The following is a 55,934-nucleotide window of genomic DNA, read 5'->3' as shown; positions in this document are numbered from 1 at the left end:
AGTTCCCCGGCAACGGCGCCAAAATTTGATCACGCCCAACTATGCCTTATAAAAAGGACTAAGCGGTCGCTGCAAATATAATCCGGTTTACAAGTCCGGAGTCGAATCCCACAGAGAACTAAGGTTTAGCTACAGCTGTTCACTATCACCAAGAAGACAAGCTTGAACAATTCCTAACTTATAGATATTAAGATTCTTGTGTTTAACTAATTAACTAACAAATTAAAATAGTAAATTAACAACTAACGATACTGACGGTTAGAGAAAAGATTAAGGAGGTCTAGAGTTATGATTTCCCCTATTGTCGGAATCCTTCCCGCTATGTCTTCTATAATTTCGCCTAAGTATTCTCTACCGATCATGAGCACTCTTATTACCGTAAATCTCTCCCGAGTAATTACGATAATTTACTAGACGCACTCTCCCAAGCTACGCTAGCTGGCTTTTAATACAGCTCACTTCAGATCGCACCCAAGGCTTCGTTATCCCTAATCCTGCCTTTAAACCCTCGGTTATTGATCCCTCATATACTCTGGGAGTGGTGTTGTTCAACAATTACCTAAATATGCACTCTCTCCCGAGTTATGCATACTAAATAGGCACAGCTAATTGAGAGCTCTTCAATCAACCAGAATATAAACGTAGTTGAACAAACAGAGAAAAGCTATGGCTCAATTATATAAAAACATAACAAGAATTTATCCTACAAAAGGTTCTATCAAAACCCCAGATAACAAATTAGCTATTCATAATAGTATGTAAAACTACAATACTAAAAGTCATAACCAACAATGAAAAAAATAGGAAGAGGAAGGAAAAAACTCGTAGAAGAATTCTCCGCCTTGCTCCCAATGTGTTCTTGCCTCCAAGGGTGTTGTCTAACCCTAAAGTAGTGTCTCTCCGCCTCCTTAGGTCTAATTTGTGTCCAAAATATGTCCCCCTCCTGTTCTTGGCCGGCCTCCTTTGTTTAATATAGGGTTTAGGACTTAAAATTCCATATTTTGCACTTTAGTCCCTGAAATTTTCGCTTCCTGCCGCGGTTTTGCCGCGGTCGAACCGCGGCCAAACATGCCCTCTGATTCTTCAGTTGTCCGCGACCATCTTCTATCGCGGTTCTGCCGCGGTCGCGGAAAAATCGCGGTCTTTCACCCTGTTCCGTTTGGAATTTGGAAAAACGTAAAACATGAAAGTTGTAGCTCTTTGAGTTAGCTTTCCAACCATATATTGTGGAGCCCAAATGGAGTTCTGAGCAAAAAGTTATGTCTATTTTACTAGACAGTGCGCAATATGCCTCCTCAAGCCTTCGTTCGTACTTAATTATCAAATTTGACCCCCGAACACGATCCCGGCTTAATTCCTTGAGCTTTTACTCAGACTTCAAAGCTTCAAATCACTTAAATTCATTCCATAACATCTATATAGCTCGGAATCACACCTACAAGGCATAAAACACACAATTAGTGCAAAACACTAGCGATTAAAGCGCAAACTCAATTAAAGTGCAGTAAATTCGAGTGTAATAAGCGACTAAAATATGCAATTATAGCCTATCATCAGAACCCTTTATTTATAGGGAGATGGTGACTTAGCCATCAAGTAATAAACCCTAGAATCTCTCTAAATATAGACATTCACCATAAATAGAACTCTATTTATAACAAGGTAAAAAATTTACACGATTATTGGTGTATTTTAACCCCTACCCCTACCCCCAACTACCCTCCACCCACCCTAACCTTGCCCACCATCCACCCTAAATAGAACTATTATTAAGAGTATTTTATTTTTATGTCGTGAATAGAGTACATTTTGTCTTATTTCAATAAAATGAGTATATTCTTTTCATGATGCAGTAAAACTATTTTCTTTCATTTCAACAAAGCAAGTAGTACTATTTTCCATGATGTGGAAATAGTAGTTTCTTTTATTTCAACAAAACGAGTACTTTTTTTCATGATGTAGAAAAGGTAGCATATTAGTTCCTTTGAATTTGTGTGAATTTTAAAAAGAATAATTAAATTCTTGAAGAAAATAAAGTACGGGGGAGAGGGTGGAGGCGGGAGGGGGGAGGAGTACAGGAAACATATGGATTTTGGGGAAGGTGGATTGACGAGAGTAGCATAAAAAAATTATTTTCCTAAAGATATTTTATACTCTCTAATCAAACACTAGAAAATATTTTTAGGAAAAAATTTCCACTCACCAACCAAACAAGTTAAAATAAGTGATAAAACCACTTATTTTTCAGAGAAAAATTTTCTAGGAAAATATATGGAAAACATTTTACTTGGTACCAAACACACCCTAAGGGTACAGTTGTGTGAAATACTGTCGTTGTGTATATTACATGTACGTTTGACTAGCGCCTTCTCTCTAACAACTGCATCAATCAACAGTGAGTTTAAGAAATTAGAAAATGATATTGTATGGTCGCTTTTAATAAAATAGTCGAATATATATATTATATATATATATATATATATATATATATATATATATTTTTTGCAGCTACCAAATATAAATAATTTCTCGCACGGAGTAAAAGTAATATTGGCCCTCGAGGAATAAGCATATAAGTACGTGTTTCTTCAAGTTTTCTATATTAACAAAAAAAAAACTAAAGCATAAAGAAACACCATGTGAACATCAATAAAGTGATTGTACGATTACGAAACTCTTTAAGGAAAGATTTTGTAGTATAGAGACATTGGAGGAAGGGAGTACGAATTTGAGAGGAAGTTGCCACTGCTACACTAATTATTACTTTAGTATATTAACTAGTTAAATTTATCCGCGCTTCGCGCGGTTAAAATAAACAATAGTAGATGAAAGATATAATTTTTTTGTCTAAATTTAGTTGAGATAAAAGAGATACAAAATTTATTTATATGCATACATAATTTAATCCTATGAATTGATTATATTGTAAATATAAATTATTTTAATTACAATCCAAGCTCGCAATTTCCTTAATTCAAGCACTATACATGTTACAACTTACAAGAGAGGGGCATCCAATTTATTCTGTGATCAGTAGCATAAATAACATATATCCACTCCACCACGTCACTTCAACAAATGCTTTATAAATACTTTAAGAAAAAGGATAAAATATGAATGATGATTTAAAAAATTAAATGCTTAAAATAAAATTGAATATATAAGGAGAAAGTTTAATAGGCTCACAAGTATTATATTACATTGACAAAAGATGGCGGGAATTAAAACATTGTATAATCTCAAATATATTTAATTTTTTTTAATTTCTTTCAGGATCATTACTCAAAGAACACCCTTCCTCAAACTATATTCTTTTGAGCACTATACTCAAACATTAAAGTGTTTATTATCAATAAAATGATTATATACCATGAAGTCTATACCAATGCAGTAGCTTAGATCATTAGATATATTTAAACAATTTTTATGAAAAGTAATTTTTAATGTCTAGCCTAATTTCTCCCTAGGTAAACATAGGAGGGAACTTCAAGTATTAACGTATTCCCAAAAGACTGCTTTGCTGCTTCTTCAAACATGTCAAACTGACTATTATGTTACATTTTTGTTTCGTTTATTCTTTATTTCCTTTTACTTCTTTTTTTTTACACTTCTCTTATTCTTATTTCTCCTGGGCTTATAACTGCATATCCAATCAGTCTCAAGTCACATAACAAAATCCCTCTTTTTTCTTCCTAATTTGGTGAAATATATCTCTTTTCTCCAAATAAGTGAGAAGTGAGAAGTGAGACGGAAATTTATTGACCAAAATGATGATGTTTGATATTGCCCGTAAACATTAGAATATTGTACTCGAGACATATTCTAAACATCCAGAATATATCAAAGAGCTCATCAATGCATATGCTTGTGAACTTGTAAAATGAAAATTAAAATAAATAAATGATATACTTATAAAAAAAAAAGATAAACTGAAAAAGCTCAGACTAAAGTTTAAAATTATTCTTTTCACATAATTATTAGACATCTTTAAATATATTGAGTTTTAATAATAACTCCCATTTTTTTTTATAAATATTTACTTGACTTTTAATCATTCTTTCTTTATTTTGTATCACTACAAAAATTAAAGAAGAGGAAGAAAAAGCGATCATAAGTGATTCGCAATTCGGATCTTCTGCAATTGTTTTTTTCCATTTTCATTTCTGTCTTCCATTCCTTATTCTTTTCCTTTAACCTTTTACCTTTTTCTTTGTTTCCCTTTTAATTTCTCGCACCCCTTAAAATTTGCAGCCCTTTTCACGGGATATTGAATCCCACCGAATAACCAAGCAAAATCCTTTTTAACCCCAGATTTCTTTTTTCAAAATTTTCCTAGAGTGTTGATTCTTTCCCCAAATAAATTTTTCTATCAACATCTTATCACCCTCACCTATAAATTCAGCACATAGGGGATTTACAGAGGATACCATTGAAGCCGCTAAATCATAGAGAAAGGAGCAGTTTGTATCACAAAATTAGAACTATTCTCTGAGAATCTGAAATGAATATTGATCACTACATATCCACATCATTTTGCTTTGAGTAAACAGAAAGTGTAAAAATGAATTAAAAAATTAAGTAAAGCTTTATACATGAAAAAAAAAAAAAAGAGAAAGCCCCACAAGTTAAAATTACAGAGAGATTAGAAAGAGACTATCACAAACATACAAAATACCTTGGCGAAGAGTTTCGTAATTGGAAATTTCTCTATTCATCAATTTTTGCCGACATCTCATTTTTTCGAAGCTTCGTACAATACAAACAATTCATATGCCCTTATATGAGAACGCAACTAATTAGCAGATAAAGATGTAGTTTCTAATCTCGAAAGTTGGTTGATTGAAACGAATAACTCGAATAGAAAACTAAAGAGAAACCACATTGTAAAACCAATTTTATAGTCTCCAATTTATCAAATGGTGAGGCTTTTCAAATTCTGATATGTTTTAGTTTTGGTTAGTCATTATGGATCTTGATGATGAGTAACTGAAATGTTACCAATGTTTTAATTTGGCAGAGACGGTCCCACAGAGGCTATTCTAAGAGAAGTAAAGAAGTGACGTTTGGGTTTTTGCATTTAAAATAAAACAAATAAATGGAAAAAATTAGGGAGAAGAGCAAAAAACCAAGAAAAAAGATAAATACCAATGCTGGTATTTGGGATGTGCCACATCAGCTTTTTGATTCCCTCCTTTATATATATATATATATATATAGATTGTTACTGATTAAGGTTTAGATTGTGGCTAAGTTAAGTTGTTTACTTGTTTATAAATTACTTGAAATAAGATGTGACAAACCAAATATTAATCACTTGAAGATATAGAAGCTTCTTGTGAACCTTCCGGTATTATTTTATTCCAGATTTGTTGAATTATTCTTTTACTTGCAAATGTAATGTAAATATTATTTTGGCAATTGTGATATCTCTTGATATACCAAAACTAGTTGTCAGAATTGTTAAAATTGATACATAAAATAACTTTTATTTAACTAATCATCATATAAGATCTTCAATTATATGTTGCTCATTTACTACTTTCGAATTGAATTTATGCTTTATCAATGTATTTCATAGCGTGGCATTAAAAATCGATGAGGTTTATACTTCTTTTTGGTAAAAAAAAAAAAAACAAAAAACGTTAAAGGTAAAGGTTAACGAAAAAAAAAAAAAAAAAAAAAGGATTGGGAAGTTCTAAAAATAAAAATTAAGAGTAAGGACACGTTTCGATCGGATTTTAATCTAATATTTGGTTAGTTGTTTCAATAATTAAATGATTAACAAAGTAACCAAAATCTAACAAAGAAGGAAAATATAGCTTACATTAATTAGCTAAAGCAAGTTGAGGTGACATTGAGCTTGTCCATTACAATAGGTTATAAGTTTAAAGAATGTTTAATCGAAAGCTTCCATATTTTAATCTTACTTAGAAAGACCGGGAATCGAAAAGAAGTATAAACCTCATCGATTTTTAATGCTTCACGAAATAAATTGATAAAGCATAAATTCAATCCGAATCGTGGTGAAATGAATAATAGAGAACTTCATAGTTTTGTCAAACTGCTACTTACTTTTGGCAAAACTTGATTGACTTATTTCATCTCTTTCTTTTATTCTGAACGTAGCAGAATATATATCTAATCCCTTCGGGGTGCCTAGTTGGTTTGGAGAGTAGTCATTCATACGGATGATTTGGTCGATCCCCCTTCAATGCCTTCTGAGTTGAGCCTGTCACACAGGGCTTGCCTAGTGCGGTTTACATTCCCTATGTGGTTTGCAGGCAATTGCACATGGGATTTACCCAGTGCGCACAGAATGCTCACCCGAAGCGCAGAAGCTATGGCAGAGGATGTAACGGTTGCGGGTCCTCCTTACCAAAAAAAAAAAAAAAAAAGAGAGAATATATATCTAATTCATCATCAATAGAAGATTCACAAATTAAATTTGTGAATGGTTATTCAACTTTTAATTTACTTTATTAAAATTATAATATTAATTTTTGTAATAAAAAACTAATTGTATTATGCTTATATATCACAGACAATAAAAAAAAATATAAAATTTATGATTGTAAATTAGGATAAATATAGAAAACCATAGATACGACATGAAATTTTTTTAAAAAAAATTGAAACTTGTGGTTTAAATTAAACCAATTGTATGGTTGTAAATTAATTCAAATAGAAATTCTAAAGATAAATTGTTTCAAAATAGAAAAAGATGACTTTCTTTCTCGGATTGGCCAAAAAGAAAAGTGTGTCATATAAATTGAGATAGATAAAAAAATTAACTTTATATTTAAAAATTTAATGTTGATAAATGGGGAATCGTTAAAGCCAAGGAGATGGAAGTTTAAAAAGAAAAAAGAATAAATACTGGATGACGAGTGAAAAGGCTCGTGAGTTTCCAATTATTTATTTTTCCCTTTTCAATCCAGAAGAAGTGTGACCATTAAAATTAAATACCCTTATAATAATTTTATATTATATAGTACTACTACTATATTTATACGCGCTGAATTGGCTATACATACAGAAACCTGTAACTATAGGCGCGTCTTAAAAAAGCAGTATATATATATAGACCTCAACTCAAACATCTTCCTTCATCTCCTCTTCAACGCTACTTTATCTTTCCACCTTCTACTTTCACCTCTGTTTCCACAGAATATACATATTATTACTTGTTTTCTCGCTATAAAACTTCATCTTTCACTTTATTTAAGACCACATAACAAGACCAACTATTTGGATTGAACATTCTGATATTTGTATCCAGTTTCAGGAACAATCTTGATATTATTAACATATTTAGGTATGTCTCGAAATTTCCCTCTTTTTTTTCTTTAGTGGGGTTTTAATTTTTTCGTTTTTTAAGTGGGTTTTTTTTGGTATTTCTACCTTTCTTTTTGAGGGTGATCGGTTTGTCTATACGTGGAGTATTCCTATATGGATTTTATGGGCATTGAATGTGAATTTGGATGAAGGTGTCATCAATTTTCTGTGAAAAAATCAAACTTTATGAGTGTCTGTTTCTTATATTTCCTCTGGTGCCTGAAGGCATACGCTATTAGTTTCGACTAATATAGATTTATGAAATTAAATCCTCATCAAAGGAACCACACCTTGCCACGTAGATGTTTCTCAGCAACCTATATTTGGAGAGTTTGTGGACAACATAGTTTCTTTTGATGGATTAGAATTAATAAGATCCTCCTTATATTTGGCCTAACCCCCTTTAATAGTTTGGTTTGGCCAATCTTAGAATCATTTTCCAGTTTGGTCTGAGAAAAGAAATATTGCCTTATATAGTTCACAAGTTTCTTGTTTCTAGTTCTTGAAAATCTAACCTTGGCATATGTTTAACAGGCATATATTAACAAACAGAGAATTACATCAAGAAGCATACTATGGCCTTAGAGCAGCTTTTCCAGGAGCAAATAACAGACACCAACTTTGACGAACACGATATTTCGTTGGAGAAGTGTAAGAGAGTTGATGATAAGCTTGACGACAATGTCTCTGGAGGTTTTGAGTGTAATATATGCTTGGATCTTGTACATGATCCTGTTGTTACATTCTGCGGTCACTTATATTGTTGGCCTTGCATCTACAAATGGATTTATTTTCAGAGCAAACCGACCGAAAATACTGATCACCAACAGCCACAATGTCCTGTTTGCAAGGCTGAAGTCTCACAGAAAACGTTGATTCCACTCTATGGTCGCGGCCAAGCTACAAAACCATCTGATGTCAAGGCCCCCAATCTTGGCATAGTCATACCACAAAGGCCTCCTAGTCCGAGATGTGGGGGTCACACATTGATAGCACCTACTGATTCATATCGATCCCATCAACTTCAGCAGTCTCCAACACATCAACCTTATACTTCTAGCTACATGTCCGAACCTATGCTAAGTCCTGGTGGCACCACAACAGGGGAATTGGTTTATGCGCGGATGTTTGGAAACTCATCAACTACTTTATATACATATCCAACTTCATATAATTTAGCAGGCAGCAGTAGTCCAAGGTTAAGAAGGCAACTAGTACAGGCTGATAGATCACTTAGCAGAATCTGTTTTTTCCTATGTTGTTGTTTAGTGACATGTCTTCTCTTGTTCTGACCACCTTCTCCGCTTGCTAATACTTTGTAAAAATACTTAGTTTTTGTAATAGATGACAACTTCAAAGTGAAATTTGAAGTTTTCATAACCAAACACTAATTTCGAAAAGAAAAAAAACATTCGAAAAAAGGTGAAATTTTTTTTATGGCCACACCGGCTAATTTCTCAAAATTACTAACCAATTGTGGGTGGTGCAGAAAAACAAAAAAACAGAAATTTAAAAATAAAAAAAAGTAAAAAATAAATTTGAGGGAGTCTTTACGGGGGGGGGGGTGCAGAAAATAACAAAAAAAAGTTAAACTGGGGCAACTAAGTAAATTTCTAGATAAGTTGTGTTGAGATCCTTTTGTTATGGGTGAGTTTCATGGGATGTATTTGGGCTGCTTAATGGATCAGAATGGGCTTTAAAAAATAATGGGTTAACTTGGGCTCAGCCTAAATTAACATAAAAATAGCACGGTCTAACCAGTTTTCGGACTGGTCATTCAAAAATAGCAGCGTTTACCAAGTCAATATAAAATAGCCACTATTTTGCTGCAACAAAGACCGGTCCAGCATAGTATACTGGAGTTCGGTGCACCTGTGTATGAACTTCCAGCATATTATGCTGGAAATCCAACACACGGAAAGTTCCAGCATAATATACTGGAGATTCGAGCACTTGTGTATGAACTTCCAACATATTATACTGGACCGGTATACTTTGCTGGAACTCCAGTATATTATGCTGGAGTTCTAGTGTACTTATGCTGGAACTCCATCATATTATGCTGGAGTTCGAGCATACTTATCCTGGAACTCCAGTATAAATGTATAATATGCTGGAGTTCAAGTATACTTATGCTGGAACTCCAGCATAATATACTGGCGTATTTTCCGGGTTTTGAACAGTGTTTTTGCTCAGATTTATCTTTACATAAAAAGTAGTTAGATTTCGATTACTTTTGAAACTGGGTTATTTTTGAACGACCACTTGTAAATCTGGCTATTTTTGAATTTCTCCCTAAATTGATCCATGAGCTAAAATATTTGTAGCCTAACCCATTAATTTCTGGGCGAATTGAGTGGGTTGGATGGATTTGGATTCAAATGTCACCCCTACTTGTCTATAAAAATAAAAATAAAAAGAAGAAGAGCAGGGTAGGGTATTCAGTTGAACTCACAAAAACAAAAAAGTTAATAACTTTCACATGTATTGAATTTTCAAAGCACTAGGGGCATGTGGATTGGAAAAAATGGCATACATTACACCATGTCAAAATCAAGGCATCGACATCTCGAAGGGAAATTGGCCACCTCTATACGTTTGTCCTTATCTATGATTAGGTTAACACTTAACACCGACAAGTGCTGGTGGATGGCTTTTAAAAATAATGTGTTTGGTACGACAAAAAATATTATATATTTAACATTATTTTTCATTAGAAATATTATATTTTGGTAAATCAAATCGTTCTCTAATGTTGTCAGAAAAATTAAACGTATGATGATAATCTTACAAGATAGAGGATATGCTTAAGAATAGTATTTGTTATTCATACTTTTTAAGTACAATAGTCAACAACCACAAAATGGAAGTTGAAACAAGTGATATAGAATAAGATTTTGGGAAATTCGTAAAGAGAATTGACGTTCTACATAAGTGACCAAAATTATGTTTTTCATCCTTAAAAGAAATAATTTTCATTGGAAAAAGCTAATTAAACGGTGAAATGATTTTATCAGAGAGAAAAAAAATCATTTATGCAACTAAATGGTTTATTCAGATCATGACCGTTTGTTTTTTCTCTGTTTGCGCACAATCCTAGTCCTTGGAAAGATCGAAAGAAATGGATAAAACAAGCTGAGACTAGCTAGCTAATATACGTCTATTTTCAGTTTGTACATACCTCAATTATTTTATTGATATCTATTATTTTCCACTAGTACATATATTCAGTAACTCTGGCGCAATCGAAACTAGCTAACACTTGTATTTTACTTTTAATTTCTCCTCCTGATATTATCAATGGATATATATCCCATTAAAGCAATTTCTAGAGTGAAAAGCCTATGGTTTCTTCAAACTTATAATTATATATTTCCCTTAAAGAAATCTGAAGCAAACACTCTCTGTGTTTCTTTGTCAAATATGATAGACCTTCAACAATAATTACCTAAGGATTTCCACTTCTTTAAGTTAGTGTTTGATAAGTCGATGTCCACCTAATCCAGAATCACTTACACTAAAGAAAGGAATTGTTAGCACTTCAACATCCAATATAGGTTTAATCTAGCATTCTGCACTACTTACTTTTTTGCATGTCCAAATTAGTGTCAACTTGACACAAGCATCATGTATGGAAGTTATGTTATTTGAAAAGGAAACGAAGAAATTTACAGTTAATTAACTACCATAAAGAGTTTGATATAATCACAAGGAGTTTTGACATAACGGCAGAGTTACTGCCGTATGATCAGGAGATAATTAAGTTCAAGCTGTGAATGCAAAAATGTAAAGTAAGGATGCGTATGATAAACTCAATATAGTCCCGACCCTTTTTTGGGACTATGCACGTAGCTATATTGAGCTATCCTTTTATTGGAAAGAGAAGACATAACTTTGTTACAACACTTTTAGGAATTATGTTTGCATAATGGCCACCCCACATAAATTGGATAGGATAGGATTGTCTTGCTCCCAAATAAACAAAGAAACAAGTTGACAAATGGTGCTGAATCCAAGACAAATATAGTAGGTATAAACTATGTTAGGGCCACTCTGATTTCATGTAGAAAATGCGTAGTCGTATCTACTTTGCACAAGTTGTAGATCATATTATACTCCAATAAATTACAATGAACTTTATTTTATATGATTGTTTAATGCATCAACATGCCTTTGTCACATATCATTTGAACCAGACACATTATAGGCATCCCAATAATTATGCAACTTTCCTTTTTCAAATATTAAAATGACTTTTTGTTCCTTGATAATGTCATGCAGCATCATATTCTTCTTGATAAAATAATGTTTCACCATTCCCATGCAATTTACATTCTTTTTGCAATCACAAAATTATTGTCATGTTTCTCTATAATTGCATACTGGCCAGTGATGGCTTCTAAAATATATTTCTTTTATATTCTGTCCCCATTCCCTCCCCTCCAAAGAATCCTTCTCCTACATCATAATTCATAATTAAAGTTGGGCAGAAAGACAAGATAAGCCTATTATATTTCAAAGGGCAGACTTATTTGAACAAGACCAAGGTAATTTAACCTAGCTAGCCTACATCTTGTCTCTACAGTTATTTGTCCGAAGAAGAGAAAAACAATTGTAACTCATCAAATTCAATAAATTTAAAGTAGGGGAGTGCAAGGTTTAGAATAGTAAAAATGGTTTTAAGTGAAAGACTTTAGATCTGAAGTATCAACAAAGCATATCCAGCCTCTATTTCAACTGTAAAATAACTCTAGTTCAAAATTAAATGCAAAAGAAAAGAGAAACAATTTTACATTTCTTTTAAAGGAAACTACGCTTCCATGTTGCTAACTTGAAGTTTTGCCTGGGAAATTTTGGGCTATAATAGTTTGATTGGTAGCCCAAATCTAATGGAGCTGCTTCAGGTGTCCTTAATCAAAAACGGTGAAATAGCACGGGCTAGCCAGTTTTCGGACTGGTAATCGAAAAATAGCCAGTGTTAAATTATTGAAAAATAACCACTATTTTATTGAAGCACGGAAAGTTCCAGCATAATATGCGGGATTATGGAGCTCCTCCGTTTTAGCTTCCAGCATATTATGTTGGAACTCCAACACACGGAAAGTTCCAGCATAATATGCTGGATTATGGAGTTCCTGCATATAAACTTCCCACATATTATGTTGGAACTCCAGCACATTATGAAATTACAGCACATTATGCTGGAAGGTCATAATTAAAAATTAGAACTCTAGCATATTATGCTGGAATATTTCAGCAATTAAAGTGTTTTTGTTCAGATTTAATCTTTACACGAAAAAGTGGCTAAATTTCGATTATTTTCAATTATCAGTTGTAAATCTGGCTATTTTTTATTTTTTCCCTAAACGCCTACGCTGCAAAAATGAGGGCGGGCCAACAATTGAATTTATATACATTGAATCCCATTGTCTTGTTAGCAAAACGCAGTAGCTGCTATTGATTGAAGTGGGAAGAAGATAATATCGGAATGACCTTACTAGGCTGAAGAAAGAAAAACACAAACATAACATGGACTGCTACCAAAACCACCATCAGATTTGTATTTTTCCAGTTTTATATAATCAGTTAAACAAAACCATCTAAAAGCAAGCAGAGTTTCCCAGGGAAGGATATCTTAATTTAGAACAATCAGATAGTGAGGAAATAACGGAGAAGAATCATATTGATTCATCAATAATTTGATAAATACAAGACACGGCTATTTTTAGGTACCAACCAATATACATATGGTATTTGTCCAATGTGAACACTATCATATTAAGAATTTAGCACTTCTAACATTCTAACACCACCACTTAACCGTTCTAATAGTAAGATTTTAATCTAACCCTCTAACATCAATGTGTTATGTTCTAACACAAGTAATCTTTCCCAATTTTTCATACCCGGCTGAGAAGACGCCTCGCTCCTCAAGCAATCGTTTAATCTCTTCTGCTCTTTCAGAGTCTCCATTCAACTGCAGGTAATTAACACAGGAAGCCCAACCGCGAATGCATTGCTTCCATCGTGGCTCACTGTCACGACCCAAGTTCGCCCTCCGTGAACTGTCGTGACGGCACCTAGTCTCTACGACTAGGTAAGCCTAACAATTTGCGGGAAAAAAAAAAGAAATAACAGAAATAAACTATCCAAACTGCAAAAATAATACAAATCAAACTCTTATAATGAACTACATTTCCCAAAACCCGGAATCTCATGAAATCACAAGCTATGGAATAACTACAGTGTTCTAACTCCAGAGTGTCTAAACAAAAGTAAATACAGAAGGCCTAATACTATGAGCAAGAATGGAAAGGGACTCCTCGGTCTGCGGACGCGGCAGACATACCTCGAAGTCTCTGATGGATCACCCCGCCTCAAGGATGGTAGGGCTGAGTCGAAGAACCTAGATATGCACATGAAAAACATGTGCAGGAAGGGCATGAGTACACCACAGCGGTACTCAGTAAGTGCCAGGCCTAACCTCGGTCGGGTAGTGACGAGGAAGGTCAGGGCCCTACTGAGGTTAAAGGAAATACAAAATATAATAACAGTGTAGAATAAGACAGTATACTTAAGTGCAACAGTAAAAAAGTAACACAGGATAGAAGAACAACGGCAACTTTAACAGAAACAAAGTAATCACGGAAAAATAAATACAGCTCAACGCAGAGATAACAACCGAGGGATCTCCCAGGATACCGTCCTGTAGTCCCCAAATATAAATATCTAGTGGATCTCCCGGGTGCAGTCCCGTAGTCCAACTCATAAATGCGCGGGGATCTACCGGAATACTACATCCATAGTCCCAAATATAAATACTCAATACTGGGGAATCTACCGGGTGCAATCCCGTAGTTCCAATGTAAAAGTGCAGGGGGATCTTCCGGAATACAAATCTGTAGTCCCAAATGTAAACATACAAGGGATCTCCCGGGATACCGTCCCGTAGTCCCAAAGTAAATACACAGCAACAACAAGAAGAATACTCAATTCAATCAAATTTCACACCAAGGTAAAGCAGGTATTTCTAACCTAGCATGCTGCACATAATTCAAATAGGGCACTAGAACAAATAAGCAGTTAAATCAATTAGGCATGCTTCCCTAAGCTAACAACAGGCTTAACTTGCAAGTAGTATAAACAGGAAAGGAAAACACAATTCTAAATACTTAATGAAAACCGGATTTTTCAACAATTAGCACAAGTACGCACTCGTCACCTTACGTACAAGGCATTTCAAATATCAATAATACCAAATCCTAAGGGGAGTTTCCCCCACACAAGGTTAGACAAGCCACTTACCTCGAACCGGCTCAAAATCAACCTGAAACCACGTTCTTGCCACGAGTGCTCGACTCCAAATGGTCAAAATCTATTCAATTCAATTGCATAATGTAAATAACACTTCAAGTAACTGATTCTACAAATAAATTCTAAGCTAATATGTGAAATAAGGTAAAATGACCAAAACGCCCTTCGGGCCCACGTCTCGGAATCGGGTAAAATTTACATTTTCAGAATCCTCATACTCTCACGAGTCTATACATATCAAAAACACTGAAATCGGAGTTCAATTGACCCCTCAAATACCCATTTTTAAGGTCTCTTAAATCTCAAGCCCTAATTACCCATTTTGCACTGATTTTTCCCTAATTTTCACCACTAATTAGACCTTTAATCACATATAGACGAGTTATGAAGTCAAGAATATTACCTCCAAGTGATTCCCCTTTGGTTTCCTCAAATATCTCCCTCAAAAGCTTCAACCCCGTTCAAAAATGGTGGAAAAATGAAGAAGAGTCGCGGATTGGCTATTTAAATACTGCCCAGATAATTCCTTCTTCGCGAACGCGGAAGGACCCTCACGTTCGCGAAGCACAACTTCGCTTGGTCCAGCTTTCCTCTTTCGCGAACGCGATGCCCCAGACGCGAACGCGATGACCAATTTTCTCCTCCTACGCGAACGCGAAGCGTTAAACCTCCACCAGCCCCAGCTCCTCTTCGCGTACGCGATTGCCCACTCGCGAACGCGAAGAAGGAAACCAGAACTGACCTGCTGCAATTTTCTGCAATTTCCTAAGTCCAAAATATGACCCGTTGAGCATCCGAAACACACCCGAGGACCCCGGGACCTCAACCAAACATGCCAACCAATCCTAAAACATCATTCAAAGTTGTTCCGATCTTCGGAACACTCAAAACAACATCAAAACACCAATTTAACATCGGATTCAAGCCTAAGAACTTCAAAAACTCACAAATTACACTTTCGATCAAAAAGTCTTCAAACCTTGTCCGAATGACCTGAAATTTTGCACACACGTCACATTCAACCCTACGGAGCTACTCCAACTTCCGAAATTCCATTCCGACCCTCGGATCAAAATCTCACTATCGAACCGGAAACTTCAAAAATTCAACTTTCGGTATTTCAAGCCTAAATTAGCTACGGACCTCCAAAACACAATCCGAACACGCTCCTAAACCCGAAATCACCCAACGGAGCTAACGGGACCATCGGAATTCCATTCCGAGGCCGTCTTCACACTGGTCCGACTACGGCCAAATTTCTAACACTTAAGCTCTCATTTAGGGACTAAGTGTCCCAAAACACTCCGAAACTCAAAACCAAACATCCCGGCGAATCAAAATAGCAGAAACAAACACGGGGGAAGCAGTTAATAGGGGATCAGGGCGTAAATTCTAAAAACGACCGGCCAGGTCGTTACACTCACTAACCAAGATTGCTCTCTTCAATGTCTCAACTGCCTTCTCCATCTGATTTTGTGAACAATATCCCTGTGCCAGATCATCCCATGCCCTATAGTTTCTCCTCATCAGCCCACTCTCCAAGAGTCTTTCAATAACAGATTCAGCCTTTTCCAAATGACCCTTTTTGCAGTAAATGCATATGAGAAAATTTGGAATTCTAATGTCAAAATTTACTTTATCCGCTTCCCACTCAGCAAATATCTTCTCTGAGCCATCAATATCATCTAACTTTTGCAGTCCACGCATCATGCAAAGATAACTTAAACAGGAAACCCTTACCTTTATTCTTTAATTTTTTCCACATATGATAGACATCATTTTTCCCATACTAGCATAGAGGGTAAGCAGCGTCTCATTAGCAACTTTTTCCCCTAAGGCACTCACATTTTTTCAATACCTCTGAAGCCTTTTCTACATCACCAGCTTTCATGTAGCCCTTGGCAGCTACTGCATAAGCATCCCATTCAATCAGCGGAGGATCTTCTTCCATCTTCATCAAAAGCTTTTCCATCCCTATTACATCAGGAACAGATGCATATGCATTTAAGCGGATATTATAGGAGATACTATCACCTGCAATTCCTTTATATTCCATCTCTTGCACTAACAAGTGTAGTTTCTCAAGGTTTCCCATTTTAGCATAAAGGTTCATCATAATAGTATAAGTCACTAAAGTAGCATCCTGCAAATCCCTCATCTTTTGCATTGTTCCTTCCACTTTACTCCATGATTTTGCATCGGCATAGCAGTTTAAAAGAGCACCATACACACAAGAAGCTCTCAGAATATCTGGAGTGCTAGCGAAATACTTCTCTGCTGCTTTCAGACCGTTAGCTTTTGATATCAGATCCAGCCGAACTGCAACATCTCCAGGTGATAGATAAAGACGCTCAGAGTTGTTAATCCATTCATAAATCTGAAACAAACATAAGAAGCAAACTGAACCTGACACAGCACCAGAGGCGGCTCAATGGTATTGGGAGGCCTAAAGCCAAGACGTAATACGAGGCCTTAAACTTGTTTAATAATTTTAGATATTTTTGTTGAAGTTTATTCGTTTTACTTTTTGAGATGCAATTTCATCTATAACCAACCTTTAATCTTTGTTGAAACATTACTAACCTTTGATAAATTTTACTAAGTTTAATTTTTAATTTTTTCTTTTCACATGACCATCAACATAACTCACTATTTGCCTCCCAAAGTAACAATCATGTAGGAATTTGTATTTACAAAGATGATAAATATTTTACAATCTAATTAGCTTGAAGCGTGTGTACAAAGATCTTGAAAGAAAATATCTTACAAAGTTAGAGTTGTAAATAAAATTTATTCAAGTTGGAGTAAGAAGAACTAGGAAGTAATTACAAATTTAATTGTCTTTCACTTTCATTTGAATTTTCTCAACCAACTTCCCCCCCCCCCCCCCCCCCAAAAAAAAAAAAGAATAACAACAACCGAGTAAAATCCCACTCGTGGGGTCTGGGGAGGGCAGTGTGTACGCAGACCTTACCCCAACTCCAAAAAAAGATAACATAAAATATAAAACTATGTTATTAATGATTGGTGACAAGGTAGCAAAAGATGGTTGAAAAAATTTCTTATCACTATTTAATAATAAGTATAATAATATTTAAATTATATAAAAAGAGTAGTTTTTGGGGCCTTTAATTTTGTGAGGCCTAAAGCGGCCGCTTTAGCTGCCTGGGGGTTAAGCCGCCTCTGCACAGCACAGTAAAAAGGGGGGAAACGTGAAGAAAAAAATTGCTGGAACCTAGAGGCTAGACCAATTTGCACTTATTATTAAGTGAGTGCAGCATGGTTGAGTCAACTCTAATCGTTCACTCCTGAGTTGCAACTTGAATTTAGTTTTCCTTTTTAACATATTATTTTATGTTACTGATATCATTGCTTCAGATTATTAAGAATGTCTATGCAATAGTGTCATAGAACAAATTTCAAACCTTAAACCTTTTATTTCCAAGGCACCATTGCCATTACCATGTTATGTGACATGCAGTTTAATGTTTTTGTACACAGTTCTTTCTTTCATATATTCTTTCCAAAATAAGAAAAGAAAAGGAGAAGAAAAAACAAAAGATAACCTTGGGTTGCATTTGCTCCCAATTTAACTTTAAAATATATACATGTGTTAAACAAACATGTTAGTGTGCGAGGCAGCAGCAGAGCAAGTCGATGACAGGCAAAGTAACCCATTGTGATTATTGACCATGTATGGAATTTAGTGTACATATCTAGGTACTCAGTACTCTTGCGCTCTTCATGTTGTTTGTGTTTTGTTGAAGATTTAATATGCTCAGTCACATTTAAAGATGATATCTGTTGTAAGACTAGTTCCACTGTTGCTTCATCCCCAAGCAAAACAAGGGGTTTGGTTTCTGTCTATCAATTTCCTGAAGTTCAGTCCAAATTTCAGGAAGAATCCTAAAGTTTGAACTGTAAGTTCAGGATTTTTTCTTGAAGTTCCTACAGCAGTTCAAACTTCAGGGAAAAAACATCAGAAAGGAAAAAAACTGAAACAGTCCTAAAGTTCAAAAAAAGTGGCTTATCTTTCAAACTCGTTGGCATTTTAAAGTTGTGGCTATTATTCAAACACTTAATGGATAGCTATATCTCAACGTATGCCCTAAAAGTGGCTACCTGGTATCATTTTTACCATTGGCTTGGCCCAACCCGTTTAGCGAGGACCAGTCGTAGGATTTGCACCAGGTATCCGTTTGTACATGTGTTATTTAAAGCTTACCCAGTTTTTCCAAAGTATTTAAATTTTAGCCTGAAGAGGGCAACTTCAGACAATTTACTGCTTGTTCTTCTTCTTTGAATTTGCAGGTGATCTCTATTGTACAGCTTCCACCACTAGCACACGAGCTAAACGGCTGGTGGATGACGATGGAGCAAAGTAATTTAAGGGCTCGAAGAGGAAACCAAAGAAAAAGAGATTGGAAGTTCAGAGAAGTAAACGCCCACTGAGGATGTGAAAAGGCAGTTGTTCCAATGATTTTGGAGAAAAAATGACGAAATTACTGTGCTAAAGGGCATGATTGAATTACAGGTTGAAGAAACAATCTGACCCACATTTGGTTCTGAAGTTAGACTTGGTAGTCCCCCACTTCAGACCACAACTTTAGACCCATAGGTCTGAAGTTTGAATCTTAATACCTGGGAGTTTCCACTTCAGTCTCAGACCTGAAGTTGATCCTGAGACGGGTAAATATTAAATAGTTTGTAATTTAGGTTATTCTTTAAACCCACTAATGTCACTGTTGACCCGCTTCAACGTTAAACTAAATTAAAGAAACTATTTAGAGAGAGAGAAAGAACCTGGAGAGCATGCTTGAAGCGCCGTAATGCCTTGAGTTGTTTGATAGCTTTCTTGAGGTCCTCATACTTAACGGACTTTCCTTCACTAACCCACTGCTTAATTATTGGAAGAATGGAGACAGTAGAATGTGCATGCAATATCAGCCTTTGGTAGAGATTGTCTTCCTCCTTTGAAATTGGAGCTGCTGAGGAAGAGGCTAGGGTTTCAGAATTGGTATCATACGACGGAAATCGGAGAACCATAAGAGAAGTAGGGCCTGACCATAATAATTTCAGACCAGCAATACTCTGCTGGAGATTCTTCAAGAGTTGAGAAATTAGTGATTTCAGATGACTTAATGCCAATAAGTATTATTTTCAAAATTAATGTAAACTATTTCTATTATATATCAGAAAAACATTTGAACAAGTTAAGGTAATCACACAATATCAAATACTTCAATACAAGGAGAATATTTTTTGGAATTTATCATCTCTTGGCTTGCCGGCATAAAGTAGATGGACCGCATCCTGTGAACTTACGCGTCGTTGACAAAGCTACTTAAATTAACATCCACTATGTCCCAATTTATGTGATTTAGTACCACAAAGAATGATACCTTTCTATAGTAAAAGATAATATAACTTCTTTTTTTAAACTTTGTGTCCAGTCAAATTCCATCACATAAAATGAGACAGAGGGAGTAAATATATTATCTCATCAGTCTCTTACCCTCTCTTCCCAGTCGAAGAGTAACAAAAACAAAAAGAAAAAAAAAACTTTTACGAAAGCTTCCCGTTGAATGCTCTATTTAAGTCGACCCTATGTCAAAAATAAAAAGAACAAAAAAGCCATGTTGTATAAAAGAAAAGAGTGTTGGATAGTTGAATCTCTTTATTCCTAACAAAGATTTAAGTTCGAGGTCTAAAAATAGAAATCGTACAATAGAGAGTATTATCCCTCCTTAATGGATTTATCCGTCGCTAATCCAAATTATTGCCAGAAACAATTACTTTATTGGGTTTCAGATATCGAGTGCTTAAAGAAAAACAATTGCCTTGTGAATTTCAAAAATGGAGCTTTGCCTTGTGAATTTAAAAAATTGGAGCTTAAAGAAAAACAATTCTATCAGTTAGATAAGATTAGGAAAGTAATCAATTATCAGCAAAATCCCCAAAACTGTTAAACCTTAAACCTAATTTTACCTCCTCTTCCTCCTTTAAACCCCCCCCCCCCCCCCTCCTTCCCTCAACTGTCAAACAACTTTACTTCAAAATTAAATGCAAATGAAAAGAGAAACAATTCTACATATCTTTTAAAGAAACTGGTCTTCCTGTTGCAAACCTGAAGAATTTCCTGGGAGTTCAGGGTCATAATAGTTTGATTGGTAGCCCAAAGCTGATGGAGCTGCGACAAGTGTACTTATTTAAGACCACTTACATAAGTTTTAAGCTTATCAATATGTACTCCTATGCTGCAAAAGAAACGGCAGATGAAGAATTGGATCAGATATGTCCTGTTAGTAAAACAGAGGAACTGCTATTGATTGAAGTATGAAGTAAATACTCTCTTGAGGACCTTACTAGGCTGAAAATAGAGCAAACCAAACATAACATGCCCAAAATAAAAGGACCTTACTAGGCTGAAAAAAGAGCAAACCAAACATAACAATCTAAAAGTACACCAACTCATTGGCATGCTACCAATTACCAAAAACACCATCAGATTTGTGTTTTCCCAGTTTATATCATCCTCGTTCATCAATTTGTGTCAGAAAAGCTAATAGAAAAATGCAAGAACAGATAACAAAATAATTATATATCATATTTCTCAACTCTTAAACACTTCAATAGAATGATGTAGCTAAACAAAAAAAAGCGCACAGTGTTTCCCAGGGACTATCTTAATTTAGAGAAGACAGATTGTGAGAAAATCACAGAGAACATTTATAATATTGCTTACTTGATAATTTGATAAATACAAGACGCACCTGTGCGTAGATATTTACTAATGTACATATGGTAGTTGTCCAATGTGAACAAATATCATACTTAACTATTTAAGAACCTAACAGTTCTAATATTCTATTCTAACATCCTCAAACAAGTAATCCTCCATCAAGTACCCTAGAGAGTTCCTACAACAGTGGTCATCCAGTCTCCTCAAGTTCTTCTGTTACATCAAGTTCTTCGGAACCACAATTTCCATTTCTAATGCAGTTCTCAGACTTTTCATACTCTGCTGAGAAGAGGCCTCGCTCCTCCAGCAATTTTTTAATCTCATCTGCTCTTTCAGTATCTCCATTCGATTGCAAGTAATCAACACACGGAGCCCAACTGTGAATATTTGGCTTCCACAGTGGCTCACTAGCCAAGATTGCTTTCTTCAAAGTTTCAACTGCCTTCTCCATCTGATAGTGTGAACAATATCCGAGTGCTAAATGATCCCATGTTCTATAGTTTGGCCTCTTCCCACTCTCCAAGAGTCCTTCTATAATGGATTCAGCCTTCTCCAAATGACCCTTTCTGCCGTAAATGGCTATGAGCAGATTTGGAATTCTAATGTCAAAATATACCTCTTTTGCTTCGCACTCGGCAAATATCTTCTCTGCACCATCAATATCATTTAACTTTTCCAGTCCACTTATCATGGAAAGATAACTTGAACTGCAGACATTACATCTATTCTTTAATTTGTTCCATATACGATAGACATCATTTTTCTTTCCCATACTAGCATAGAGGGAAAGAATGACTTCATTAGCAAGCCTTGCATTTTTCCCCTTACTTAGGTGCTCGCATTTATTCAATACCTCTGAAGCCTTTTCTACATCACCAGCTTTCATGTAGCCTTTGGCAGCGACTGCATAACCATTCCATTCAATCAGCAGCAGTTCTTTTTCCATCTTCATCAAAAGCTTCTCCATCTCCTTAATATCGGGAACAGATGCATATGCATTTAAGTGGATAGTGTAGGAGAATGCATTACCAGCAATTCCCTTATCTTCCATCTCTTGCACTAACAAGTGTAGTTTCTCAAGATCTCCCATTTTAACATACAGTTTCATCATAATAGTGTAAGTCAGTACATCAGCAATTCCCAGATCCCTCATCTTTTGCATTGTACCTTCCGCTTTTATCAATGATTTTGCATCAGCATAGTAGTTCAAAAGAGCGACATATACACAAGGAGCTCTCAGATTATCTGGAATGCTAACGAAATACTCCTCTGCTGCTTCCAGACCGTGAGCTTTTGATATCAAATCCAGTCGGACTGCAACATCTCTAGACGATAAATGAGGACGCTCTGAGTTGTTAATCCATTCATAAATCTGAGACAAAAATTAAGAAGCAGAAAATTGAATCTGGACACAGCGCATAAACAAGGGGGAAAGGAATCAAAAAAAATAAAAGAAATTGAGTGCACCCAAGGCTGAATCAACTCTAGTTTTTATTGTTTTTTTGGATAAGTAGAGTTGAATGAATTCTAGTTTTTCAATCCTGAGTTGCATACTAGAATATAGTTTTCCTTCTTAAAGTATTATTTTAGGTTACATAGTTTGCTTCAGATTATTAATGACGTCTTTCAATGAACAAAAATCAAATCTAAACCTAACCTTTCATTGGCAAAGCATTATTGACTCAACGATCATGAACTACACACACTATGATATAGTGAAAGGAAAGCACTCAGTAGAAACAGCACCGAATAAAAACATAACCAGTTTTTAAAAGCTATTGAAAGTTTAGCAAGCTTCGGCAAACTTTCTTCAGACACTCCGGTCTAAAATTTTGAATGCCAGAGTCTAACTTCAGACTCGAAGGTATGAAATTTGAACTACCATAATCAAACTTTAGACCATTTTGAATTGCCAGATCCTAACTTGTGCCAGAAGGTGTCTGAACTTGGAGCTTGACTAAACTTTATCCAATTTGTAAATTCGGCTATGTAGCGGCTATTTGTGCACTTGACCCCCTTCTTAAAATTAGATGTGTAGGTTCCGGAAATGGCAGAATAGGACACCTGGTCTTTAATTATTGGCCTTTGGGCAGGTCACCTGATCAATGGCTCCAATGTCAAAAGTCAAAAGTTCTGCCAATTGGTCACATAACCTACCCAAAGTTCAAAAGTTCAAGACTAGCTCCTTTGACCGGGTTACCACGTTGCTGTCAACCCATTTCAAAAATTAAACAAAATAAACAAAGCAATTTAGAGAGTGAGAGAGAGAGAGGTACCTGAAGAGCATGGTTGAAGCGCCTGACTGCCCTGAGATACTTGATAGATTTCTTGAGGTCATCATACTCCGCGGTCTTCCCTTCATTAACCCATTGGTTAATTATTGGTATAACGGGCACAGTAGAGGGTGCATAACGTATCAGCTTTTTGAGATTGTCTTCCTCTGACGAAGATGCTAGGGTTTGAGAATTGGTAGAAAATCTGATAAGAGAAGTAGGATTACATTTAGACCATGATTTCAGACCAGCAACACCACTCTGCTGGAGAAGCTTCACCATATTTAGAGAGTGTAAATTTCTCAAAACTTTCCCGAGCGAGCAAAAGAAAGAAAATGGAATTTTGCAGATTGTACACAGTGTTATAAAAGGCCCAAAGCGTAAACGAAGGTTTTATAGTCAAAATAGCACGGTATAGCCAGTTTTCGGACCGGTCATTCAAAAATAGCCAGCGTTTACTATTTCAATGAAAAATAGCCACTATTTTGCTGTAACAAAGACCGGTCCAGCATAATATACTGGAGTTCGGTGCACCTGTGTATGAACTCCAACATATTATGCTGGACCGGTATACTTAGCTGGTATAATATATTGGAGACTGGAACACCGGTGCTCTAAAATCCAGTATATTATGCTGGACCGGTATACTTGCTGGAACTCCAGTATATTATGCTGGAGTTCTAGTGTACTTATGCTAGAACTCCATCATATTATACTGGAGTTCCAGCATACTTATCCTAGAACTCCAGTATAATATGATGGAGTTCAAGTATACTTATGCTGGAACTCCAGCATAATATACTGGCGTGTTTTTCGGGTTTTGAACAGTGTTTTCGCTCAGATTTATCTTTACATGAAAAGTAGCTAAATTTCGATTACTTTTGAAACTGGGCTATTTTTGAATGACCAGTTGTAAATCTGGCTATTTTTAAATTTCTCCCGGTTTTATATGCATCGCACGAGGCGCGGGCGTAAGCCCCATGATATTCAAATTTTAATATTATATAAATTAATAGTAGTACTTATATGGAGTAACTAACAGGAATATATTAAAACTTATTAAAAAAATTAAGAAAACTATAAAATTAACAGGAAAATGTATATATTTATATAAACATGCTAAAATGTGCGTGAACACCAATAACATGATAATGACGGTACATACTAAAGCTGGAAAAAATGATACTCTAATTCCTAATAATTTAAAAAATAAAACTGAAAATAATAAAAAGTTATTGTTTGAAAATCTAAAACTATAAAACAAATCACAGATACTCATGATAGCAATACAAGTAGAATATATTTTGGAATAAAGACTCCATAAAATATCTGAATTGGAATAACATAAGAAAATTTGCATAATAAAAAACTAAAATGAAAAGAATAAACAAAAAAGAGCAACAACAAAAAAATTAAAGAAACTAAAACGTAAAGAAGGAAGCTACAAGCGTGAAAGCATAGCAAGCATTGGAGGATAAAGATTATGTGTAGTTTGCACTTTGCAGAAAGGGATAAAAAGTACTCTTTTACAAAGAAAAAGAACTATAAAATGGGTAAACAATTAGAAAAGGCCTTTTGACTTCTGAGTTTTTTTTTTTTTTTTGAGTTTGAGAGTATCATTGAGTAAATTTGAGTATTTAAGTATTAAAAAAATTATTAAGCAATTTTGTGTGACGACCCAAAGGGTCATCACCTGTTTTCTCATTTATTCCGTGCTTCCGAGGCCTTGAAAACCTCATTTTTAGTCGCCTCGATTTGCGTGCGCAGTCCGGGCGCGTAGCGGGAAAGCTTAAATATGAATTCTGTGTGAAAAAAATGATGAATTTTGATATTAATATGATTAAAGTTGACTTTGGTCAACATTTTGGGTAAACGGACCCGGACCCGTGATTGGACGGTCTCGGAGGGTCCGCAGAGAAATATGGGACTCGGGCGTATGCCCGGAATCGAAATCCGAGGTTCCGAGCCCAAAAAATGAATTTTTAAAAGAAATTGTTTTTCTGAAATTTATCAAGGGAACTGGAAATGAAATTTGATTAAAAGACTGTGGTATCGGGCCCGTATTTTTGGTTCCGGCGCCCGATACAAGTCTTATATATGGTTTAAACGCTTTCTGTAAAGTTTGGTTGAAATCAGACGTCGTTTGACGTGTTTCGGACTTAAAATGGAAGAAAAATTGATGTTTTATGAAAATTGGGAAGAATTCATGAGTTTTGAGGCTTGATCCGTTGTTTTTGATGTATTTTGGCGATTTTATCGCACAGGTAAGTCCGTAGGGTGTTTTTGGAGTTATGTGTATGTTCGGTTTGGAGCCCTGAGGGCTCGGGTGAGTTTTGAGTAGGCCCCGGGAGGTCTTAGACTTAGAAATAGCAGATGTTGCAGGTTCAGGGAGTTGCAGGCTCCAGCGCGCCCGCGGTCGCCTTAGCGCGGTCCGCGGTGCGTGCTGCGCGGACGCGGTCGCCTTAGTGCGGTCCGCGGTGGAAGCTGCGCGGCCGCGGTCGTCCATGCGCGGTCCGCGTAGCTAACTTCAGAGAGCCAACATTTCCCAGGTCTACCAGCGCGGCCGCGTTCCCCTTTGTGCGGTCCGCGCTGGAGAGTTCAGAGAGTGGTGTGTGTACAGTTCTTCAGCGCAGCCGCGGTCCATTTTTGTGCGGTCCGCGCTGGGTCTTCAGAGGTTATATAAGGTCGGGAATTTCAGTCATTTTTCACTTTTTTCAAAACCCAAAACATAAGAGGCGATTTTCCAAACGATTCTTCTTCTCCAAAACGATTCGTAAGTGATTTCTAACTCATTTTCTTTACTCCTTAGCATCTTTAAACATAACTTCAACTTAAAAACAAAGATTTTAATGGGGAAATTTTGGTAGAACCTAGGTTTTCTAAAATTGGGGGTTTTGGACCTCAATTCGAGGTCCGATTCCAAAATAAATTATATATCTGAGTTCATGGGGGAATGGGTAATCGGGTTTCGGTTCGAACCTCGGGTTTTGACCATATGGGCCCGGGGGCATTTTTGACCTTTGGGGTAAATGGATGCAAAAGCTATAATTAGACATTGGGTTCGATTTGTTTAGCACATATTGATAATGTGAAGTCATTATTGCGTAGATTTGGTTGAGTTGGAGCCGAATTCGAGAGGCAAAGCGGTTGTTGAGGATTGAATTAGCCGTGAAGTTGAGGTAAGTGTTTGGTTTAACCCTAGATTGAGGGAATAGGAGTTGAGTCTTGTTTGCTATTTGCTAATTGATCGAGTACGATGTATAGGCATGGTGACGAGTATCTATACATTGGTGTCTAGCATGACCGTGAGTCCTTATAGGGTGATTATCATGATTTTGTTGTGGATTTCATGTTAATTGATGACTTCTATATATTGTAAAGAACATGTGAAAAACATTATGATCATTTGATTTTAGTGGTGTAGTGGCTTGGTTGTAATACGAATTAAAAAGGTATCTGAGATTATAAGATTCTTGGGAGCATTGGCCCAAGTGATATAGTGAGATGTGAAGTAAGAAATGAAAGAAAGCTAATGAGTTATTGGTTATTCCCTTGCCGGGATGTTTTGATGTTTGGTAGACTTTTTCTCCCTTGCCGGGATATTGAAATTGTTGTTATTGTTCCCTTGCCGGGATACCTATTTTGTTTGTTTATTCCCTCGCCCCATTGTTGGTGATTGTTGTTTGGGTGAGGACGAGTGATAAAGCACGAAGGGTGATGTCGTGCACGATTGTGATATGAATACTAATGCATGAAGGAACATTCCGTGCCATGATATGATTACTAATGCACGAAGGAACATTCCGTGCCATGATATGATTACTATTGCACGAAGGAACATTCCGTGCCATGATATGAGTGTTTATGCACGAAGGATCATTCCATGCCATCATTGTGAGGTAAAGCACGAAGGGTGATGTCGTGCACTTTATACGATTGTTTGGGTGAGAATGAGAGTAAAAGCACGAAGGATGGTGTCGTGCAACTGTTGATTTCCTACTTTCGTTGATATTGTAGTTGTACTGTTTCCTTCCTTAATTATTGATTTTTATACCTGAACAGTTACAGCCCCTACAACATGCTCCCCCTCCCCCTTGATTGGTTAATTTCTGTATACCTTTATATTGCATACATGTATATATATTGAACTGCACAGGTTTGTTTGGTAGTCTGGTCTAGCCTCGTCACTACTTCGCCGGGGTTAGGCCAGGCACTTACCAGCACATGGGGTCGGTTGTGTTGATGCTACACTCTGTGCATCTTTTTGCACAGATCACGGTGCCAGAGCAGCTTTTGGACAGCAATAGTAGATTTGGGAGCTGACTTCAGTCCAGAGACACCGAGGTAGCCTTGCTGACGTCCGCAGGCGCGGAGTTTCTTCTATCTTTACTTTAGTTGGTTATCCTTTGTACCGGAACAAACAAAACTATGTTTTTATTCAGACATTGTATTTAGCATTCTCTAGACGTTCGTGAGTTTGTGACTCCAGTCCTTGGGTAAAGTTGTATTGAACTTCCGCATTGCTTTCAGTTTATTTATATTTAAGACTTTCGCTTTTCTATTAAATGTTACGTTGTTTTTATTAATGTCGAGGTTTGCTAAAAGAGATAATAACTAATTGGCTTGCCTAGCTCCTAACAGTAGGCGCCATCACGACTCTCGAGGGTGGGAAATCCGGGTCGTGACAAGTTGGTATCAGAGCACTAGGTTACATAGGTCTCACAACTCACGGACAAACTCGGTAGAGTCTGAGGGATCGGTACGGAGACGTCTGTATTTATCCCCCAGAGGCTACAGAGTTAGGAAAATCTCACTTTGTTCTTTCTTGTCGTGCGATTCTGNCAGCCACACAGATTGAGACTCGATTCATTGATCTAGCTCGCCATCGCTATGTTATACTCCCCACCGAGAGAGAGGGTGCGGAGGTTTATTGAGGGATTAATTCAGCCGATCCGTCTCCATTATGGCTATGGGAGCCGGGTGAGATTTCTTTTCAGGAGGCGGCCAATGCGGCCCGTAGAGTTGAGATGGCTCATGCACGGGGAGGTGGTCATGGGTCAGATAAGAGGCCCCTTCATGCAGGTAGATTCAGTGGTACCTCGTCTGTAGGTAGAGATTCTTATGGTAGAGGTCATCCTCCGAGGCCCTTTCAGTCAGCTCTCCAGGTCTCTCATGGTACTTCAGGAGGTAGTGGTTCTCAGCCGCATTATTTTGATCGGCAGTCTTTCAGTGCACCACCAGCTCCTATCAGTGCACCGCCACTTCAGAGCTTCCGGGGAGGACATTCAGGTCGACAAGGTCAGCAGTCGAGGGCTTGTTACGGTTGTGGTGACCCGAGTCACATTGTCAGATTTTGCCCTCGAGCTTCAGGTAGTTCCCAGCAGCAGGGTCCTCGCCCCATGATTCAGGCATCAGGTGATCCACAGGCCGCCCAGCCAGCTAGAGGCGGGGGTAGAGGTCATAGAGGTGGAGGTAAGGATCAGTAGAGGTGGAGCTCGGACCACCAGAGTAGAGGCCAGCCAGCAGCCGACCGTTCCAGAGATGTGGGTTCAGGGAGGTGGGCCCCAGCCCCTAGTGTTATGCTCTTCCAGCTAGGCCAGAGGCTGAGTCTTCAGATGCAGTTATTACAGGTACTATTTTGGTCTGTGATAGGGATGTTTCAGTGCTATTTGACCCTGGGTCTACGTATTCGTATGTGTCATCCTATTTTGCACCGTACTTGGTTATGCCTAGTGATGCTTTGGGTGTTCCTGTATATGTATCTACACTTGTGGGTGATTCTATAGTGGTCGACCGAGTTCATCATTCCTGTGTGGTAGTGTTTGAGGGTCTTGAGACCCGTGTTGATTTATTGCTCTTAGACATGGTGGATTTCGACGTCATATTAGGGATGGATTGGTTGTCCCCGTATCATGCAATCTGGGATTGTCACGCCAAGACCGTGACCTTGGCTTTACCAGATTTGCCCTGTTTGGTGTGGAGAGGGACCCCAGGTCATGCCACTCGCAGTGTTATCTTATATGTGAAGGCTCGACGCATGGTCGAGAAGGGGTGTTTAGCTTATCTGGCGTATGTTAGCGATTCCAGTGCAGAGGTCCCTTCTATTGATTCTGTTCCTATTATTCGGGAGTTCCCCGAGGTTTTCCCTTCAGACCTACCGGGTATGCCGCCCGATAGGGATATCGATTTTTGTATTGATTTGGCTCCGGGCACCCAGCCCATTTCTATCCCGTCGTATCGCATGGCCCCGCCGGAGTTGAAAGAGTTAAAGGGTCAGTTGCAGGATTTGCTTGAGAAGGGTTTCATTAAACCCAGCATCTCGCCTTGGGGTGCGCCGGTGTTATTTGGGAAGAAAAAGGACGGTTCGATGAGGATGTACATTGATTACCGGCAGTTGAACAAAGTGACGATAAAGAACAAGTATCCACTACCGAGGATTGATGATTTGTTCGACCAGCTTCAGGGTGCAAAGGTGTTTTCAAAGATAGACTTGAGATCTGGCTACCATCAGTTGAGGATTAGGGCATCCGATGTCCCTAAGACAGCATTCCGCACTCGGTACTGGCACACGAGTTCCTGGTCATGTCATTTGGGTTGACCAATGCCCCAACAGCATTTATGGAGTTGATGAATCGAGTGTCCAGGCCTTATTTGGACTTGTTCGTGATAGTCTTTATTGATGATATTCTGGTGTACTCCCGCAGTCAGGGGGAGCACGAGCAGCACCTCAGAGTGGTTCTTCAGACTCTGAAGGATAGTCAGTTATATGCTAAGTTCTCGAAGTGTGAGTTCTGGTTCAGTTCGATTGTATTTCTGGGCATGTCGTATCAGTAGAGGGTATTCAGGTGGACCCGAAGAAGATTGAGGCAGTTAAGAACTGGCCTCGACCAACATCAGCTACGGAGATTCGGAGTTTCTTGGGGTTAGCAGGCTATTATCGTCAATTCGTGGAGGGGTTTTCATCTATCGCAGCCCCGATGACCAGGTTGAGCCAGAAGGGTGCCCAGTTCAGATGGTCGGATGAGTGTGAGGCGAGCTTTCAGAAGCTCAAGACAGCTCTGACTACGGCACTAGTATTGGTGTTGCCCACAGGTTCAGGGCCTTATACAGACTATTGTGATGCTTCCTGTATGGGGCTTGGTGCAGTATTGATGCAAGATGGCAGAGTCATAGCCTATGCTTCGAGGCAGTTGAAGATCCACGAGAAGAATTATCTGATTCATGATCTAGAGTTGGCAGCCATTGTATATGCTTTGAAGATTTGGAGGCATTATCTATATGGTGTGACGTGTGAGGTGTACACTGATCACAAGAGTCTTCAGTACTTGTTCAAGCAAAAGGAGTTGAATTTGAGGCAGAGGAGGTGGTTGGAGTTGCTGAAAGATTATGATGTTACTATCTTGTACCACCCGGGGAAGGCCAATGTGGTGGCCGATGCATTGAGTAGGAAGTCCGCTAGCATGGGTAGTCTTGCTTATATCCCGACCAGCCAGAGGCCGCTTGCTTTGGATGTTCAGGCTTTGGCCAATCGATTTGTGAGGTTGGATATCTCTGAGCCTAGCCGAGTGTTAGCTTGCACGGTTGCTCGTTCTTCATTATTGGAGCGTATCCGTGATCGGCAGTTTGATGATCCCCATTTGTGTGTCCTGAGAGACACGGTGCAGCATGGAGGTGACAAGAAGGTGACCTTAGATGATGATGGTGTCTTGAGACTGCAGGGGCGAGTTTGTGTGCCCAATGTTGATGGGATTAGAGAGTTGATCTTAGCGGAGGCCCATAGCTCCAGGTATTCTATTCACCAGGGCGACGCGAAGATGTATCAGGATCTGAGGCCGCACTATTGGTGGCGTAGAATGAAGAAAGATATTGTTGCATATGTGGCTCGATGTTTGAACTGTCAGCAGGTTAAGTATGAGCATCAGAGGCCTGGTGGTTTGTTTCAGAGGATTGAGCTTCCCGAGTGGAAGTGGGAGAGGATTACTATGGATTTTGTTACTGGACTCCCGTTGACCCGAAAGAAGTTTGATGCGATTTGGGTCATTGTTGATAGGCTGACCAAGTCAGCGCATTTTGTTCCTATTGCAACCACTTATTCATCCGAGAGGCTAGCTGAGATCTACATCAGAGAGATTGTTCGCTTTCATGGGGTGCCGGTATCTATCATTTCGGACCGGAGTACGTAGTTTACCTCGCGTTTCTGGAGAGCAGTTCAGTGAGAGTTGGGCACCCAGGTTGAGTTGAGCACAACATTCCATCCTCAGACGGACGGACAGTCTGAGCGGACTATTCAGATATTGGAGGATATGCTCCGAGCTTGTATTATAGACTTTGGAGGTTCGTGGGACCAGTTTTTGCCTTTAGCAGAGTTCTCCTACAACAAGAGCTACCAGTCCAGCATTTAGATGGCTCCATATGAGGCGTTGTATGGCAGGCGATGTCGGTCCCCAGTGGGATGGTTTGAGCCGGGAGAGGCTCGATTGTTGGGTACGGATCTAGTTCAGGAGGCCTTGGAAAAGGTCAAGATCATTCAGGATAGGCTTCGGACAGCTCAGTCCAGGCAGAAGAGCTATGCAGATCACAAGGTCCGAGATGTGGCTTTCATGGTTGGTGAGCGAGTATTGCTCCGAGTGTCGCCTATGAAGGGCGTGATGAGATTTGGAAAGAAGGGCAAGCTTAGCCCTAGGTTCATTGACCCATTTGAGATTCTCGATCGTGTAGGAGAGGTGGCTTATAGGCTTGCTTGCCGCCTAGCTTGTCAGCCGTGCATCCAGTTTTTCATGTGTCCATGCTTCGGAGGTATCACGGGGATCCAGCCCACGTGTTAGATTTCAACACTGTCCAGTTGGACAAGGATCTGTCTTATGAGGAGGAGTCGGTGGCTATTCTAGATCGGCAGGTTCGATAGTTGAGGTCGAAGAGTTTTCCTTCAGTGCGTGTTCAGTGGAGAGGTCAACCTCTTGAGGCATCGACCTGGGAGTCCGAGTATGATATGCGGAGCCGTTATCCTCATCCTTTTTTCGACTCAAGTACTTCTTTCTTTCGTCCGTTCGAGGACGAACGGTTGTTTTAGAGGTGGAGAATGTGACGACCCAAAGGGTCATCACCTGTTTTCTCATTCATTCCGTGCTTCCGAGGCCTTGAAAACCTCATTTTTAGTTGCCTCGATTTGCGTGCACAGTCCGGGCGCGTAGCCGGAAAGCTTAAATATGAATTCTGTGTGAAAAAAATGATGAATTTTGATATTAATATGATTAAAGTTGACTTTGGTCAACATTTTGGGTAAACGGACCCGGACCCGTAATTGGACGGTCCCGGAGGGTCCGTAGAAAAATATGGGACTCGGGCGTATGCCCGGAATCGAAATCCGAGGTTCCGAGCCCGAGAAATAAATTTTTAAAAGAAATTGTTTTTCTGAAATTTATCAAGGGAACTGGAAATGAAATTTGATTAAAAGACTGTGGTATCGGGCCCGCATTTTTGGTTCCGGTGCCCGGTACAAGTCTTATATATGGCTTAAACGCTTTCTGTAAAGTTTGGTTGAATTCGGACGTCGTTTGACGTGTTTCGGACTTAAAATGGAAGAAAAATTGATGTTTTATGAAAATTGGGAAGAATTCATGAGTTTTGAGGCTTGATCCGTTGTTTTTGATGTATTTTGGCAATTTCATCGCACGGGTAAGTCCGTAGGGTATTTTTGGAGTTATGTGTATGTTCGGTTTGGAGCCCCGAAGGCTCGGGTGAGTTTTGAGTAGGCCCCGGGAGGTCTTAGACTTAGAAATAGCATATGTTGCAGGTTCAGGGAGTTGCAGGCTCCAGCGCGCCCGCGGTCGCCTTAGCGCGGTCCGTGGTGCGTGCTGCACGGACGCGGTCGCCTTAGTGCGGTCCCCGGTGGAAGCTACGCGGCCGCGGTCGTCCATGCGCGGTCCGCGTAGCTAACTTCAGAGAGCCAACATTTCCCAGAACTACCAGCGCGGCCGCGTTCCCCTTTGTGCGGTCCGCGCTGGAGAGTTCAGAGAGTGGTGTGTGTACAGTTCTTCAGCGCGGCCGCGGTCCATTTTTGCGCGGTTCGCGCTGGGTCTTCAGAGGGTATATAAGGTCGGGAATTTCAGTCATTTTTCACTTTTTTCAAAACCCAAAACATAAGAGGCGATTTTCCAAACGATTCTTCTTCTCCTAAACGATTGGCAAGTGATTTCTAACTCATTTTCTTTACTCCTTAGCATCTTTAAACATAACTTCAACTTAAAAACAAAGATTTTAATGGGGAAATTTTGGTAGAACCTAGGTTTTCTAAAATTGGGGGTTTTGGACCTCAATTCGAGGTCCGATTCCAAAATAAATTATATATCTGAGTTCATGGAAGAATGGGTAATCGGATTTCGGTTCGAACCTCGGGTTTTGACCATATTGGCCCGGGGGCATTTTTGACCTTTGGGGTAAATGGATGCAAAAGCTATAATTAGACATTGGGTTCGATTTGTTTAGCACATATTGATAACGTGAAGTCATTATTGCGTAGATTTGATTGAGTTGGAGCCGAATTCGAGAGAGAAAGCGGTTGTTGAGGATTGAATTGGCCGTGGAGTTGAGGTAAGTATTTGGTTTAACCCTAGCTTGAGGGAATAGGAGTTGAGTCTTGTTTGCTATTTGCTAATTGATCGAGTACGATGTATAGGCATGGTGACGAGTATCTATACATTAGTGTCTAGCATGACCGTGAGTCCTTATAGGGTAATTATCATGATTTTGTTGTGGATTTCATGTTAATTGAGGACTTCTATATATTGTAAAGAACATGTGAAAAACATTATGATCATTTGATTTTCGTGGTGTAGTGGCTTGGTTGTAATACGAATTGAAAAGATATCTGAGATTATAAGATTCTTGGGAGCATTAAGTGATATAGTGAGATGTGAAGTAAGATATGAAGGAAAGCTAGTGAGTTATTGGTTATTCCCTTGCCGGGATGTTTTGCTGTTTGGTAGACTTTTTCTCCCTTGCCGGGATATTGAAATTATTGTTATTGTTCCCTTGCCGGGATTCCTATTTTGTTTGTTTATTCCCTCGCCCCATTGTTGGTGATTGTTGTTTGGGTGAGGACGAGTGATAAAGCACGAAGGGTAATGCCGTGCACGATTGTGATATGAATACTAATGCACGAAGGAACATTCTGTGCCATGATATGATTACTAATGCACGAAGGAACATTTCGTGCCATGATATGATTACTATTGGACGAAGGAACATTCCGCGCCATGATATGAGTGTTTATGCACGAAGGATCATTCCGTGCCATCATTGTGAAGTAAAGCACGAAAGGTGATGCCGTGCACTTTATACGATTGTTTGGGTGAGAATGAGAGTAAAAGCACGAAGGATGGTGTCGTGCAACTGTTGATTTCCTACTTTCGTTGATATTGTAGTTGTACTGTTTCCTTCCTTAATTATTGATTTTTATACCTGAATTGTTACAGCCCCTACAGCATGCTCCCCCTCCCCCTTGACTGGTTAATTTCTGTAAACCTTTATATTGCATACATATATATATTGAACTGCACAGGTTTGTTTGGTAGTCCGGTCTAGCCTCGTCACTACTTCGTCGGGGTTTGGCCAGGCACTTACCAGCACATGGGGTCGGTTGTGCTGATGCTACACTCTGTGCATCTTTTTGCACAGATCACGATGCCGGAGCAGCTTTTGGACAGCAATAGTAGATTTGGGAGCTGACTTCAGTCCAGAGACACCGAGGTAGCCTTGCTGACGTCCGCAGGCCCGGAGTTTCTTCTATCTTTACTTTAGTTGGTTATCCTTTGTACCGGAACAAACAAAACTATATTTTTATTCAAACATTGCATTTAGCATTCTCTAGACGTTCGTGAGTTTGTGACTCCAGTCCTTGGGTAGAGTTGTATTGAACTTCCGCATTGCTTTCAGTTTATTTATACTTAAGACTTTCGCTTTTCTATTAATTGTTTCGTTGTTTTTATTAATGTCGAGGTTTGCTAAAAGAGATAATAACAAATTGGCTTGCTTAGCTCCTAACAGTAGGCGCCATCACGACTCCCGAGGGTGAAAAATCCGGGTCGTGACATTTTGGCTACAAATTGGAAGAGTTCTGTGAATTGACGCCCTAAATAAACGCCCAGAAAATTAGGACTTACGCCTAAGTTAACATGCGAAAGGTTGAAATTTACATTCACAGACACTTGTGCCTCGTTAAGTGCACTTCGGTGTGTTTTTAGTATGCCTCACCCCAGAGCTTGCCCCGAAACTCGCCCCTAAAATGCCTTTTGATAAACTGGTTGTACTCTACTTGTTAAAATATTCAAAGTGCGCATAAACTAATCTAGACATATTTTTTGTTATGAAAACCCAAAAAAAGTAGATTACTTATTGGTAAAATGACTTAGAGGGTGTTTGGATTGACTTTTAAGCTGTACAAATCTGCTTTTAAGCTCTTTTTAGCTTTTTTCAGTGTTTGGGGAAGTCAGAAAAGTGCTTAAAATAAGTTAAAAACTGCTTAAAACAAGCCAAAAGCAATAAGCTGGACAACCCCAACTTATTGCTTTTTGGCTTAAAAGCTATTTCTGCTGAAAAGCCACTTTTTTTAAGCCAATCCAAACGGGCTCTTATACTAATAGTAGTAGAACGTTGAAAAATAAATACTAATACTAGTAGAATATTAGATGGTTGCATAGCGTGTTTTGTTACTAATTTTAAATATTAAACGTTGAGAATAACGTTGGAAAAAGATGTGAACAAGTTAAGGTAATCACACAACACAAAATATATTTCAATACAAGAACATCTGGACTGCATTTGGGTTTGGGTTAGTGAAAATAGAGTAGATTGGTAATCAAAAATAGCTAGCTACAAAGTAATTAAAATATAGCGAGCTACAAAGCAATTAAAAAATAATCATTAATGTAAAGATAAAATTTGAACAGAATACCATTAGCTGAAACACCGAAAAAAATTCAGCATAATATGCTGGATTATGAAACGAATGCGTATAAAACTCCCACATTAATTTCAGCATATTGTACTGGCATTCTAGGAAAAAATGCTAAAACTCAAACAAGATACGATCCTATAATTCTAATTTCAGCTTTCGCTGAAGTTCAAAGAAAGCGGAAAAGATAAAAGAGTGAGTCTTTGCACCCCTTTAAGTTGGCCATCCTTGTCCAAATACTACTCCCACATAAAAAATGGCTAAATCTTGGAGTAATTGATCTTGAAACTAATTTTTAATTAACAGTTATAAATCAAGCTAATCCTAATTTCTTCCTTAACTTACTTAGCGGGTTTTTGTCAAAATTAATAATTATATTATATCATCAGTCCCTTACCTTTTTTGGTACATTCATCAGTCTCTTATTACTTTACTGTTCAAAAATTATCTCTTCGTAGAATCTTATTCTAGAAAGAAGAGTAATGAAAACAAAAAAGGAAAAAATAAAACATTTATGAAACACCACGTTGAATGTTCTATTCCAGTTGACTTGACCCTGTGTATAAAAAGAAAAAGAAAAGAAAAAAAGATGGACGGTAAATCACTTTATCTTCCATAAAAAGTTCAATGGTCGAGCCCGAATGATGAAAGAGAAGTTTTGAGAGACAAAGACTAATAGTAGAGAAGAGTTTGACAATGCCAAAGCTGTGCGTTGGCTACTGCCCGGCTTTGTATTTATATTAGCAAGTTACAATAGAGATAACAACAAATATATACAAAACGTGTACAACTATACTAGGTTGTTATGCATATCTAGAGTCCTACAACTTTACAACATTATCACATCCTAACACCCTCCCTCAAGCTGAAGGGGAGGAACGAACACAAAGCTTGGTTAGGAGCTCGTGGAACCTAGCAGATGGCAGAACTTTGGTAAACAAGTCAGCAAGTTGATGAGAAGTGGAAACATGAGAAACAAGCAAGTCTCCTAGGTTGACCTTTTCACGAACAAAATGATAATCCAGTGCTACATGCTTAGATCGAGAGTGGAAAACCGGGTTGTGCGCAAGATGAATAGCTCCAACATTATCACATTTAGCCATTACTGGTGAGCAAAGAGGAACATGAAGATCACGTAAGAGATACTGAAGCCAAGTAACTTCAGCAACTGCAACGGCAAGAGCTCGATATTCTGCCTCGGTGCTAGAGCGAGCCACTGTAGGTTGCTTCTTAGCTGACCAAGAAATAAGATTATCGCCAAGAAAAATACAAAAACCAGTAGTTGATCTACGTGTCGCAAAGCAACCAGCCCAATCGGAATCGGAATACACTTTAAGAGAGAGAGAGAGAGGTATTTCTGGTAAGTTGCAACCCCCAATCAGCAGTACCTCCAATATACCGAAATATTCTTTTGACAGCTTGCATATGAACCTCCCTAGGATTATGAAGAAACTGAGAAGCAAGATTAACAGCAAATTGAATATCAGGCCGAGTAAATGATAAATACTGGAGAGATCCTACCATTTGACGATAAACTGATGGATCACTTAGGAGAGCCGAAGTAGAAGAGTGCCAATCAAGCTTGCTTTGCAGAGGAGTTAGAACTGGTTTGGATTTATCCAATCCAAATCGATGAAGAATATCATTGACATAGCGATGCTGGGATAAGAACAGACCAGAGGAATTTTTAACTAGCTTGACGCCGAGAAAATAACTTAAAGGACCAAGGTCTTTCATAGAAAATTCATGTTGCATGGCTGAGATGAAAGAATCAATTAACTGTTGAGAGGAACCAAAAATGGCTATGTCATCCACATATATAAGAAGAACAAGCGACTCGGACCCCAAATAGAGAACAAACATACTGTTATCTGACTGTGATTGCTTGAATCCAAGATCTGCCAAGAAAGAGGTAAGGCGATGAAACCAAGCTCTTGGTGACTGTTTAAGACCATATAAAGCGTGCCGAAGCTTACAAACATGATGTGGGTAATCGGTGTTCTCAAACCTTTTAGGCTGACGCATATATACAGTCTCTGTTAATTCTCCATGTAGAAAAGCGTTTGACACGTCCAGTTGGTGCATGATCCAATTACGTTGAAGAGCTAAAGCAAGAACTAATCGCACAGTACTTAACTTGACCACAGGAGCAAATGTTTCAGAAAAATCAACCCCCAGCTGTTGAGAATAGCCTTGAGCGACTAGGCGGGCTTTATAACGATCTACTGAGCCATCTGAACCATACTTTATACGGAAAACCCACTTGCTACTAGGGGTGTGCATTCGAATCGGTTTATCGATAAATCGAATCGATTATTTGTTATCGAAATCGAAATCGAAAAAATCGAAACCTTATTGAAACGATAACGATAAGCATATGTACAAATCGATAATCGATAAGTAATTATCGATAAGGGTCAAAATCGAATCGATAAATCGAATGCACACCCCTAGACTGTAGACACTTGTTAAATGAGTAATTACCTATTTGTGTAGATTAATATAACATACAGAATGTATATATATTCCGCTACTATTTTGAAAGCGGCTATACAATATTATTTTCCCTAATCTATACCCTTTCCTTTACCCTAAGTCCCTTACCCTATTATTTCCTCTACCACAATTAAGGAATGATCATATTTAAAGATCAAGGGAATGAAGTTCAAACTAATGGAAAACAGAATTAGCCGTGATGATGTGTTTTGTTTTGTTTTATTTTTTTTATACCGTTGGAGTGTTGGTGGCATACATTTGATCCCTTACTTTAGTTTTGTTGCATGTGCTTGTTGACACAATTTTTATATTATAAATGGTGTTCGTCTTATTTTAGCTTCTTTTTGTCCATATTAGTTAGGCGCGTTTATAGCGATATACTTTCCGTGGAATCCCGCAAATTTTCTTATTGGTGTAATCGATAACCGAATCGATAAGCCCCCAAAATCGATAAATCGAAATCGAAAAAATCGAAACCTTATTGAAACGATAACGATAAGCATATGTACAAATCGATAATCGATAAGTAATTATCTATAAGGGTCAAAATCGAATCGATAAATCGAATGCACACCCCTACTTGCTACCAATAATATTAGCATTAGAAGGAGGTGAAACTAAGGACCATGTGTTAGTCTGAATAAGTGCATCAAATTCTTCACTCATAGCCTTAAGCCACTGAGGATCCTTGGCAGCTTGATTGTATGAGGTGGGTTCAGATAAGAGGGAGGAAGAGGTAGAAGCAGATAAAGACGGAAGGATACGAGGTTTAAGTTTGCCCGTCATCGCGCGGGTGACCATTGGATGAACATGAGAATGCTTAGATGTATTGATTTGGGATGGTTGTGAGGGTGAAGAATGCGTTGAAATATTATCCGATAAATCAAGAGATTGAGAGGGAGAGGTGGGGTACCATGAGTTGTATTAGATTTTAATGACAAAATATGAGAATCTTGAGGAAGAGTACTTGGAGCTTCAGTAGCCTATGTGGGGGATAAATTTAAAGCATGTGGAGATAAGTTGGTTCGGATGAAATGAGTTGGAGCACCACCTGGAATATTGCTTGAAGATGAGGTTGGACTTTTATCAAACAAACGGCTTGAAGTTGGGGAAGATAATGCCGAGATACACGGCATTTGAGATGGTTTCGGACTCAAGGAGGCATGATTTTGTGGAGTGGAGAGAGTTTTAGTCAAGGAAGGAGGTAGAGATTCACTAGGAGACTCTTGAATTTTGGAAGGAGAATTCTTCGGTGAAGTAGGGAACATTGTAGGATAAGGAAAAACATCTTCAACAAAATGCACATGCCTAGAGATTAAAACTCTATTATCAACAGGAGCAAGACATTTAAATCCCTTATGCCTATCAGAAGTCCCTAGAAACAAACAAGGTGTGGATCTTGGATGAAATTTAGATTTATTGTGTGCAACATATGGATAACAAAGACTCCCAAAAGTTCGAACGGATGAATAGTTAGGAACCCGACCAAACAGTAATTCATAAGGAGAAAGAAAATGTAAAATTGGTAAAGGAGTAATGTTAATAAGAAAAGTGGCATATAAACATGCATCTGCCCAAAACTGAAAGGGCATGTTGGCTTGAAAAAGAAGGCAGCGTAGAACATTAGCAACGTGCCGATGTTTTCTTCCAGCTCTTCCATTTTGAGCAGAAGTGTAGGGACAAGAAATGCGATGAACAATTCCATGCTGCTTTAAAAAGAATCGAAAAGCAAGGTTGTCATATTCTTTGCCATCATCAGATTGAAAGAAAGAAACGGATGCACCAAAGATATTCTTAATCATGTTATAAAATTCCTTGAATTTGTCATAGACCTCGGATTTTTCACGCAATAAATAAATCCAAGAAAATCTTGTATAGTCGTCAAGGAATAAAACATAATATCGATACCCAGAATGTGAGGCCAGAGGTGCTTGCCATACATCAGAGTGTACTAAATAAAATGGAGCACTAGACTTATTATTAGACAACATGTTTGTTTGCCCAAATAGCAAAAATTACATTTATTGTTGCCAAAAGAAGAAGAACAACTAATTAATTTCCTATTAACTAAAGAAGCAAGAGATGGGCTGCCAGGATGTCCCAAGCGTTGGTGCCAAAGAGAAGCAGGTGAAACTGAAGCTGATAGGCCGACTTTCGAAATATTGGTTGAAGCAACAGAGAGTGGATAAAGAGCGCCAATATTGTCACAGTGGAGCAACGTCGTGTTGTTCTTCATGTCCTTTACAAAAAAACCAGAGTCCGTGAATTCGATGAGACAATCATTATCCCGACACAAACGTTGTATAGACAAAAGATTTTTGGCAAGTAATGGAACATATAAAATATTTTTTAAACGAAGAGGTTTGGAAATAGTAGGCAGAATAGAAGATCCAACAGAAGAGATAGGGAGAAGATGACCACTACCAACCATAACCTTAGAAGATCCAGTATATGGGGTAGACGAGGAGAGAACTGAAGGGTCATTCGTCATGTGCGCGGATGCACCAGAATCTGGGTACCAAATTGTAGGTTGCACCTCTTCCACATTCATTGCAGCAAAGGATTTGGGAATATTATTTGCAGCAAAAGAGTGGTTGAATCGATTTCTACACTCCAAGGCAGTATGGTTGAAGCGAAAACAAATTTGACATTGGCTTGTCGGAGTAAAAGGTGGTCGTCCCAAAATACCACCAGCAGAGGAAGGAGGTGGACGAGAATGAAGTTGATAGCCAGACCAATTTGGAGAAAATGATTGTTGGTTAGAGTGATTTGAGAATCCTCTGCCCTTGCTATGATTTCCTTTAAAGTTCTTTCCTCGACCTCGTCCAAAGGAGCCACCTTTTTCAGTAGAAGCGTGTGAAGTAAATTGATCTTTAGTAGATGCAAGTAAGGCAGTTTGTGCACTATGATCTTCAGTTGGATTTGCATTAATGTGAGCCTCTTCTGTGAGTAGGAGAGGACGCAAAGAGATAAAGGATGGAAGAGTTCCTGTGGCATTTAATCCGGAAACGAAAGTGCGATAAGAGGGAGGCAGCCCTTGTAGAGCTTGAGTGACTAGATCTCCGTCTGTGATAGGTTTTCCGATTGCACGCAAAGAGCAGGCAATTGAATGTAATTGTTGAAGATAATCTTCCATGGAAAGAGATCCTTTCCTGAAATTTTGGAATTTTGACTTAAGATGAATAGCAGAGGAAGATACTTGATCCAAGTACAATGAGGTTAAAGTATCCCACGCCTCTTTAGAAGTCTCACAGGCATAGTTTAATAAGGTATCAAGTACCGAGGGTGATAATGTTGCATTAATCCAGCTTAATGCAATTGTATCACATTGAACCCATAGTTGATATTCCTCATGAGTTGATTCAGGACATGGAATAGATCCATCAATAAGAGAAAGAAGATTGTGACTTTTGAATACAGTTGAAAGAACTTTCTTCCATGTGAGATAGTTAACATAAGTTAACTCTATTGGAACAAAACCTTTGATGTTTGAAATAGTTGGAGGTGGAACTGGTAGACCAAGAGAAGAAACAAAGGTCGTTTTCATGGAGGAGGAAGCCGTGGTGTCGCCTTGCTCTGATACCATGATGAAAGAGAAGTTTTGAGAGACAAAGACTAATAGTAGAGAAGAGTTTGACAATGCCAAAGCTGAGCGTTGGCTGCTGCCTGGCTTTGTATTTATATTAGCAAGTTACAATGGAGATAACAACAAATATATACAAAACGTGTACAACTATACTAGGTTGTTATGCATATCTAGAGTCCTACAACTTTACAACATTATCACATCCTAACACCGAAACAATGTTTTAAAAGGCGGGGCGGGAGGCGAGGCATTTTACCTCTGACGAGGCGAGGCGTAAGTCCTGAGATATGGGGTGTAAGTCCCACGGATCTTTAAATTTTACTAATTTCAAGAATTTTAAGATAGTAAAAAATAAAAAATAATTATAAAAATTACATCAAAATCACAAAATTATAACAAATAATCTATTTAAAATATTTATAAATTATAATTCGACTATGAATAATACGAAAAGTATGACATAATATCATAATATGCAAATTAGTTGCAACGTCGCTACAACTCAAACATCAAAAGTAATGTATTCGATATGAAATCTTATATGTATCTCTTAAGGAGTAATAAATCTTGAAAGAATTTTAATATTATAATTTGATATTTTACTTATAATACTCCTTTTATTTAATATGATTTCTATTTGAAAGAGAATTTATCTAAAAATATAATTCACAATTTGATTCTCTTTTTTTTTAAGTTTTAACAAGTTAATAAACTGACACATAATTCATCATACAATATCATGATAACTAATTATTTGTAAATAGTTACTAGCTAATATTGAGATATTAAATTAATAAGTACTGTATCTTGTAAACGTGAAAAAAAAATATTTAGAAAAATAATTATAAAAAAAATTATGGACTATTATATAGTAAAGACATAACAAAAGTTAATAAATAAATACTTTCGAAAAGAAAGATTTATTCAAAATTTACTATCATAGCAGTCTTAGTGGATAACATGCAATAACTTATTTTAATGATGACATAAAATACTATCAACTTAATGATTTATGATTAAGAAAAAAGTAATTTTGAATAGTCAACGATTTGGTAAGAAAATTTGAGGATTTACAAGTTTAGTTACATACAATTGCATAAGTTCTATCAGGCGAGCCCAGTACCCTGGACATTGGGTGTGTCCGGGGCGTAAGCCCCGGTGGCCGAGGCGTAAGTCTCACGGAACTAAGCCCCACACATAAGCCCAGGGGCGTTTTACGAGTGCACTGAATCCCAATTCTACCTTTTAAAACAGAGGCCCGAAAAATAAAAATCTTATAATAAGGAGTATTTTACCTCCTTAATGGATTTATCCGAATCTAATCAAAATTAATGCCAAAAAATAATTGCTTGGCAAGTTTCAAATATCGAGTGCTTAAAGAAAACAATTGCCTTGCGAGTTTCAAAAACTGGAAGCTTAAAGAAAAGCAGTTCTATCAGTTAAATTAGATTAGATAAGTCATCAATTATCACCAAAATCCCCAAAATTGTTTAACCCTAGACCTAATTTTACCTTTTCTTCCTCCTCAAACCCCCCTCTCCCAAAATCCCAAAAAAATAATCTACACATATGCAATTTAGAAAGAAATACTTAGCTTCTGAATTTGATGTTTCACAACAGCACAAGATAATTTGCTACACAAATCCTGTCAGGTCATGAAACCAGAAGTAATTACATATTCAAAATCAAGCACATATATAAGCCGCCTTGTAACTGATGAATTCAGACAAAAAAGGTCCTCTATATTGGCTGTCTCTCTTCTTTCACAAGTACTGAAAAAAATATCTTACACCTTTTTACTAATTAACTAACAAGTTTAAGAATAAAGTAAAAGCGACAAGCGTGCTTCATAATACTCTTAAATACTTGCTTTATAGCCTGAACAGATATGTGAACTTCAACTGTCAAAACAACTTCACTTCAAAATTAAATGCAAATGAAAAGAGAAACAATTTTACATATTTTTTAAGGAAACTAGGCTTCTGTTGCTAACCTGAAGTTTTGCCTGGAAATGTACTGGACCATAGTAGTTTGATTGGTAGACCAAAGCTAATAGGAGCTGCTTCAGGTGTGCTTAATAAAAAGCACTTACATAAGCCTTCAGTTTATCAATATGTATTCCTACTCTGCAAAAGAGAGGGCGGACGAAGAATTGAATCAGATATGTCCTGTTGGTAAAACACAGGAGCTGCTATTAATTGAAGCATGAAGAAAATAATCTTGAGAGGACCTTACTAGGCTGAAAATAGATCAAACCAAACATAAACCACCCCCTTGGATAGCTACTGAAAACAACATCAGAAATGTATTTTCCCAGTTTTATATAATCCTCTTTCCTCAACCTGTGTTGGAGAACACAAAAATTAAAAGCAAAATGCAAGAACAAATATTAAAACAATTAACTATCATATTATCCACCTCATAAACACTTCACCTAGTGTTTTCCAGGGAACAAAATCTTAATTTAGAACAATCAGATTGAGGGAAATAATTTGTAAGATTTATATTGATTAAAAGGTAATTTTGAATACAAGACGCACCTGTTTATATATATCCACCTATATACATATGGTATTTGTCAAATGTGAACAATCTGATATTACGAACTTAACAGTTCTAATATTCTGATCTAACATCCTAACACGATTAATCCTCCATCCAGTACCCTAGAGATATTCCTGCAACAGTCATAATCCCGTCTCCTCAAGTTTCTTCTTCCATTTCATCAAGTTCTTCAGACCCACATTTTCCATTTCTACTGTAGTTCTCCAACTTTTTCATACCCTGCTGAGAAGATGCCTCGCTCCTTGAGCAATCTTTTAATCTCTTCTGCTCTTTCAACATCTCCATTCGACTGCAAGTAATCAATGCACGGAGCCCAACTGTCAATATTTGGTTTCCGCAGTGGCATACTCGCCAAGATTGCTTTCTTCAATGTTTCAACTGCCTTCTCCATCTGATTGTGTGAATAATATCCGCCTGCCAGACGATCCCATGTCCTATAGTTTGGCCTCTTCCCATTCTCCAAGAGTCTTTCTATAATAGATTCAGCCTTTCCCAATTGACCCTTCCTACAGTAAAGGGCTATGAGCAAATTTGGAATTCTAGCGTCAAAATATACCTCTTTCGCTTCCCACTCGGCAAATATCTTCTCTGCACCATCAATATCATCTAACTTTTCCAGTCCACTTATCATGGAAACATAACTTGAACTGTAGACCTTACCTCTATTCTTTAATTTATTCCATATACGATAGACATCATTCTTCTTACCCATACTAGCATAGAGGGAAAGAATGCTTTCATTAGCAAGCCTTGCATTTTTCCCCTTACTTAGGTGCTCACATTTTTTCAATACCTCTGAAGCCTTTTCTACATCCCCAGCTTTAATGTAGCCATTGGCAACGACTGCATAAGCATTCCAATCAATCAGCAAAGAATTCTCTTCCATCTTAATCAAAAGTTTCTCCATCTCCTTTACATCAGGAACAGATGCATATGCATTTAGGCGGATAGTATAGGAGATTACATTACCAGCAATTCCCTTATCTTCCATCTCTTGCACTAACGAGTGTAGTTTCTCAAGGTCTCTCATTTTAGCATAGAGGTTCATCATAACATTGTAAGCCAGTAGATTAGCATCCCCCATATCCCTCATCTTTTGCATTGTACCTTCTGCTTTTATCGATGATTTTGCATCAGCATAGCAGTTCAAAAGAGCACCATATACATAAGAAGATCTCAGATTATCTGGAATGCTAGCGAAATACTCCTCTGCTGCTTCCAGACCATGAGCTTTTGATATCAAATCCACTCGGACTGCCACATCTCCAGGTGTTATATGAAGATGCTTCGAGTTGTCCATCCATTCATAAATCTGACACAGAAATAAGAAGCAGAAAATGAATCTCTGACTCAAAATAGAAACAAGGGGGGGAAACAAAAAGTTCTGCTGGAACTTAGACCAACATGGCACTTAAATTTTGAAGTGAGTGCAGCCGTGGCTGATCAACTCTAGTTGTTCAATCCTCAGTTGCATGCTTGAATTTTACTTTCCTTCTTAAAGTATTATTTTATGTTGCATAGTTTGCTTCAGATTATTAAGAATGTCTTTACATTAGTGTCAATGAATTTCATTGCCAAGGCATTATTGAGTCAATGATCATGAAGTAAACACTCATTGCTCGTTTGGTATGAGTGATAAGGGATAATTAATCTCGGGATTAAATTTGGGATGAGTTTATCCCACGTTTGGTTGGACTAAAATTACGGTACACCTAATCGCGGAATTAGTTATCCCAGGATTGTAGTGTTATTTTTATCCCTATGGGAGGGTGGGGTAACAATCCCGGGATAACTAATCCCGAGCTAATTAATTCTGGGATAACTTGTTTCCCAACCAAATGACCCCTAAGTGTTTGGACTACTTTTAGTTCACTTCACAAGCAGATCTTAAATATTGGGGATCTTTTTCATCTTTTCAGCTGACTGCTGGGATAAACTTATGCCTAATAAGATAAAACTGTTATGTCAGAAAATTTTACCCTTTTTCTGGTGTTAAATATTCAAAAGAATCATATCAGTGTAAAAAGCTAAGCCAATATATTAAATATTATCCTAAGATTTGTCTCATACAGAAAACTTGTGCAGCTCTTGTTTTATTATGTTGGTTTAGCCATTTAGTTAAGACAGAAATATGGTTCGTCTCAAAGATATCTGTCACTCCAGGAGACAGGTGGCAGCAAGAGGTTGGTTGGTGTCTGTCTCTACACCAAGATCAGCCAAGGCATGGGAAAAAGAATTAAAACAACCCAAGCAACCAAATACCAATCATTTTCTCCTTCGACACAAATTATTAGCGCTTTGAAAAAAAAAAGCTCTAAAAACCAGATTAATATGGATTTCATAGTGTATGACAAGTTTTGGGATTCCTTTCTCTAAATGAAATCAGTCTGATCCTTTCCTGCATAGAAGCTCCTTAATTGTCTTTGGCATAACCCAGTGCCTTCCAAAAATATGTAATAATAAAAACAGTGACTCACAAACCCTTTATGTAGTTTTTAAATACAATTTATTTTTAAAAAGTTAGAAGACTCATGTCCTGATTGAAATAAAAATGACATGAATTGACCCTTTTACTCCAAACCCCTGAGAGACTAACATATGCAAGTAGCGGTGGCAATCGTGCCGGTTGGATCAAAACTCAAAATGATTCAAAATAAAGAACAGGTCATAACCAACCCGACCAAAGTATTTTTGGGTCAACTAACTGGTCATGACCCAATCCATCCAACGTGATCTAACCTCCCCTCCGTTATTTTTCTTCAAAAACTTATAGAAACCCCTACAAATGAAATAACTTCTGTGAGTAGAGTAATTTATAGTGGGTTAACTTCCATATCCCATGTTTTCTTTATGAACTTCAAATTCCCAAATTTCTCTATTCGCTTTTCAGTGGCCAAGATTCTGGAGAATCTCCATTCCTGTAATACTTTTACAATATGTACGAAAATGTATTACAGGCATGCTAAAGATGCATTAGATTTTAATATTTTAAGACTTCAACTGTATATTGTTTTGACCCCCAAGCCGTTAATCTTAGTTCAGACATGAGTATATTTAAGTAATATATGCTCCATTTATGTAACATGAAATTATAAGTTGATGAGGTTTTAATAACGAAATTTATATTTTGTCCTGGTGAATCTAATGATCTTTGTGCCAAATTGTTTCGGTCGCTTAGGAATCCTCCTCCTCTCATATAGAAATGATATGTATCCAAGAAAGCTAAAATATTATTTTCTCTTTTCGAAGTCATTTTATGTGGTTCGTGTTGCATTTTTTTACCCGTTCAGTTACACTTGAGGTATGAGGTTAAGCTTTGGCAGAGTCCAATTTCAACCTCAGACCCGCATATATGAAGTTGATTCTGAGGCGATACAACAACAACTAATCCCACTTAGTGGGGTCTGGGGAGGGTAGTGTGTACGCAGACCTTATCCCTACCCTGGAGTAGAGAGGCTGTTTCCAAATAGAAACTCGACATCCTTCCCTCCAATAACTTCCCACCTTGCTCTTGGGGAGACTCGAACTCACAACCTCTTGGTTGGAAGTGGAGGTTGATCCTGAGGCGAGTAAACTTAAAAACTTTATAAATTTTGGTTATTCTTTAAATAGGGTCCTAAAACGGCTATTGTGCACTTTGCCCAAATTGAACGACCAAGAAAGTCCCTTAGGGCTCAGGGACATCATTACTCCCTACAGTTAGCTCTCGACCCGTTTCAAAATTAAACTGAATAAAGAACGCAATTCCTTCTTATTAATAGAAACATAAAAAAATAAAAAGCAATACTGAGATAGAGGAGGGTGGAACCTGGAGAGCATGCTTGAAACGCCGGTATGCCCTAAGCTGTTTGATAGCTTTTTTGAGGACTGTGTACTCCACGGTTTTCCCTTCGCGAATCCATTGGTTAATTATTGGAGTCATGGACACAGTAGAGGGTGCATACGGTAATAACCTTTGGTACAGATCATCCTCCTCCTTTTGAGCTGCTGAGGAAGAGGCTAGGGTTCCAGAATTGGTACCGTATGACGAAAATCGAAGAACCATAAGAGAAGTAGGGCTGCATTTCGACCATAATAATTTCAGACCAGTAATACTTTGCTGGAGATTCTTCACCATATTACAGGAGAATAGAGAGTGTAAATTTCTCACTGATTACTACTGTTCCGTGTATTTCAAGAGCGAGCAAATGAAAGGAAGACGGATTGGACCCAAAAGAAATGGAATTTGCAGGTCGTATATGCAGAGCTGCTTATTTCTCACATGCTGATTTTGCACGTGAAGGTGCCAAAGGTGGATTCGATCAAATACATTTTCGAGTTAGAGCCAGTTTGGATGGGCTGCAAAATATGGATTTTGGCATTCCTATGTCATATATTAAACTATATTACCCTTCATTCTTAACTTTTAATATAATTACATTTTTATACCATTTATGTATATTTTAGGGGTTTTAAGCTATTAATTAGTCTCTTAATTTAATCCTACCGTATATTCCCACTTCCCCCAAATTTCTCTCTCCAAATTCCACCCCTCACCCACGTATCAAACCACACCCCACGATTTACTCTTCAATCACCCATTATTTCCTCTTCTAAAACCAGCAAAAATCGGTAACCCCTCCACCATTGGCAACCATTAAAAAGCTTTGAAGCTTTGAATTCGAATTTGGGTTATCAAAAGACATTGTTTGTTTGGATTGGATGTTGTTGCAAAGAATTGAGAATTCTCTCTACGTCTCTCTCTATCTCTCAATCCCAAATTTCAGTAATATAAAGCAAAGGAAAAGAGAGCAGCAATTCCACCATTGACAGCCATTAAAAAGCTTTGAAGCTTTGAATTCGAATTTGGATTTTCAAAAATCATTATTTGTTTGGATTGGGTGTTGTTGCAAATAATTGGGAATATGGTTTGGAGTTTACATCTCAATTTTGAGGGGTTTTGGTGAAGATTAGACTTGGTTTTGGGTGAATTTCAGATTGAAACTCGAAGAAGAAGAAGAAGACGACATGACATACATTATATTGCAGAAATTGTAAAAAAATTGTATTCTGTTATATATATATATATATATATATATATATATATATTTCCGGCTATTATTTTAAAAGTGGCTATAAAGAGTCATTCCCAATAAAGACACCCAAAATTCCTGTGTGAAAAAGGAAAAGAATGTTCTCAAAATTCAGAAAGAAAAAAAGAACGAACAAAGTTGCGGTTGTTTCTAGGAGTTAGTTCCAGACAAAAAAGGAACAACCTCCGAGTAATTTTGTATAAAAAAGATAAGGGAAGATCTGGAGAGAAAGGGAGAGAGGAGAAAAAAAAAAAAGGAAAAGGGTGTAACTAAATGGAAATTACCAGCTATGTCCATTTATAGGTAGCTCATTACAAAAATTGGCCAATTGATAAAATATTACTAATATTAGTCAAATTAGCCAATTAGCTATTTGTAGCAAAAAAATCAAAATTTTGCTTTGTTTTGAGTGGGTATTATTAGAATAGATTGGGCACAACTTAAGGAGCTTGAATCTCAGTTTTGGGATGATTTGGTGAAGTTTTGAGGTGGTTTGAATTGAAAATTCGGTAAAAACTGATGAACATGAAAAAATGATATGTGTATCATTTGTGTATGATATGTATCATATTTGTATCTGTTGTGTATCACATGTATATCCATGTATACCTGTGTGTGAGATACATGCATGATACATGTTTGATAAATGTGTCGCAGAAGATTTTTTTGAACTCGATTTAATTACGATTTTGATACAAAACCAATCCAAATCACCTCCAATCTTCCTCAAATTTTGTATATTGACTTATCTATATATTTTCAATGAATTTCAACTATACCCATTGAAAAAGTTCCTTTTTTGTTTAGATTTTTGGAATATTGTATATATTTTTTGTATTTCATCACCTTATTTGCTACCTCATCCATAAAATTTCCTTTCCGTCTTGTATCTAGTGTTGCTAATCACGCTTCAAAATATGGAAGGTGATTTTTGCATGTGATTCTTTGAGAGAAAGAACCCTATTATTTGGTTTTTCAATTTTTATTGACTAGTTTTGGTAAGTTTATGATTAATGGATAGAGGTTGGTAAGTTGAGATTTATTTGGGACATTTGTGTTAGCTTCCCTAACTAAATATCTTGATTGAAGGCACAAATAATGGATTTGGGAGCCTTTTGAGGTGGATTGTATATATTTTGTAAACAAAACTTGTTTATGGCGGGTAATTAGCTAAACATGGACATTAAGGGTAATAAAATTTTAAATAGTGTATAGTAATGAAAAAATCCCTCAGTCAAAATAGCTTTTAAGCCATAAGTTAGGAATTATAGCTTTTGGCTTTTGGCTTGTTTTTGTCATTTTAGCTTAAAAACTAGGGCTTATAAGCACTTTTTTTACTTTAATCAAATACTATAAAATGGCATAAAAACACTTAAAATAAGTTAATCCAGACGAGCACTTAAACTTATAGTACCTAATAATTGGACTTTTTGGGAGTGTCTTAATTATCTTGATTCTTTTTGGAATCAATATAATTTTTTTTTTTCGTAAATTATTTTTAAAATGTCATGTAAGGGATCGTTTTGTATGAGGTATAAGTAAATATAGTGCTGGTATAAAAATTTAATATCACCTTAATACTTTGTTTGGTTAGCAAACCGGGTATAAGTTATCCCGGAATTAAAATTAGTATCGGGATAACTTATGCCTTGTAAGGGGTGGGGTAATTAGTGCCGAGATAACTTATACCTTCTTCTTAGAAATTATGCAATTGTCTTTTTTAATACAACATACCAAACAGTGGATAAAAAATAACAGGATAACTAATCCCAGCATAACTAATCCCAGTATAACTTATTCCAGCATAACTTATCCCAGCATAAGTCGTATTCAAACCAAACGACCCCTAAAAGTTGTATTGCTATTAGATGTGTCAATTATAATGTGTAAGAGTGTAAGACAATAACAAACTTTAATATAACATATAAAGTATATGATATACTTGTAAAGGTAGATTTTGATTTACATGACAGAGGTTAAAAGCAGTGTTTTAAAAGGTGTTCTTGGGGCAAGTTCCGGGGCGAGGTGCACTAAAAATGCCCAGAGGCGATGGTGAGGGCGAAAGTCTTAAAAGACGTACGCCCCAGCAATCGGGGGCATACGCCCGGGCGTTGAGACGTGTTTTTTTTTGTAGTGAGGCGTAAGCCCAAGAGACTTTCAAATTAAAACAAAACTTGCTGAATAAGACCTTAATATAATACCTAAAATTCTTAAAAGTTAACTTGTAATTACTCAAAAGTTTTAAAAAGGAACTTGCATTAAATTTAAAGCCAAGACTTTTTTTTTGTTGCTAGAAGCCTTAATTTATGATCTTTCCCAATTCTTTATCTTTTGCTACTATCACCCAAAAGTAATGAACAATCACTTTTCTTTTGTGCAAATACAAAGAAAACTTCAATCTCCTCCGTAGAAAGAAGTTCAAAAGTTCAAATTGTAGGTTAGTCGTCCCTTTCGTTCCTCCATGTAAAAAACTTTGTTCTTTCCAACTCAAGAAAAGAAGCTAGATAAAGTGAAAATATTTTTTGACACCTAATGTTGAATTATTCATTTTATTCCCAAGTGAGAGTTTATGTAATTATGCCGAACTTTTTAAAGCAAATTTGTGCCTGCAAATAGCGTTTAATGGATTGATTTAACTAGTTTTTTATGGGGATAGAGCACATCTATATATATTTTTTACTTATTTATAGTTTTCTTCAATTCTTGTGCAATTTTACCTACTTAAAAATATATATTGTAATTATATTATTTTATGAAATATTAAAAGTTAGTTATCTATGGGCTTATATATGCTCTGTGCCTCGGGGCTTACGCCTCGCTGAAGCATATGTAAAACACTTCGCCTTGCGCCCCACGCCTTTTAAAACACTGATTACAACAACGCAGGATGTACACTTCCATACCAAAAATACATATTATTCTATTTTAGAGCAGTTAATGGTTGCTATATGACAATTTGCAGTGTAAAAGGCATAAATTACGAAATAAGTTGTGTGTAGCATCATCACTATCATTTGTATCAAAGCATAGACTTGACTTTTGACGCAAATATCACAAAGCTTCTGAAAATTGCGCACCAATTTAGTTTCAATGGTAGTAGAATAGGTTTGAGTGATGTGTATAGCCGTTGTCAACTTGTCATCTGAATCCATCCCATGGTTCGAGGTCAAAATTTTTAATGCTTTGTTATTTTTAAGCATAATATATATAATATATTTTATACATATAATTTATTCATTTTAGTTCAGTATTTTTTTTATTTCTTAGAAAAATAAAAACATGCCCCTATTATTCAGTATGATCATAAATTTATAACGAAATGTATGATTTTACTAAGAAAACTAAAATAATCGATTCGGTGTAAGTTTTGCTTTGGCAGGTCAGTCGATTTTCAAAGAATTATTGACATCTATAGTACGACATAACAGCCAAAGAAATTAGAGAAACCCATGAGAGAATAGCAGAGACAAAAATCATTGAATAATTTATTTTTATCTGCTTAAATTGTGGTGAGCAAATTAAATTAGAGATGTTCCTACAATAGTCATGCTGATCCAGTCTCCTCACATTCTTATGTTTTATCAAGTTCTTCAGACCCATGTTTTACACTTCTAATGCAGATTTCTGCTGAGAAGAGGCCTCGCTCCTCAAGCAATCTTTTAATCTCTTGTTCTCTTTCAGCGTCTCCATTCGACTGCAAGTAATCAACACAGGAAGCCACCAAACTGTAAATGTGTGTCTTCAACCTTGGCTCACATGCCAAGATCGCTTTCTTCAATGCTTCAACTGCCTTCTCCATCTGATCGTGTGAACAATATCCGAGTGCCAGATGATCCCATGTTCTAAAGTTTGGCCTCTTCCCACTCTCCAAGAGTCTTTTTATGATCAATTCAGCCCTTTCCAAATGAGCCTTTCTGCAGTAAATGGCTATGAGCAAATTTGGAATTCTAATGTCAAAATATACATGGTTCGCTTCCCACTCCGCAAATATCTTCTCTGCACCATCAATATCATCTAACTTGAACTGTAGACCTTACCTCTATTCTTTAATTTGTTCCATATACGATAGACATCATTTTTCTTTCCCATGCTAGCATAGACGTACGGAAAGAACGATTTCATTAGCAAGCCTTGCACTTTTCCACTTACTTAGGTGCTCGCACTTTTTCAATACCTTTGAAGCCTTTTCTACATCACCAGCTTTAATGTAACCCTTGGCAGCGACTGCATAAGCATTCCATTCAATCAGTAGAGGATCTACTTCCATTTTCATCAAAAGCTTCTCCATCTCTTTAATATCTGGAACAGATGCATAAGCATTTAAGCGGATAGTATAGGAGAATGCATCACCAGCAATTCCCTTATCTTCCATCTCTAGCACCATGAGTGTAGTTTCTGAAGGTCTCCCATTTTAACATAAAGGTTCATCATAATATTGTATGCCTCTACATTAGCATTCCCCAGATCCCTCATCTTTTGCATTGTACCTTCTGCTTTTCTCAATGATTTTGCATCAGTATAGCAATTCAAAAGAGCGACATACACACAAGAAGCTCTCAGATTTTCTGGGATGCTAAAGAAATACTTCTCTGCTGCTTCCAATCCATGAGCTTTTGATACCAAATACAGTCGGACTGCAACATCTCCAGGTTATAGATAAGGACGCTCGGAGTTGTCAATCCATTCATAAATCTGAGACAAAAATAAGAAGCAGGATATTGAACCTGGAGACAGCACATAAACAAGGGGAAACGCCAAAAAAAAAAAAAGTAGTTTAGCTGGAACTGAGACCAACTTGGCACTTAATTTTAAGTGAGTGTAGCCATGGCTGAGTCAATTCTAGTTATTCAATCACTTGTTGCCTCACAAACCTTTTATGTAGGTTTTCAATACGAAACTCCATTTTAAAAATTAGAAGAATCATGTCTGAATTGAATTTTTCTTTTTTACATGATTTGACCCTCTTATTCGAAATCCCCGAAAGACTAACATATGCTAGAGGTAGCAAATGGCCGATTGGGTCAAAACAGGTTAAATTACAGAACAGGTCATAACCAACTCGTTCAAAGTTTGTTTGAATCAAACAACTGGTCATAACCCAATCCGTCAAACATGACTTAACTCCTCAACTTTTTTTATTTTTTCTCGAGTAAATTCCAAATCCCAAGTTTTAATTTTTGATAGAAAAGGTACCTGGGTCAGTACACTGGATATTCACCTTATCAAGATCTCAAATCAATGATGGGTCTGTTTGGAACCTCCTAAATGGGCGTCCAAATTGGACCGAACTCATTATTAGGCTACGTTCCCTCAAAGTTATGGAGTAAGACATCGATTTCTCAACAAAATCAATTTTGCTGATTGTATGATGAACTCCCTTGAAAAAGATCGTTTTTATGAACTTCCAATTCCCAAGTTTCTCTTTTCAGTGGCGAAGATTATGGAGAATCTCCATTTCTTATAACTCATTTATGACATTGTTCCAACATGCATTAAAGACATTCTAAAGATTAATTAAATTTTTATCTTTTAAGACCTTAAAAGTCTGTTATTTCACCTCAAGCCGTCATTTTTAGTTATATATATATATATATATATA

At 37.3% G+C, this 55,934-nt stretch overlaps 6 protein-coding genes across 9 annotated transcripts in view; 1 reads left to right on the top strand and 5 right to left on the bottom strand.

Moving 5' to 3' along the window:
• The first annotated feature begins 7,091 nt into the window (after window positions 1-7,091).
• LOC109206921 (E3 ubiquitin-protein ligase RMA1H1-like) lies at window positions 7,092-8,778 on the top strand. Its single transcript, XM_019369793.1, has 2 exons — window positions 7,092-7,315; window positions 7,870-8,778. The coding sequence occupies exon 2, from the start codon at window positions 7,911-7,913 to the stop codon at window positions 8,625-8,627; it is 717 nt and encodes a 238-aa protein (XP_019225338.1). The 5' UTR covers window positions 7,092-7,315; window positions 7,870-7,910; the 3' UTR covers window positions 8,628-8,778.
• A 4,054-nt stretch (window positions 8,779-12,832) lies between these two features.
• LOC109206912 (pentatricopeptide repeat-containing protein At2g20710, mitochondrial-like) lies at window positions 12,833-19,695 on the bottom strand. The gene is made up of 5 exons (XM_019369782.1): window positions 19,453-19,695; window positions 16,508-17,026; window positions 16,078-16,338; window positions 13,242-13,312; window positions 12,833-12,935 (listed from the first exon to the last, which is right to left on the bottom strand). The coding sequence occupies exons 1-5, from the start codon at window positions 19,693-19,695 to the stop codon at window positions 12,833-12,835; spliced, it is 1,197 nt and encodes a 398-aa protein (XP_019225327.1).
• Window positions 19,696-20,762: 1,067 nt separating this feature from the next.
• LOC109206920 (pentatricopeptide repeat-containing protein At2g20710, mitochondrial-like) lies at window positions 20,763-24,024 on the bottom strand. 2 transcript variants are annotated; one of them, XR_002064927.1, is made up of 3 exons: window positions 23,668-24,024; window positions 21,423-22,763; window positions 20,763-20,906 (listed from the first exon to the last, which is right to left on the bottom strand). XR_002064927.1 is itself a non-coding variant. In XM_019369792.1 (2 exons), exons 1-2 carry the CDS (start codon window positions 23,944-23,946, stop codon window positions 21,582-21,584), a joined length of 1,461 nt encoding a protein of 486 aa, XP_019225337.1. In that variant the 5' UTR covers window positions 23,947-24,024; the 3' UTR covers window positions 21,358-21,581. The 2 variants fall into 2 exon arrangements, 1 of the variants encoding a protein (XP_019225337.1); XM_019369792.1 differs by lacking the exon at window positions 20,763-20,906 and having other exon boundaries at window positions 21,358-22,763.
• Window positions 24,025-37,208: 13,184 nt separating this feature from the next.
• LOC109206918 (pentatricopeptide repeat-containing protein At2g20710, mitochondrial-like) lies at window positions 37,209-49,592 on the bottom strand. Of its 3 annotated transcripts, XM_019369789.1 has the most exons (5): window positions 49,072-49,592; window positions 45,239-46,575; window positions 44,934-45,040; window positions 44,692-44,824; window positions 37,209-38,068 (listed from the first exon to the last, which is right to left on the bottom strand). In XM_019369789.1, the coding sequence occupies exons 1-2, from the start codon at window positions 49,378-49,380 to the stop codon at window positions 45,454-45,456; spliced, it is 1,431 nt and encodes a 476-aa protein (XP_019225334.1). In that variant the 5' UTR covers window positions 49,381-49,592; the 3' UTR covers window positions 37,209-38,068; window positions 44,692-44,824; window positions 44,934-45,040; window positions 45,239-45,453. The 3 variants fall into 3 exon arrangements, with proteins under 3 accessions (XP_019225334.1, XP_019225335.1, XP_019225333.1); XM_019369790.1 differs by lacking the exon at window positions 37,209-38,068 and having other exon boundaries at window positions 44,375-44,824; window positions 44,929-45,040; XM_019369788.1 differs by lacking the exon at window positions 37,209-38,068 and having other exon boundaries at window positions 44,375-44,824.
• Window positions 49,593-53,906: 4,314 nt separating this feature from the next.
• Window positions 53,907-54,719, bottom strand: LOC109206911 (pentatricopeptide repeat-containing protein At2g20710, mitochondrial-like). Its single transcript, XM_019369781.1, has 2 exons — window positions 54,485-54,719; window positions 53,907-54,331 (listed from the first exon to the last, which is right to left on the bottom strand). Exons 1-2 carry the CDS (start codon window positions 54,717-54,719, stop codon window positions 53,907-53,909), a joined length of 660 nt encoding a protein of 219 aa, XP_019225326.1.
• Window positions 54,720-54,881: 162 nt separating this feature from the next.
• Window positions 54,882-55,934, bottom strand: part of LOC109206917 (pentatricopeptide repeat-containing protein At2g20710, mitochondrial-like) — a 6,010-nt gene continuing 4,957 nt past the window's right edge. The window contains exon 2 of the mRNA XM_019369787.1: window positions 54,882-55,027. Coding sequence (XP_019225332.1) covers window positions 54,986-55,027 — 42 coding nt within the window. The 3' untranslated portion in view covers window positions 54,882-54,985. The remainder of the gene's footprint in view (window positions 55,028-55,934) is intronic.

Source organism: Nicotiana attenuata, unplaced genomic scaffold, assembly GCF_001879085.1.
Source record: "Nicotiana attenuata strain UT unplaced genomic scaffold, NIATTr2, whole genome shotgun sequence".
In the NCBI taxonomy this organism is placed as follows: domain Eukaryota; kingdom Viridiplantae; phylum Streptophyta; class Magnoliopsida; order Solanales; family Solanaceae; genus Nicotiana; species Nicotiana attenuata.
Note: the sequence above shows the minus strand (reverse complement) of the source record. Positions and strands in the feature narration are given on the sequence as shown.

Bases quoted from the DNA above. Each gene is read 5' to 3' on its own strand.
- LOC109206921 (XM_019369793.1), top strand. From the start codon at position 7,911: ATGGCCTTAGAGCAGCTTTTCCAGGAGCAAATAACAGACACCAACTTT.
- LOC109206912 (XM_019369782.1), bottom strand. From the start codon at position 19,695: ATGGTTCTCCGATTTCCGTCGTATGATACCAATTCTGAAACCCTAGCC. The intron at 16,339-16,507 runs GTATTGAAAAAA...GGACTGCAAAAG, and splicing joins ATGTAGAAAAGGCTTCAGAG to TTAGATGATATTGATGGCTC. The intron at 12,936-13,241 runs GTATGAAAAATT...GCTTGCTTTTAG, and splicing joins CGAGGCGTCTTCTCAGCCGG to ATGGTTTTGTTTAACTGATT.
- LOC109206920 (XM_019369792.1), bottom strand. From the start codon at position 23,946: ATGGTGAAGCTTCTCCAGCAGAGTGGTGTTGCTGGTCTGAAATCATGG. The intron at 22,764-23,667 runs GTACCTCTCTCT...TTTTTGTCTCAG, and splicing joins GCTTCAACCATGCTCTTCAG to ATTTATGAATGGATTAACAA.
- LOC109206918 (XM_019369789.1), bottom strand. From the start codon at position 49,380: ATGGTGAAGAATCTCCAGCAAAGTATTACTGGTCTGAAATTATTATGG. The intron at 46,576-49,071 runs GTTCCACCCTCC...TTTCTGTGTCAG, and splicing joins GTTTCAAGCATGCTCTCCAG to ATTTATGAATGGATGGACAA.
- LOC109206911 (XM_019369781.1), bottom strand. From the start codon at position 54,719: ATGGTGCTAGAGATGGAAGATAAGGGAATTGCTGGTGATGCATTCTCC. The intron at 54,332-54,484 runs GTAAGTGGAAAA...TTGATGGTGCAG, and splicing joins GAAAAAGTGCGAGCACCTAA to AGAAGATATTTGCGGAGTGG.